The sequence below is a fragment of the Mercurialis annua genome, linkage group LG5 (assembly GCF_937616625.2).
Source record: "Mercurialis annua linkage group LG5, ddMerAnnu1.2, whole genome shotgun sequence".
Taxonomy (NCBI): Eukaryota; Viridiplantae; Streptophyta; class Magnoliopsida; order Malpighiales; family Euphorbiaceae; genus Mercurialis; species Mercurialis annua.
The window spans coordinates 7,311,734-7,383,822 of NC_065574.1; the positions used below are offsets into that span (position 1 = coordinate 7,311,734).

The 72,089-nt window shown below is 31.4% G+C and overlaps 5 protein-coding genes and 1 long non-coding RNA gene across 7 annotated transcripts; 4 read left to right on the top strand and 2 right to left on the bottom strand.

The window, feature by feature from the left end:
- Nucleotides 1-13,563: 13,563 nt before the first annotated feature.
- On the top strand, nt 13,564-14,880 carry LOC126680973 (deSI-like protein At4g17486). The gene is made up of 3 exons (XM_050376300.2): nt 13,564-13,888; nt 14,139-14,426; nt 14,534-14,880. The coding sequence occupies exons 1-3, from the start codon at nt 13,744-13,746 to the stop codon at nt 14,785-14,787; spliced, it is 687 nt and encodes a 228-aa protein (XP_050232257.1). The 5' UTR covers nt 13,564-13,743; the 3' UTR covers nt 14,788-14,880.
- A 5,966-nt stretch (nt 14,881-20,846) lies between these two features.
- On the bottom strand, nt 20,847-24,561 carry LOC126680972 (uncharacterized). The gene is made up of 10 exons (XM_050376298.2): nt 24,324-24,561; nt 24,061-24,145; nt 23,901-23,985; nt 23,720-23,794; nt 23,607-23,643; nt 22,871-22,954; nt 22,709-22,769; nt 22,493-22,599; nt 21,248-21,313; nt 20,847-21,078 (listed from the first exon to the last, which is right to left on the bottom strand). The coding sequence occupies exons 2-10, from the start codon at nt 24,143-24,145 to the stop codon at nt 20,983-20,985; spliced, it is 696 nt and encodes a 231-aa protein (XP_050232255.1). The 5' UTR covers nt 24,324-24,561; the 3' UTR covers nt 20,847-20,982.
- A 430-nt stretch (nt 24,562-24,991) lies between these two features.
- On the bottom strand, nt 24,992-31,876 carry LOC126680968 (nuclear pore complex protein NUP96). The gene is made up of 6 exons (XM_050376293.2): nt 31,774-31,876; nt 28,783-31,409; nt 28,045-28,168; nt 27,293-27,441; nt 26,360-26,457; nt 24,992-25,503 (listed from the first exon to the last, which is right to left on the bottom strand). The coding sequence occupies exons 1-6, from the start codon at nt 31,802-31,804 to the stop codon at nt 25,308-25,310; spliced, it is 3,225 nt and encodes a 1,074-aa protein (XP_050232250.1). The 5' UTR covers nt 31,805-31,876; the 3' UTR covers nt 24,992-25,307.
- Nucleotides 31,877-32,040: 164 nt separating this feature from the next.
- On the top strand, nt 32,041-38,103 carry LOC126680969 (protein RAE1). 2 transcript variants are annotated; one of them, XM_050376294.2, is made up of 12 exons: nt 32,057-32,175; nt 32,264-32,330; nt 33,506-33,592; nt 33,906-33,983; nt 34,090-34,283; nt 34,820-34,961; nt 35,434-35,514; nt 35,957-36,085; nt 36,279-36,356; nt 36,978-37,049; nt 37,450-37,530; nt 37,634-38,103. In XM_050376294.2, the coding sequence occupies exons 2-12, from the start codon at nt 32,274-32,276 to the stop codon at nt 37,679-37,681; spliced, it is 1,047 nt and encodes a 348-aa protein (XP_050232251.1). In that variant the 5' UTR covers nt 32,057-32,175; nt 32,264-32,273; the 3' UTR covers nt 37,682-38,103. The 2 variants fall into 2 exon arrangements, with proteins under 2 accessions (XP_055961971.1, XP_050232251.1); XM_056105996.1 differs by lacking the exons at nt 34,820-34,961; nt 35,434-35,514; nt 35,957-36,085; ... (2 more) ...; nt 37,450-37,530; nt 37,634-38,103 and having other exon boundaries at nt 32,041-32,175; nt 34,090-34,287.
- A 6,924-nt stretch (nt 38,104-45,027) lies between these two features.
- On the top strand, nt 45,028-45,969 carry LOC126680976 (ethylene-responsive transcription factor ERF003-like). Its single transcript, XM_050376303.1, has 2 exons — nt 45,028-45,226; nt 45,413-45,969. The coding sequence occupies exons 1-2, from the start codon at nt 45,144-45,146 to the stop codon at nt 45,864-45,866; spliced, it is 537 nt and encodes a 178-aa protein (XP_050232260.1). The 5' UTR covers nt 45,028-45,143; the 3' UTR covers nt 45,867-45,969.
- A 14,529-nt stretch (nt 45,970-60,498) lies between these two features.
- Nucleotides 60,499-61,534, top strand: LOC130015585 (uncharacterized). Its single transcript, XR_008790786.1, has 2 exons — nt 60,499-61,123; nt 61,344-61,534. It is a non-coding gene; the product is annotated as an uncharacterized LOC130015585 (long non-coding RNA).
- Nucleotides 61,535-72,089: the final 10,555 nt, after the last annotated feature.

A 72,089-nucleotide genomic window follows, 5' to 3' on the forward strand; every position in this document is an offset into this window, starting at 1 on the left:
CAAATGGGTAGAGAAATGTGCTATTTCAGAGAGATGCCATCCAAATAACTCAATCTATTAATTCGAGAATCTTTATATGATGGGAAATCTATAGAGATATTTAGCTACTCAAAAACTTTTTAGAAAAAGCGCGTTTCATATGGATTAACAGAAAGTCTAATCGAGTCGCCCATAGTCTGGCTAAAGAAGAGAAGCACAAGTTTGCTCTCCTCATTAGCCATGAATTTAACATGTAATAGCATTAGCCACTCAAGCTAATTTCTATCCAAGGAAAAAAATGTAATTTTCTTTAACTTTAGTTTACAAACACAAAAGTTTTTGGAGGTAAAAAAGAAGAGGCAGGGTCCAAGTTAGGTCACCCATCTACCAACCTAAACTTCAAGCTCTTCGATTGTGCTGCTGCTTAGTCCACTTCAGAAGACTAGTATGTGCTATATGGCAAATAAAATAAAATGATACTATATCAGTTGAAAAAAAAGAAGCAAAAATCAAAAATTTCTAACAGAAGTTCAACATTGATCCAATTCGAAAACAAACTTGTAGAATATAGTGACTGGATTCTATTTATCCTACAGCTGATGTGGCATTAGTTTTATTAGTCAAACACACTTTAGGTGTGACTTGTACAGCTGTATAGTTTTGACAGCTAGCATAGAAACGGTTACTTTTACTAGTCTCTGTATATAAACTACTTTCTCAGTTTATAGAAATACAAGAAGATAACAAATTGTTTTTCTTCCAAAACTGATGTTTTACATGGTATCGGAGCTCTAGGAAATCAAGATCCTAGGGTTAATACTTCAATAACTGGTTAAATCAGTTCATATTGAACGCGTTTCTCTTCAAAATTGAAGATTGAAATGGAAAGCAACACGATGAATAGAAGTTTATCTGGAGATCGCAATCAAGAACGATCTGGAGCTATATACAATGGAGATCCTTTGATGTTACAGGGATCGGATCATCCCAATTTGACCCTGGTAAGTACGCCATTAACAGTCAATAACTACTTTAGTTGGAGCAGAGCTGTGAAAATTGCTTTAGGTGCAAAAACTAAGCTAGGATTTATTAATGGCAAATGTACTATGCCTAATGAAGATTCAGATTCATATGAACAATGGATTAAAGTTGATTGTATGATAATTTCATGGCTGTTGAATTCAATTTCTAAAGAGTTGTCAGGAGCATTTTTATGTGCAATTTCAGCTAAAGAACTATGGGATGACCTAAAGCAGAGGTTTGGGCAAAGTAATGGTCCAATGATATATCAGCTGAAAAGAGAAATTGCTTCGATTTCTCAAGGAAATGATGAGATTTCTGTCTATTTTACTAGACTTAAACGTCTATGGGATGAACTTTCATACATGATCAATTTTCCTAATTGCACATGTGGAGTTATGAAAAGTTGCAGCTGTGGACTGGTCAAGGCTGTTGCAGATTTTAATTCACAAGACAAACTTATGCAGTTTTTGATGGGTTTAAATGAGGAGTATGAATACTCAAGAAACCAAATCCTGCTTATGGATCCACTTCCAAATGAAAACCGCGCTTATTCGATGATTTCAACAGTTGAAAAACAGAGACAAATCAGTGGAAATATCATACAGAATGTTGAAAGTACTGCACTATATGCAAAACCACAAAGTTCTCAAGGATATGGGAGAGGCAATTGGGATAACAAAAAGAAATTTGGGCAAGATGCTAAGCGAGATAAGGGACATTGTGATTACTGCAATAAGGATGGTCATACAAAGGACATCTGTTTTAAACTGGTGGGGTTTCCAGATTGGTACAAAGGAAACAAAGGAAGAGGTCAATCACAAGGACCTAGAATGGCAGCACAAGGAAGTACTTCATCACCAGCTATGGGAAATTATTATAACCAGCAGACTGACAGTCCTATTGAAAATGAGGGAGACAACTGCTCATCGTTTGGGAACTATGAACAACTCAGTCATACTTTAACTGACATGTTAAAGTTTCTTAAAGGAAAAGCAGCTATGGATAATGTACATGGAGCTGGAACAGGAAAGTTTGCTGGAGTAGCTGACAGAACTCATGGGGAACACTATGCTTTTGCAGGTATTGTCTCATCTCATGCTCTAAATAGCTTTGGTGTATATGATTGTGACTGTTGGATAATAGATACAGGAGCTTCTGATCATATGACTTATAACCTTTCATCTCTTATAACCAAAAAGACCCTACCCCAACCTATAAAAGTTTGTTTACCAAATGGTTTTACTCATTCCATTCATCAAGCTGGACATGTCTCTTTGCATCAAAAACTCTTGTTGAAAGATGTTTTGTATGTGCCAAGTTTTAAGTATAATTTGTTGTCTGTCAGTAAGTTGGTAGAAACAGATGAATTGAAGGTAACCTTTTATTCAAAATATTGCCTGATACAGGACCAGAGGACTGAGGTCATTTTGGCAAAGGCACATCAAGTGGCTGGCTTATACAAACTTGACACAAAAAGTTTTTGCAACCCTTATTCATCCATCATTAAACCTGATAATGATTCTGTAACCCCTTTCATTGTTAATAAAACAAGTTATGTGAATCCTTCTGTCAATGCTATGAATGTTCATAATACTCTTTCTGGATATTCTCTTTGGCATGCTAGATTAGGACATGTCAGTCCTCCTGTCATTTCTCATATTCCTAATCTAAACATTCACAACCAAAATACAGAATCTTGTGAAATTTGTCCTCATGCTAAACAGCATAGACATCCCTTTCCTCTCTCAGAAATCAAAACTGAATCAGTTTTTGAAATGTTACACGTGGACTTGTGGGGTCCTTATAAAGTTACTTCTATTCAAGGATCACATTATTTCATAACCATTGTGGATGATAAAACAAGAGTCACATGGACCATCTTACTAAAACAAAAACTACACTGTTCTTCGGTTCTTATCCATTTTCTCAAAATGCTTAAAACCCAGCATCAAGCTCATATCAAGATTCTTAGAACAGATAATGGTCTTGAATTCACCAACCAAAATATCACATCTTATCTTCAAAATCATGGTATTATCCATCATCTCACTTGTCCATACACACCCCAACAAAATGGTGTGGTGGAGAGAAAACACAAACACCTTTTGCAAGTTGCCAGGGCTCTTAGATTTCAAGCTCATCTTCCAAAACAGTTCTGGGGTGATTGCATTCTGACTGCAACATACCTTATCAACAGACTACCTATGAAACTTCTAAATTGGAAATCTCCTTATGAACTTTTTCATTCTAAACAACCAGACTATTCTTTTCTGAAAATCTTTGGTTGTTTATGCTTTGCTGTTAATAATGTTCCTTTTAAGGATAAATTCGACAGTAGAACCATAAAGTTTGTATTTCTAGGATATTCATCCATTCAGAAAGGATATAGACTTATGAATCTTGAAACTCAGCAATGTTTTGTCAGTAGAGATGTTACTTTCTTTGAACACTCTTATCCTTTTGCTGACACTCCTCCATCTCTTACTAATCTTGAACAACCAACCCCACTTCCTGCTTTGCACAATGCTGATGATCAAATTTCTGAAATATCACATACTGATGATACTGATACAAATGAAGACAATCACATTGCTACTTCCCCTTCTAAACCAAATTCCACCCACACCCCAATTCCTCCTACCCAACTTATTAGACCAAATGCTAGGATACGTAATCCACCAGTATGGCTAAAAGATTATCATTGTCCAAAATCCAAATCTGCATATTCCACTACCACTCATCCCTTACCAGCCTATCCCTTACATGAATTCTCTTTACTTACTAAGACCGAGTCATATGATCAGTCAAGCACCTTTTCAATTATTAAAGAGCCATTTTCATATAGTCAAGCTGTGAAAGATCACAGATGGGTTAATGCCATGAATATTGAACTAGATGCCTTAGAAAAGAATGGTACTTGGATTCTTACAGATTTGCCTTAAGGAAAAACTGCTATAGGCTCTAAATGGGTCTATAAGATCAAACACAATCCTGATGGTAGTGTTGAGAGATTGAAAGCTAGACTAGTAGCTAAGGGATATAATCAGATAGAGGGTCTTGATTATAAGGAGAGATTTTCCCATGTAGCTAAACTAGTAACAGTCAGGTTGCTTATGACTCTAGCTTCTGCGAAAGGATGGTTTCTGGAACAATTAGATGTTAATAACGCCTTTCTACATGGTTCTTTAGAGGAGGAAGTCTACATGCTACCACCTCAAGGATACAATAAAGCAAAATCTTATGAAGTATGTAAATTGGTTAAGTCCTTATATGGTCTTAAACAGGCATCTCGACAGTGGAATATTACATTCACTAATTCATTGCTAAGTATTGGTTTTATTCAATCAGTACATGATAATTGTCTATTTACACGAAGCCAACATGGCAACTTTACTGCTCTGCTTGTATATGTCGATGATGTGCTAGTTGCAGGTAATAACATGTTGGACATTTCAGCAGTAAAACAGTTTCTAGACAAACAGTTTACAATCAAAGACCTTGGACCCTTAAAATACTTTCTTGGTCTTGAAGTTTTTAGGGATTCCACAGGCATATCTCTCAACCAGAAGAGGTACATTATTGATATTCTTGCTGATACTGGTTATACCGCTGCTAAACCTTCACCATTCCCTTTGCCTACCAATGTCAAATTGACTGCTGACTCTGGTATTTTACTTGAAGATCCTGACAAGTATCGCCGATTAATTGGCAGGCTACTTTATGTTAATATAACCAGACCTGATATTAGTTTTTCTGTCCATCTACTAAGTCAGTTCATTAGTGCCCCACGTGATACTCATTGGGAAGCTGCTCTTCATGTTCTGCGATACCTCAAGCAATGTCCTTCATTGGGGTTATTCTACTCAGCTTCTAATGATTTGGCTTTGCAAGCATATAGTGATTCTGACTGGGCTGCCTGTCTAGATTCTCGAAAGTCAGTTACTGGGTATTGTGTCTTCCTTGGTTCAACTTTAATATCTTGGAAGAGCAAGAAACAGACCACAGTTTCCAGGTCTTCAGCTGAAGCAGAGTATCGTGCCATGGCTTCCACCACTTGTGAGCTTCTTTGGTTAAGTTACATACTGAAGGACCTTCTTATTCCTGCTACTCTTCCAATTCCTATCCATTGTGACAACAAAGCTGCCATTCACATTGCAGGAAATCCAGTGTTTCATGAAAGAACAAAGCACTTGGATATTGATTGTCATTTGGTTCGTGAACAATACAAGAAAGGTTTCCTTTATCCTACTTTCACTCCCTCCAAGCTTCAACTGGCAGACATTCTTACCAAGTCTCTTGGTGCTGCTCCTCGCCAATTTTTATTGTCCAAGTTGCATCTTACTGCTCCACAAGATAATGCTTCATCAGATCTAACTTGAGGGGGGGATGTAGAATATAGTGACTGGATTCTATTTATCCTACAGCTGATGTGGCATTAGTTTTATTAGTCAAACACACTTTAGGTGTGACTTGTACAGCTGTATAGTTTTGACAACTAGCATAGAAGCGGTTACTTTTACTAGTCTCTGTATATAAACTACTTTCTCAGTTTATAGAAATACAAGAAGATAACAAATTGTTTTTCTTCCAAAACTGATGTTTTACAAAACTACTTTACCAAAAAAATGCAGAAGACGAGGATCATGAAATTAAAAGTTTGAATTTTTATCATAAAAGAAAGACATATAAGCAAATTTCAAATATTATTTTGTAAGCTTCCTCTTATCATTAAACCCACTTGGTCAGCAACCTCATTACACCTACAGTACTATTATGAGTATATATTTATTTATTTTGTCTATTCCATTGTTGTACATATAATTATTTAAATATATTAGTTACAACACAGTTTAAAAAAATCTCAAAAATATTAACCAAAACAATATGTTGAAATCCCCTAATGCATGGTTCAATTAATTTTACTATCATTTAAAAAAAATTAAACTATTAAAAAATATTAATTTTAAAATTAATGTAGCTATTTCAACTTAAATCTATATAAAATTCTATTTAAAATTCTGATTGGCATGTGAATTGAAAAATTAGTTAATGGGTCACACTATAAAGTAATAAACAAAAATTGAAATAATTTTTACATTTTTATAATTTTACGTTCTTTATATTTTTTGTTTTAAATTGAATTATATTTTCAGTTTTTAGAGAAAAATCAAACTGGTTGACTTTTAATTTTTAATTAGACCGCGTAAAAAAGAATAAACAAAGTTCAAAACATTCTACATATGAAAATCAATCAGAAATAAAAGTAAAAGTTTTATGAAATAAATTGGGACTAAGGGGTATTTTATGATAAATGAAAGAGAAGGCTGAATTTCAACAATCCTCTAACCTCATTTTGGCAATAAATAATTAAGTGAAGAATCAATTCAGGTGCTGGATTTGTAATTTAAATTTAAATAACTTACTTTTAATTATATTGATATTATATTTGTAGATTAATTAAAAATAAAATCATCGAATATAAATAAATTCAGAAAACCATAATAATATAATTAAAGAAAAAAATGAGATACAGTTCAAAAGATTAAGGCACTCTAATTAGTGCATTTTTGCGTAGGGGATTGTAATAGGGAGGGGATTCCCCATCCCCATAGGCCCGCCCCTATGACGGAGATTCCCCATCAATTGCCGTCATGGGTACGGGAATGGGGGAAGATTTTTCTTCATCCACGGGGACGGGGGTGTAGTCCCCACCCCATAGGAATCCTCATTCCCGTTCCTATGGGAATCCGATCTATTTTTATATAATTTTTTAATGTATTGTTTATAATTTTTAATAATTTAATTCAATTATTTAAAAGAAAATAATTTTTTTTTGTTTTAAAATTTAATTACTTATGAAACGAGATAAAAAAGTTTAAAGAACTTTTATTTTATTTTTATTATTTTGTTTTAATATTTAAAATTGTTGAATATTTTAGATGATTAATTGAAATAATTTTATAGTATTGATATTGAATAGTTTATATTTGTTTTTCAAATATCTTATAAATACAATAAAAACATTTAAATATTTATATTAAAATTATACGGGAATGTGGGGAACCCCATGGAGATGGGAAATCCACGGGAATGGATTAATCCCCATTAAATTAATGAGGACGGGATTAGGGATGGCAATAGGGCGGGGTGGGGACGGGGAAGCCATCCCCATCCCCATCCCCGCGTCTATGGGGAATCCCCATCCCCGTCCCCATTTAATTAATGGGGATAAAATCATCCCCATCCCCATCCCCATGGATTCCCCATCCCCATGGGGATCCCCGTTCCCCGTATAATTAAATATAATTTATAAATAATTTTATTATTTTCATAAAATATTTGAAAAAAAAATCATTATAAAAAATACTATTACCTTTTATAATATTATATATTTATAACTAAATAGAAACTAATAAAAAAAATTATGTTAAATTATTTAAAATTATAAATAACATACTAAAACTTATAATATAATATAAATATACGTAAATATAAATCGGATCCCCATGGGGACGGGGATGGGGATCCCCATGGGGTGGGGACTATACTCCCCGTCCCCTCCCCATCTCCGTGGTTGGAGAATGATTTTCCTCCATCCCCGTACCCATGGGGGTAATTGGTGGGGATTCCCCGTCCCATTAGGGGCCGGTTCCCACGGGGAACGGGGAATCCCCTCCCCATTGCCATCCCTAGACGGGATGAAAATTTACCATAGAAGCGGAGACGGAGATGGGGATAACTTCCCCACCCCATTGTCATCTCTATTTTTGAGATTTTGATTTCTAATCTCAACGGAACCCTTATTTAAAGTCGATTGAAAAAATGAAAGTTTAACTATTAATAACTTTATTAATATAACTATTAATAACTTTATTAATATAATTGGACCTTATCATGTATGGCTGAGCAACTTGAGACCTAATCTCTTAGAACTCAGTGTGAGTATACTCTGAATCATCATTATAATTCGGATAGAATCTTATATTATTCAAACGAACACTTCATTTTCTGAATGTAACTCAATATTTATATAGAAAGTTCCAGTATCATCTAGAGGATTCTTAGACCATCTAGAAAATAACGGAAAAATCTTACTCAATTATATCGATCATGATATAGGAATATTAATTCTATCAGAACTCTACTAGATAGTAGCGAAGCCGAATGTAGCAATAGGTGGTCAATTGACCGACTATTGCAAAAAAGTTTATATCAATTCTTTGTATGAATTAATCCTAATTATATAATTACACTTATGATTAATATAAATTGACCATCTTAATCTTTTATTTTTGTTAAAATATAAGATTTGACCTCTTTAAAAATAATTTTTGGCTTCACCCCTACTACCAAGTATTACTCGAAATTGACCATTATATAAGCAGATTTAGGTATTGTCTATCATCACACACTATTATCATTACTCTATAAGCTCTTAAACTATTTCGTAAAATTTAAACTGATTTTATCATTAGGGTAATCATCGAACAACCAACATATGATCATCAGTCTAACCTCTATTTTACAGGTAACCTGTCGAGAAGATGAACCTTTTAATTTATTTATTTATAATTGCAATTTTTAATTTTATCAATTAAAGCCTAATTTTAATAAATATCTTTTAATTGAGTCAAAATTGAAAATTTGGCATACTATACTTAGACATGGGTAAAATTAAGTAAACACCATACAATTGAAACTTCGAAATCACGCCTCATACGTTGATGCAAAAAATCAAGTCAAATATAGAAAATAATGTTGCAAATTTTCAATATTGTTGTGTAACTACAATTGTATATTTGCTATAATAAGGCATATATACAAATACAAACACTATGGTTAAAGACTTTAATCTCTTTTTTCCTCTCTAATTATTTGGGCAACCTTCCTTTAATGGTCACTTTGATTTATTGGGTCAAAATCAAAAACCGTCTTAATCTAATTGACTTTGTTTACTTTAGAGAAAATAAATATTCCTATTGACTTCTAACAGAACCATCCAACTTGAAATTTAATACTAATAATACATTTCCTCTGTCTCATTTTAAAAGTTTCATTTGACTTTACACACAGATTAAGAAAATATTGATTATTAACTAAAAAAAAGATAAATAAGGTCTTCAATGAAAAATCATTCCAAAAATAATAATGCGACTTTTTTAATGGGACATTTTAAAATGAAATATGCGACTTTTTAAATGGGACATTTTAAAATGGAATATGAGACTTTTTAAACGGGACGGATGAAATAAATTTCTTTAAATTCGAACTATGTCCCCTCTTTTTAATTAGTGTGGTAATCAGCTAGTTAATCATGATTGGACTAAAATCACTACCATCTAATTAGGCCCCACTCTCATTTTATGCACCTAATCATTTCATGATATATTCCATTCCCTTTAATAAAAATAGTAATCCCCACTCTAATCTTATACCATAATTAATCTTATATGTCAAAATAATAATCCCCACCAAGCACCATTATGACTATACGTTACTTTCTCCAAAAAAATAAGTTTTTGAACTTCAATTGATTTACATCACACAGCTCATAAATTGTTTCAAACATTTTAAACCTTTAAATTTTCTCATAATTTTTTCTCATTTTGTTGAGATCAATTGTTTTCTGAAACTCTTATTCTAAAAATAAAAAATATTTAATTTAAGATATAAAAAAATCCTACTGTTTCAAGTGAATATTTTTATTTAAGTAAAAGGTCAATAATTTTGATCAATCCAAATATTTTTATTGATCGTGTAACTTGTAATCCAAAATTAAATAATTCACTTTCAATCATTTTGATCAATTAAAGACCATACTATTTGTTTTTAGGTCAAGGACAAAATTGTACGATTTAAGTGGAAATTTGCCCCTCTCAATTTATCAGTGGTGATCAATTAACACCTATTTTAATTTTATGGTGACTTAGTCATACACTTTGTTTATTGAGTAAATCACAAAAATACCACAAAAATAACATGTATTTACACACATTACCACTTATATCACCTATTTATCATTCTTACCATAAAACACAAAAAGTTTTCATTAGCACCATTCCACTAGAATAGTGAAATGTGTATCATTGAAGATTTTCCCTTTTTTCTCTACAATAATAAATAACACCTATCCATTATTGACAAATGGATATTTAATTTTTTTAAAATATATAAATTTTTATTTAAAAAAAAATACTATTATAACATGACGCGCGTCAGGTCTGATGTGTTGACCTGACGCGCGTCAGGCCATGCAGGGCTGACGCGGGTCAGCCCTGCTTACTCATGCATCAGTTTATTAACTGATGCATGAGTCTTTGCTTTAAAAGAAATATTCTTTCTATTTTAATAAATATTTTATTTAAATATAATTATTTTATATTAAATTATGTTAAAAATTTATTTATTATATATAAATTTCAATTTCAATTTTAATTTAAATATATTTAATAATAATAATTAAATCTTAAAAATATAAATATAAATATATTTAAAACAATTAACTAAATTTTAAAAATACAAAATAAAATAATTAAAAATTTATATTAATAATTTATCTATTTAATATATTTTAAAAATATATCTTTATGTATAAAATATGTATCAGCGATGTATCTATTAAATACATTTTTAAAAAATATATACCATGTATGTATTTAGTAAAAATGTATCTATCATGTATCTATTTAAATACATTTAAAAATATATCTATCGTGTATAAATTATGTATCAGCGATGTATTTATTAAGTATATTTAAAAAATGTATCTATCATGTATAAATTATGTATCAGCGATGTATCTATTAAGTACATTTAAAAAATGTATCTATCATGTATCAATTTAAATACATTTAAAAATATATCTATCATGTATAAATTATGTATCAGCGATGTATCTATTAAGTACATTTAAAAAAATGTATCTATCATGTATAAATTATGTATCAGCGATGTATCTATTAAATACATTTAAAAAATGTATCTATCATGTATCAGCGATGTATCTATTAAGTACATTTAAAAAATATATCTATCATGTTTAATATTTTTTTTTGATAAATATCACGTATAAATTATGTATCAAAAATATATCACATATGTATCTGAATGCATCAAATATATATATATTGGAGATGTATCAAATACTTATCGAATATTTTGCATTTCTACTCGTCTTTTCCCTTCCTTCCACCTAGGGCTTCCGGTCAAATCATAAAAATAAACCAGTCAAATATATATAAAACAATAAATATTTGGTTCATTTTAATTAGTATTATTGCATATATGTTTATAAACTTTTCTAAATATGAAAACGAACCAATCGAATTAGTCAGTTAATTCAATTAATGTATCAAATATGTATCTCTCATGTATAAATTATGTATCAGAGATGTATTGAAAATATATTTGAATTACAATTAAATGTATCAGAGATGTATCTATTAAATGAATTTTAAAAATGTATCAATCATGTATCGGAGATTTATTAAATATGTATAAAAGATATACATGCAATATATATAAAAAAAATCGACACATGTCAAAAATGTATCAAATAAGTATTAAAAAAATATGTGTAATAAAATGTATAAAAAAATAAGAAAAAAAGTTCGAACAATCGAATATTTATCAAGAATATATATATCGGCAAAATATATTATACAGTATATGAGAGACATATCAAAAATATATCAGAGATATAAAAGAAAAAGAGTAATATATTTATATTTATAAAATTTAAATTAAATTAATATTTTTAAAATTCAAATATAATAAATAACTTTGTTATACAATTTAAATGAATATATAAATATTTAATTTATATTAAAAAAATAAAAAAAATGTGTCAGGTGCACCAAAAGGTGCATCTGAATTTTGTTAAGAATGACCCGCGCGTGATGCGCAGGTCATTCATTATAGCAGATGACACACTTTAAATTTGCAAGGTAGTGGACATGTGTAATGGAGGGCTTCTTTAGTCCTTTTTTATGCAGTGGTCTTTTTGTATGCAGGGATCTTTTTGATTCTTTTTTATGATTTCTCTTTATTATATAGGACATATGTAGTGGACACGTGTTTATTTGGGAGAAAGGTGGCGTTGGTTGAAAAGTACAATAAAAGTTGGTATTTTGTGAAAGGAAAATTGTACTAAAGTAAACAAATTAATTAATATTGTATTATGTGAAATAGTGAGTCATTAATGTGGGTTTTTTGTTATTTTCTCTTGTTTATTTAGCTAATTTATTCCATTTAAATATAATACTTATTATCGGTGTGAGCAACACGCGCCAAATCAAGTTCGAAAATTAGATAAATTGATAAACATAAAAGCCAAATTTAAAACTAAATTATTTATAAAATTAAAATATGTGCTAATTGATCATCGGTTGCAAGTTGAGAGGGAAAATTTCCATTTAAGTTAAAATTATATAACACGAACAAATTGAGAAACTGAGATGACTCAATTTTATTCTTAATTTATTTAAAAATACAAAGTATTATATTTAACTAATATGCAAATAGAGAATAATGTTTTTAATCTATTAAAATAGCTAAAAATGAATATATGATATCGAATTATAATTTTAAGGACTGAATTAACCTTTTGCTTTTTTTTATTTTAACGGCAAAAGAGAAAGAGAAATTAGCACGGACATCATGGACCCCGCACAATTAGTTTATAACCTAATAAGCTCTTCCTTTAATTAATTTAAAACTAAAAGCATGTTTAATTAAAGAATACTAACAAAAGTACCCTTACCTTAAATCAAATACAGAGTGGCACCACTATGCCACTATCTGCCGCAGGTGGCGTCCATAAATAGAAAATTATTAATTCCTTTTAGCAAATTTAATTTATTTTAATCTAAAATTTTATGCTCGGACCCGGTTCAGGATAAATCGTTTGCCCATGAATCTATAATGGACTATTTGCAAATAAAAATCTAATATTTTACATTTTTAACAATTTAAACATGACTATTATGTTCATTTATAAAATTATAATTTTTAGAACTGTTTTAATTAGTTTATCCTACTATATTTTGAATGAAGTAATTATATCCATTATTAACTTTTTTTTTATAGAAATTAAAATTTAATCTTATTAATTTCTACATTTTAACTCAATTTGATATCTACAAATAGACAAATTTTATAATTTGTAAAATTTAAAAGTGTGAGGTAGATTAGTACGACTTTAAACATAATTTAAATTTTGTTAACTTTTGTTGGGTATCCTAATCCAGCTCGATATGAGACTAATCCCACAACAATAACTTATAAAAGCCGGTAAATAATAGTACAACATTCTATTTTTGCTTATAATATTTTTCCGTCATAAAATAATACAACTTTTTGGCAATATTTAATGAGTTAAACAACATCAAATAACAATATCAAACTGTATAATCTCAATTTTAAAAAAGGTATCGTGGGATTGCTAAATTTATACATTGTGTTTAAATCACTAAAAAAACAAAAAATATTCTTTTATTTATAAACAACCCATCTATAAAATGATTCTCGGTCTAGATAATAATTTTTTTTAAATATCCGAATAACTCATAATTCAAAAAAAAAAATCAAAATATTCTCCCACTTTTGTTCAGTCTCCTACTTACTTGTAAAGAGTGTAAAGACATAGCCTTTGTTCGATACTACTTGAAAAAATGTCATCTTTAATGTTAATTTCAAATCATACATTTTCTCACATAAGATTTTCTTGAGGAGAAAAAAAAAATGTTGTGCAGGAAAAATTTAAGCTGTGATGAAGAAGACAACAATGGAGGATCTGTACCAGTTCATCTCAATGTTTATGATCTAACTCCAATCAATGGCTATGCTTATTGGCTTGGCCTTGGTGTTTATCATTCTGGTGTTCAAGGTTAATTTGTTTTTATTATATTCAGTTCTTGAATCTTGCTAAATTTAGATCTAAGATTGTGTCTTTTTAGATCAATTTCTATGTTTTTCAATCTTCAAAGAGTTATTAAATAACGGGTTTTTGTTAATTTCTTGAATGGTGATTCCTGTCTCTAGAAAAATACTGTTTGGTTGGTGAGAAAGTGCAGGAAAATGAAAATATGATCAAGAAAATTGGGTTTTAGTTTTATTTTAATTTTGATTATTTGCAGTTCATGGAGTTGAATATGCATTTGGGGCTCATGAGTATCCAACAACTGGGATTTTTGAAGGAGAACCAAAACAGTGTGAGGGATTTACATTCAGAAAAACAATTTTGATTGGAAAAACAGATTTAAGTTCTTCTCAGGTAAGAACAGTTATGGAGGAATTAGCAGAAGAATTCAGAGGAAATGCTTATAATTTAATCACTAAAAACTGTAACCATTTCTGTAATAATGCTTGTGTTAAACTCACCGGTAATCCGATTCCGAATTGGGTTAATCGACTCGCTAGAATCGGTAAGACATTATTTATAAATTAAGCGAGTCGTTTTTAGAACTGTGAGATTTTAAATTTGCATTTGGACTTATATATGTTTGTTTTTTTTCTTTTTTTGGAAAAACAGGGTTTTTATGCAATTGTGTTCTTCCTGCGAATTTAAATTCGACTAAAGTTCGACATCATAAAATCGAAGAGAAATCTGAAGTAACGGAGAAGAAAAAATTAACAAGTGTATCGGATAGATTTACGTCTTCTTCAAATTCATCGTCTTCCTCGTCGTTATCTCCTCCCGGAAATCAAATTCGCGGTAGAAGTAGAAGCAGAAGTAGACGCATTCTTCCACCATCTCCTCCTTTGATTACTTCACCACCAATTTGATGGAATGTGATTCTTTTTTTGAACTTTTTATTTCTTGAAGAAATTTCGAAATTAAATGAGGGGAAATGAAATGTTAATTCTATTTTTCTTTCATTTCTTTTTGTTCTTTAAAATGTATTTTTTAGTTCGTTCTTGTTTTTTTATTAATTTGGTGCTACATAATTTTTTATTGAGTTATGCAGGCATGAGGTATGCTGCACAATGAATATACAATATTTATGCTCTTTTTTCTAACTTTTTTTTAAGCTCTGCTACATGATGTTAAAAACTACTCAAGTTGATGTTGATATTTATTTAATTACAATTATGATGGGGAAATTTATATACGAGACTTATGTTAGAAACGTTTCTTTTTCGAAAGAAAAGATCGAATTTTATTGATCAAGAGATAGACTTAACAAGTGATGATAAGTTGATAACATTTGTCTCTCTTCTTTTCCAATTTTCTCTCAAATAAAAAACTTTAAAATTGCTAAAATAGAGTTTATATTTTTTGAAACTCTTACACTTGTAACTATTTGAAATTAATGAAATATAATTTTATTTTTATATTAAAAGATATAGTTCCTTTGATCTCCTATAGATTCTTAACCATCAAAATCTTGCATTCGAAAAATTTAAATTGCCTAGTGAAATAAATTTATATCGTAGAATTTACTAGATTTAATTAGATCAATAAAGATCAGGTATATCTATTTTTTTAAGTAATATCAAATAGATAAAAGTGAAGATGAAAAGATAATACAAATTAGATTCAATTGATCTGAAATTATAAACTATTGACCTAAATTGATGAAATTGAACCTAATTGACACTGCCATATAAGTTTAATAGATCCAAATAACCTTTTATTTTTGTTAGGTAGGCATTTGACAATTTGGCTATATGGGCAGTGGTACCAAATCTTGATTTTCTTTTGTGATATGAAAAGAAAAATTAATAGTTTGGAGAGCATCTAAACAGATTTGATAGCATTCGGTGAAAAGACTAGTAAAGTGGTAAAGTGGGAAAAAATAAAGTCATGTAACTCAAATCAATATTGAAACTTTCTCAGGAAACAAACAGTATTTCTGATGACTAAAAAAAGTGTTTATTCCATGTGACGGTTGTTTCATGTCATTTTTATAACAAATCAATAACCATTTGCGATATGAAATTTATAGTTATTATTTATCTTTTAATCATTAAATATTAGTACATGGCTAATATCTCATCGGTTTGTTGTAAGAATAATGTGGTCCGACCGTTGTGTTGTATAATTATTTTCAGAAAAAATATGGAAAACATTACTTTTTTTATTTTATTTTATGAAGAACAAGTTTTGCATCAGTTGGTTGAAAAGATAGGGATAAATTGTTTTGAAGACATACAAAACATTTGCAGATGGTAGAGAAGAATTTGCAGAAAAAGGAAAGCAGAGACTTGGTTTTTAAGTGTTGCAAAATATGGAAAATAGCAGAGAATAAGTTGCTTTTGTTTTTACTTTGCCTTGTTTTGTGGGAATGGGATCCAATTTTTTTAATTAGGTGACGAGAAATATAAAATGATTTTTTATTATAAATTTAAAACCGGAAAAAATAAAAATTTATAGTGGGTCAAATAATTTTCTAAATTTGTTAAAACTATAATATACAATTCACTTGATAATATAATGTAAAAATTTAAATTTATTAATGTCACGTGTTTTATATATGTCTTGTAACTAGATTCGTCAATTTCTATTTTATCTCTCATTAATTATTTATTATAAAAATAAAAAATAATTTAACAATAATTATTTTTTATTACTATCATAATTCTACTTTAATATATTCACACACTGTAAAAAAACAATTATAAATAATTGTGCAATTATTTTAAAGCCCTCACATATGTCACAATTCATACTTTTAGTACCTCCTATTTAAAATTTGACGAGATGATCTCTCATTTTTATTTCCGTCAACAGTTTAGTTCATCAGTCCAGTTTTAGTGTTAGTCAACTGAGTTAAAATACTTAAGGGTAAATTAATTTTTAAACATGAGGGACAAGATCGAGAAATAAAAATGGAGGACCATGTCATTCTTTTGCTTTTATATTTTTAAAATTTAATCTTTTAACTCGGTATAAATAAGGGACTATCTCATTTGATTTTCAAACAGGATGGATAAAAAAGTGAATTATGACATATGTGAAGGGTCTCGTAGTAATTTTTTCTAAATAGTAATACAATTTAATAAAATATTATTTATAATTATACATAATATAAAAAATATCAAATAATAATTAAAATAATTATTTATTAGAAGTAATTTATCTTATTAGAATTTTAAATGATTAAATAATAATTAAAACAATAATAGTTAACTATTAAAAATTAATTTTAATTAGTATTTTAAACAATTATCTTAACATGATTATAAGTATTTTATCTTATTTAATACTCTAATTTTAATAATTTATTTAATATTTTTAATTAAAAATTACTAATTTTATGAAGTAAAAAGGACATTAAATTATCTTATATTATTATAAATAATTATTTTAATTAAAAATTTAATTTTAATAATTTTTTAATTAATAATTTTATTTTATAAATAAAAATATTAACGTAAATATACATGTCTGACACTGCGTCCTCTTATATATAATATAGATAGATATAGTGAGCAAAGAAGATACAAGTTGCTATTCTCATGGCAGAAACAAGGGAGTACTTTGCCATCATCTCTTCTTTCTAACTTGTATTTTTCTTTGTGTTTCAAGGAATCCAAAGATCAATGACTTTATGGGAAAACTTGGCCATAAAGAGAGGTAGAGAAGGTTTACAAGTAATAACTCTTTAAGGGTTCCTTAGTATCCCATAAAAATAAAATTCAAGTCTATAAAGTTAGATTATTTAACATGATCTAAAAAAACTTTTGCATTATATATAATAGAAATATTGAAGATGCTCTCACGGAATTTGATCTAGTTGTCTAAGTCTCAGCCAGCCATCTGAGCGTTAAAAGTCGCGGGTTCGAACTCCGGCTACTCCCTTTCTTAATATGGAGTGGTTGAGTCTGGATTGCTGGATATTATAACCCAGAATTATCAGATATGTGTGCCTGCGGGCGGTTCACATCCCGAGATTTGACAATGATATAGAATTTCGGCTCAGTAGAGTGAGTTCTCGTCACAAAAAAAGAAACAAAATATTGAAGATATAAATGAATCATGCATCTAATAATTTATAAAAAATCAAATGATTTATAAAAAGAAATTAATAGTACTTAGAACAATTTAAGATGATTAACCAAAATTAATATTTTGCACTATTAATAATAGAAATAAATGGATGATATTTCATTAAAAAATAAAAATATTCTATTTCATTTAATATTGTATCATCAAAATTTGAAAATAATATTATAAACTTGTTAGAAATATAAATGAATCCCGCATTGGAATATTAAAAAAAATATCAAATGGTAAATATTGTGGTTGGAAATATTGCACATTCATGGTAATAAAAAATTAACAATTAGTTCAAGACTATTAGAAAAATGAATGAATTTCACATCGACTTTTTTCTTTTCTTTTTTTAACTCACTAGTTTCACATTATGTGCTATGCACGTGGCTCGTAACGTAACTCGTCAATGAACATATTAGTAAATTTGTTATAATTATATCAATTTTTTATTTATAATTAATATTAAATTAGTAAAAAAATTGTAAAAGTAAATATAATATATTCTGTTATTAAATTTTTATCCACATTGAATTTATTTTTCTTTTGGTTTTATAATAATTATAATTAAATAATTAACTTAATTTTATTAATAATATTTTTAAAAATAATAAGATAGAAATTTAAATAATAATATATTGACCAAATACAGTATTTTAATTTTATAGTTCAATCAAACTAAAAGATAGGCATTCCTACTAATTTGGAGACAATTTAGTTATTTTTTACAAAAAATTAAATTAGAGATAATTTAGCTACCTATTCTAATTAGGACTTTATTTATAATAATGATTAATTAAATAACTAATTAGTTAATGACTATAAAACCTTTATTTAGTAGTAAACTGAAAATGATTTTTCAGTAAATTTGTCTGTCCCCCCATCCGTGCTTTTATATATAGTATAGATAAGGAATGACTCATGCCAAAAAAACAACTAATATTACACATCTTAGGGATGGAGACTCCGGCTAGGTCTTCTAACATGAAGTTAGTAATGAAGGTTTAATAGTACTTAGCAGGATTCAACTGATTTCATGCAAAATGAATTTCAACCTCACTATTTATCACTTGACTGAGCATTTTCACGATCCATTGAATTTGTTGATGATATTAGAGAGTTAATCGCCACTTAAGTGCCGAACAATTCTAGATCCATATATAAAAATCTAGAATTAGACTAGTAAATGAAATTAAACTCTCCCGCACGGGTTTGGTTTAGTGGTTTAAGAAGTCCCAGTTATCTGGGCGTCAAAAGTCGCAGATTCAAATTCCGGCTACGTCTTTTTTTAATATGGAGTGGTTGAAGTTGAGTTGCTGACCATTATAACCTAGAATTACCAGGTATGTGGCTTGCAGCCGATCCACATCTCAAGGTTTAACAATGATATTGAATTTCGGCTCAGTAGAATGAGTTCTCATAAAAAAGATGAAGCTAAACTCCTTGATGATCTAGTACCTCAAAAAATGGCCAAAACATACAAGTAGATAGAAGAGTTTCTCCATATTAAACATGTTGCAGTTGCAGGAAAATTTTATTCTTTAGTATATGGCGTAAATTTTTGTATCATTTGGCCTAGGGACCCATAAAGTTTATGGATAATATCATAGCGTCAAATAGCTTAATCATCAGCCGACTTACAAGCCTTAGAATCGAGCTAGCAAATATAGTTGATGAATTGAAGAGTTTTTTTTTGATAAATGAATGAATTGAAGAGTTATCCAATTATGCTAAATCAGAGACATAAATAGTTAAAGAAAAACTAATTTATAAGAAGATTTATGATATTTAACATTTACCAATTGATTTTGTCCAATATTATTTAGTATCTATCATTTAGCACTCTCCAGTCAAGGTATGAAATGCCCACGACAAATGGTGTAGATTTATGTATGACCTCTTGTATTCAAATGAATTTGAGAGGATTTTAATTCATTTCTTTCATTGTCAAACAATTTTTAACATTTTCATTATGATAGAAAAGTGTACATGAGACTTAAAAATATTTAAAAATCACTTTTTAAGCTTTGACACTTTAAAGTTATTGTTATAAGATAATAATGACAATGTTATTGATTCTCAACCATGTGATGGCTAAAGTGCGAGAAGCCGGCGGTAAGAGTGAATGATGGCGGTGTCAAAAGTTTTGAAATGAATTTTATTTCATAATAAAATCCGATTTAATTAAATTAAATAAATTACTATTTTAAATTAATTGTAATAAATTCATTAGATAAATTTATTTGATTTAAATTTAAATTAGATTAAATTAAATTAATTGAGATCTATAATTAATCAATTAGAAAATATTAATAACTTTTTAATATATATAAATTTTATAATAATAAAATTAATTAATTAATTTACTTTAGAGATTTGGTTTAATTTTAGTTTGGTTATCATGTGACTAATCATGTGGTTTGTTTGGATGAAGAGTGTTGCCACATCAGCAATTCATTGGGTTGGAAATGACGTGGCAAACAAACTAACAAAAATTTAGTTGAATTCAAAAAATAACGAATATGGTAAAACGTGCTAATCTTGCTGATTTTTAAATGTTTGACAATTACTGGTCCGTTTGATATTCTATTGCAATTAAACTTTTTTTTTAAATTGTATTGCAATTAAACTTCTAAAAAAATGATGGAGGCCTCACCCTAAGTTTGTCAGCATAATGATATGTAAATAAAGAATTTGACTCTCATTAGTCATCCATAAAATCTACAAGCTAAGGTAACATGGAGGGAGTAATAAAAGATTTGTGAAAATCAGAACAATAAAGTAACATGGAGGGAGAACTAAATTTGGTGGGAGTTTAACGTGAGAGTAGTTTCAGCAGTCCTGCAGCTCAGATCAATAAATATCGGTTTATTGAACAACAAAACAAAGTATAGAAAATTAATACATAAAATCATAGGTAACCTACTTTAATAAAATAATGGTTTACAGTGGAGAATCCAGCCAACAAAAGGATTGTAGGCTTTCTAACTCCTTTTTTCTCGTATCCATTCTACAAAATTATCAAGGATCAACGGCCACGCTAGTTCCGGATTATAATTATCAAGCTCCGGAAAGTTTATCTGTCACAAATAAAATAATAGTGTGTCAACAAAGCAACAATAATATACAATACTTAAGAGGAAAAGAAATTTTGAACTCAGTTTGTGCAGAAACACGGGTGCTTTTTTTTTCTTACAATGTCCTTGGTAATCAAGAAATTGTAACTAAGAAGCAAAAAAAAGGAAGTACCTCGTTGCAAAAGCGGAAGAACCCCATCCACTGATCCATGTTTATTACTTTATAATCACTCTGTATCTGCATTCATTAACAAACAGGACATAACAGAACCGATATTAATTTAAGCTCGATGAGACAAGAAAGTATAATGTAAATGGCAAATTTCCAGAGTCTATTCAGCCAATTAAGTAATCCTGATAGCCTACCATGTCAATATATAAGAATTCAACTGAAAGGAAACACAATTGGCAAACATTGACGGCAAGGTGGGGATTGTCAGCACAAAAAAGCGCCATAGTGTAGGTGATAAGCTAGGAATACACAGGAATCTTTTATGATAATCATACACGTGAGAAACGTATCTTAATGCTGCAAAGTTGGATAGGGTGGCCCTTACGTAAAGATCAAATCGCTCCCAATTTTTATGAAATACAAGATGCTTCTAAAACTAGCTATGCGTCATATAGTCCTAGAAAAGTAAAGGGAAGTTTAGGAGAATACCTAAAAAACTAAAATATTTGTAAATTTACCTCAAAAACTGAAAGTTTATAAGCGTACCTAAAAAAAATAAATATTTATTTTTTTACTTCACAATTTATTTTTTTACTCCGCAGTTTCAAACAGATTCAAATACAGTTTCTAATAGAGTTTCAAACGGTTTATAACGGTTTCATAAAAATAAAGTTTCAAACGGTTTCATAAAAATAAAGTTTCAAACGGTTTCAAATACAGTTTCACAAAACACAATTTGAAACTGTTTTACAAAAACGTTTCAAATAGAGTTTCTAATAGAGTTTCAAACGGTTTCAAATAGAGTTTCTAATAAAGTTTCAAACGGTTTATAACGGTTTCATAAAAATAGAGTTTCAAACAATTTTAAATACAGTTTATAATAGAGTTTCAAATGGTTTATAACAGAGTATTTTTAAAAAAAATTGACATTTCTGAAACCGTTTATAATACAGTTTCAAACAGTTTAAAAAAAACGGAGTATTTTTACAAATTTTTTCAGAGTAAAAAAATAAATTTCGGAGTAAAAAAATAATTTTTTTGAAAAAAAAGGTAGACGAATAATTTTTCAAAAAACGGAGTATTTTTGCAAATATTTTGAAAAACAGAGTATTTTCTGCAAATTTCTCAAAAGTAAATTAAAATACAGAAATAACACGAGACGGATAGCATAGTAGTATTAAGTGGTACTGATGCATCAATTGCAGCAAAACTCAAAAACACAGATAAGTAAAAAAAGCCACTTACCTTTAGATACTCGATAAAATAATCAACCTGCACATGAAATTGAGATCCTAGTACAAGATCCAGCAACTGACAGATGCTCTCTATGTCTATGCTCTTTTGTTTCTCCTCTGAGAAAAGAAAAATTATCAAGGAAAAGAAAACAAAAAAAATTAAACATCTTGACAAAACAATGGAAATAGCAGTAAGATAAGCCAGAACATGCTGAACTCGTAATACCTGTCAGGCAATACCGGAATGCATAGGTATAGAAATCCACAAAGTTTGATGGCCTCTTAACCTTTCAAATATTGGAAGAAAAGAACATCAGTTATTAGCTTGCAAAAGCTTTTTGAAAATCATAGAATAAACATTCCAAGAGAATAACAGTCATAGAATTACCTCTTTCTCTAGCTCTGGAAGGGACTTCTTTAGTTTATTTACAGTATCAGCCCTCAATGCTTTAAGGCCTCTTCGCCATTCCTCCTGTCAATAATAAAGTAAGATGAAGACCGAGAGGAAGAGTAACGATGGATATACTTACTAAGAAAATATAAATATTATGGTCTCTAGTAAAAATTGGCCGAGGATGAAATCACAAGAAGGGTAAGATCGAGGAACAAGCAGGAAGACAATCAATGATCAATGGAGGACTTAAAGATATTCGGAGCTAAGCAGAGGGAAACAACAAAATCAGACACCAAAAAGTGCAGTTTCACATTATGTAAACAGTAACCGCAGCCCACCAATAGTCAAACATGGACCGAAAAGTGCAGATAAGCGTATGGCAGACAACATGAGACACATTAAACCTTAAAAGAGATGCTATTAGTAGTAGCAGCAAGCCAGCAATCCATTTATCAGTAAAACATATGGTAAAATATACGGATTTAATCTTCATCTTACATATAACTCGGTTGTAAAGAAAACGTTTATAAGAACAACCATAGAATGTAACACTGCTTTAGTTTTGTGTTAACCATAAACATTACAGATATCCACACAACCTTAACCTAGCTAATAACTAGTTAGCCGAATTGCCAAGAAAAACGAGTAAAAACTTAAATTCGGAATTTAAAACACAGGGAAATCACCTAAAAAATAAAATAAAAATAATGAAAGAAAAGAAGTTATTTACCAGAGTAAAGTATGCTTGCTTTTCCGCTTTCATCTTCCTGAAATTTAACGATTCATTAGTTAACTTACGGAACATCAACGGAGGGAGCTAATTTTGGAGCTCACAACGCTTACCAAGCTAGCATCAAGATCCTAACATCAGTATGAGGCACCTCGATATCTGCACACAACGCTTCAATACCTTCCGGACTGTACAATTATTAACACCACAAATTCATTAAAATTCACAACTTTTTTTACTTTTTCGTCTACTAAGCAGCTCAATTAAGCCAGAAGATTTATCAGCATAACTTACTCAATTAAGCCAGAAGATTTATCAGCATAACTATAAAACAAGCTATCGATTCGCTCCATCTCTTTACTCGACGCTTTACTCGACGCTTAATTATCCAAAAACAACACAATTAAATCACTTACATACAAATCAAAAGTAATTAATTAGAAAAAATAGTTACCGGAGCGAAAAAGATCGACAGCAGAAGAAGTGATCGGAGCGGTAGAATTAGATTGACCCGTTTTCTTGGTTGAAGACCGACGCATCTTCAACAGCACCAGCACAAGCAACCAATCAAAAAATAAATAAATAAATAATTAATTATTTTGTAGAGAGAGAAAGTAAAAGCAGTTTATAGAGAGTATAATTCTACAAGATCTAAACCTCTATAAGTAGAGAATTTAAAATTACAAAAAAAAAAATTAAAAAAAATTAAAAACAGACCTCGAGATGGATAGATAGATAGAGAGAGCAGAGAAGCTTCCTTCGTAGCTCTGCTTCTCTCTCTAAAAATTAAAAGCTGCAAATTCTGTAATAAATTGGAATTAAATGATTTTTGTGAAATTAAAAAAAAGGGAGTGATTTGATTGGGTGGGGGAGTACGGGTTAAAAAAGTAGAGTAGTAGAGGAAGGTATTTGAGTTTTGATTGAATGCAAGTTTTCACGTGTGGCTATACAGAGGAATTAGAAACTTCTTGTCGTACCAAGTCTTGTGTTTATGTCATTCTTTGATTGTCTTTACAAATTACTACTATAAATGTTTATTTTTTTAAAATAAGTGTTTAATTTTTATAATTAAAAATAAATATATTTATCTTTTTATGATTCGAACTATTGAAAATCTAATTAATTTGTGTTGATGTAGACGTCAAAATTCATTTTATTATAAAATTTATAATATGCTATACATTAGTATGATTTAATTTTTATTTGTATTTCTTTTTTCAAAATATAAAAAATTATATTTATGTATCGTTTTGGTTTAAAATACTATATTTGGCCTGGATAAAAAATTTGTACAATTAAATCAAGAATTGTATTGTCTACCTGTTTTGTATTTTCCAGCTAGGAAAATAAAATTTTCACTATTTTGAGTCCAAGTTGGAATCTAATTAACTAAATACCATAGCAATTAGTACATTGATTGAAAATAATTGTAAATTACATCATTAAACTAATGTGATGATTATATGGATCTCATTTGAATTTCACAATAATTAGTAATAATCATTCCTTTTAAGAATGGACAAACATTGCCACGAACTCTCAGCTAGGAGTTTACCTGTAGTTTCTAAAACTTTCCAAACAGCGTAAGCAATGACTATTTCTACAAATATAAAATCAAAATCGATTACAAGAGCAAGCTTACAATGGGAAATGCTGCATTTGCCCAACTTTTTTTGGATCAAATTCGAAATTGAGGGACCGCTAAGCAGGCATCTCTGAGAGATAACATGTAAAGAGAGAGACGGCATCCTGCAGATGATTGGAGCGCAGGTCTTCTGGAACTGGAGCATTAAATACAATATCGAAGCAACTTAATTGATCTTCGCGTGTTGAATCATTGGCGGCAACAGATAAAAGCATTTCACTAATTTCTTCTGCCATCCTTGAGTATGCTACTCTGCGATATTGACAACAAAAACATGTTAGTGATCAGACGTTTATCATTTCCAGATTGTGTTCTCCATCTCGTTAGCAAAATTTCATCTTATCGGTCAATAGATGAATTCAGGAAAGAAAACTAAAAACTAAAGTTAAAATTAAGCTTAAAAAGTCAGTTCCTGAATCAACAACAAGTATGAATCCCTTAATTGTCTTAACATATGAATTTTGATCAACATCCTTTGTTTACCAAATGTTGATGTTCTTCATTGCATAATATGAAATCTTAAAATAATTATGCGTAATAACAAAAACAATGAAGTTTGAATTTCTGATATTTATCTTCATGCAAAGATAGATAAGCCAAACGAAATGTCTAGAGACGCAAGAAGGGATTCCAATGAACCTTCTTTAGTGCAGTGGCTGTTTACTTTTCTGATATGTTGCATATACTGTTCCGTTCTAGTGAGAGTATTTGCTTTTCAGTTATAAAAGTTATACTCTTTTGTGTTATAAAGACCTCGACATCAAAAATCACAGTGTAGGAAGCAGTCATTACTTTACACAGCCTTGTTTATAAGACAATGTGGAGAAAAGATCATAGAGACTCATTCAACAATTATGTACAAGTAATTAAACAACTTCTGCATGAGAAAATGTGTTTTGAAAGCAGTGTAAAAGGAGCAAATGGCAAAAAAAGAAGCCATTGTCAATATTACCCAAGTTTGAACATAGTAATTCATGAAACTATGATTTTGTTCTTTTTCAAAATTCAAGAAGCCTGCTTGAAACTCATAAAGGTAGAAAAAGATGGTAGCATATGTCGGTGATCATTGATTGTAAAGTATATGGTGCTAAGGTAAGTACTAGAATACCTTGCATTAATTGGTAAACGGTCGCTGAAAACTTCCAATGATTCATTCAGATGACTGAGGAAATTCCTGCACTCTGAACTTTTGCTCTCAGGAGATTCCTGTAAAAGTTTTTATAAGAACTCATAAGAGAAGGAACAAAGGATCAACAGATTTCAAGTATCGACAGGATTTTCCAATGCCTACCTATCACAAAAATGGGTTCAAAATTTATATACAAAAAGATTAGGTCATGTGTATTAATACTATTCATGAGGAAGAAGGATGCTCCCCGTAGTTAAACATTGTAAATTTAATTAAAATGATATCAAATAACTGAAATAAAACTCATTTCTCTTCCCTGTTGCAATCCAGTACCGGTAGGACTATGCTACTGGTCTGTAATTTGAATACGATATCCCTTATCTAGAGGCTGGACTCTGTTTATAAATTCCTTATATTTTTCTTTTCTTGTTCATTCTTTGAATTCCAATGATTAAACAAGTTTTCTCTGTTGTGAACAAAAACATCTTTCTCTGTACCATTTCCAGAAAAATTGACAAGCTACGGCCACTAGTTACAAAGCTACAATAAGGTATCAAGAGGGCTATCACAGTCAAGTGCGAAATTAACAAGCATCACCTTTAAACAAAAAAACAGCATTTGAAAAGAAAAATATCTCTACACCAAACATGGAAAATGCTGTATTTCATCTTGGAAAAATTCGTACAAATTTAATGCCCATGATCTACCAAGCTTGAGTGGGTTTTTAAGCAAAACAATTGAGGCATAGCTCTCCTTTTGTTTTTCCATCAATGGGAACACAACGCTTGAGCTAATAAATTTTTATCGAGCCCAGTTCACTCGGAATTAGTTACTCCAGAAGTTGATTAATATGTAGAGCATAGAATGCATGTTAAGATCTAAAGCATAAATCTTTATGGTAGATTTTCTCACCCGTTTACTTATAGTATCGAAGCCTTCCTGAAATGAACTTTTTATCAAATAGAATGATAAATAAATTCCAGCTCCCAATTCCCAATTTTCAATTTCAGACTTGTAATCCTCCATTAAAGTTGTAATCCTCCATATCTCCGAGTGATTGGCTGCATTAATTGATTAAGAAAGGAAAAAGAAACAACTTAACAAGCTCATCACCACAAAACATAAATTAGACATCAGAAACTTGAGCACAAGTAATAATCAAGCCGAAAGATCTAAAGGACTTCAGTTGGAAGCATTTAGTTCTGAAGTCTGAACCATCCCAAACAAGTAACAAGCGAAGTTCTTATGAGAATGCTCGAACATACTCAATTATGAATATTGCCCAATAAATTAAATTTTTAATGAATAGAAGGTCTTCTGAGCTGATTGACAATTTCTGTTTGCTCATTTATTTGATTTGATTACGTACGGACAAAAATATTTTAAAAGTATGACTCATAAAAATTACAGTCAACGATCAATAAAAAGGCATATTTTCTGATACATTTTTATAAAAGCAATTAACTGAAAAGAAAATGTATAGAACTAGGAGCTAATTGAGAAAGGAAAAAAACTAAAAAATCAAGACTGAAATAACCAAAAACTTCATTTTGGCTTTTTAATTATAACTGCATTATGCTCACCCATATATAAGGAATTAACATCAATTTATAAAGAAAGGACCAAATTTGTGCAGGAAGATGCCTAACAAGTAAAAGAATTACCTGATAAAAACAATTCGTGGGCAACTGAAGTTATGAAAATAGAATGAGCTTTTTGCCAATTTGCACATTCAAGGTAGTGTTCAAGCGCTTTGAAAAGATCTCCATAATAATTGAAGTACACTGCCTGCAGTCAACAGGTTTTATTATATTAATTAGCATAACAATCTTGCAAATGCAAACTCTTACATGTGAAAGCAACCAGATTAAACCACACATCCATGCGGGAAGGTTTTTGCAATACATTGCAAGGAAAAATGCTATTTCAAAACAAGTCTTAATATGGGAATCACATTAAAAGAAACAGATACTGGTCAGCTACCATTATCACCTCATGGGAAATGGCAGAATGGAACTTACAATTAGTTTGAAGTTTTGGACATAACAGGAGCAAAAAGAATAATTATTTTTGTGTGTCTGCAATAGAAAAAGAGTTCTGGGTGCAACTTATAGCTGATTGATGTCTATGAGCAAAAGGTAGGTGCAATAGGTGCAGAGACAAGCTGCATTCTTTCAAAAAATTAAACAAAGAACTATCTGTGCAACTATATGCATTTAAAGAAAGGAGAAGGGGGACAGGGGGGATATTAAAGAAAATATAAATTTGGATGTTGCAATTGATATTTACAGCGTCAATTTTGGCGATATTATAACATGCATACATTGTCATCTAAGACCAAGTTTATACCAAACTAGATTTGAGATGTGAATAGTAGTTGGAAATATGAAGCAATCGCATACCATAGCTTCATGCAACCATGCCTGTGGAATGTCAAGGCTCTCAATAAATTGGCGTTGTGATTCATCTGAACTCCAAGTTTCACAGTACTGAAATAAAATTTCCCGAATAGCTGTAGCTTGGAGGTATGGATAATCATAACAGTAGGGCATGTGAAGCACCACATAGATTGCCCAATGACATTGTCCAATACACAGTAGCTGAGAAACAAGCCCCATGTCAAGAACTTGAAGATCATTGGAAGCTAAAATACCAGCCCCTTCCAGCACAGCTCGCTGATGCCAGGTCATATGGTAGTCAAGTGGGTCATCTGTTGAAGAGAAGGCACTGAACATGGTCTTCAGGAAGCCAAATTCACTCTCTCCTTTAGCATGAAGAAGCATAAGATAATATGAGAGGTCAAAATGCCTTCCTGAGAAGTTTACAACCTCTTCTGCTGGTCCTTCATCAATGTAAATGGGCAGAGGATATGGAGCCTTGCCATCATCAAGAAGATGCTGATAAGTTTGAAAAATAATGGGCAAAGATGTTTCAGGTGCTAGGCGATACCACATCAATAAACCTAAGAACCTCTTCCAGTCGATGTTCAGACCATTTAATGCATTATGAATGTTACCAGAAAGCAACTCATATAGCCTGACTCTTTCCTTCTCGATAAAATTGAAGTCCATCCCATTGACTCTCCAAAGATCAAGCTGCCGTGCGACATCATTGCGGTTTACCATGGATCCACCAGCTTGACTTAACAAACAAGCCAGCCTAACATCTCCTCTAGAGATGGCTAAGTCCACAGCTACATCCAGTTGTCGCCCAGATAGAAGTAAGAAAATGTGTTCAAGATAACTAGATTCACTTAAAGAGCTCACATCTTCTTGGACACGGTGGCAAACACTTTCTTGCAACCAACAGCTAAACTCTGCTCTTCGGATAAGAGGAAGTGCTTCCTGGTCAATCTCCAAAGAACCTTCTTTTATATCCTGCATCATATCCTCCTCATTGTCAGAATCCATAGACTTCGACTGTCCACTACTTTCCCTTTCAGAGAAAAGAACTTTTATCAATTCCCAGACTATAACTTGATGCATCAACCCCAATCGCGCAGGTGATGACAGCCCCGGAACCTCCAACTGCTTCTCAATGATATCTATATAACTCCGACAAATCTCTGAAAGCATTATACGATTAGAGACAGCCTTTTGAAGCTTTAGTTTGAAGGACCCCACCTCCACATCTTTAATTTCATGATTTATAGATTTATGGAGATTCAAAGGACAGTTAAAAGACAGCTCAACGAGATCCTTATTAACTTTGTCATCTTCGTCTCTAACCACTCTGTCAAATGCAACCTTCTCTATGTTAATTATAGATGATAATTGCCTTTGAGATCCATTACATCCAATTGGAGCCCCAGAGTGAACAAGCACACCATTTGGACCCCACCCTACACGGAATGACCTACCCATGAACAAACCAGCATCAACTATGTTGCGTGAATAGCTTCCAGTTACTGGTGTTTCATGCTTAAGGTCCAGATTAAATCCTTCTCTTACAGTCTTTAAAGGCAGGCCCTTATTTTGCTGGGCCATCAAAATATTACCAGGGGAATTGGAGTCAAAACTACCAGCTCTATAATCGAGCAGAGCCAGTGGCATCTTCCTTATAGCAAGAGCACTACTTCTCTGGCTTGTCTTCTGAGTGGAATTCTGCAAAGGATATCTTCCACTGTCTTTACTAGATGACAGTTTCTGCTGTGAGTGACTGCTCAAATTCCCGATCTCTTCTTCTTCTTCTTCTTCTTCTTCTTCTTCAACTGGAAACATTAACATCCTCATCTCTTTCATTTTTACAGGATCAAGGCCAAGATGTGTGGGAAGAGAATGATAAAGCATAGGACCAGTTGGATCAAATTCTGCACGGGTTGCTTTATTTGCATCAGATGTCTCACCATTGATCATTTCAACAGGTTCTTCAACAGCTGCAACATCATCCATAGTGATATCTTCCTCGTCATCATCACTCAAACCAAATCTGCTGAAGTGGGAAACTGAAAACTTCCATTCACCATTTTCCGGGTTAAATGAGCTGAAATTAGCTCCCTGCTGCTCAGAATTCTCCTTCAATTTCTTTACCACATTTTGAATCCGCCTTTTGTTTAAGTCATGTAATCTTACTTGTAGAATCAAAGTCACTTCAGCAGCCTTATTTAGACCTTGACCAACCTCTGGTTTGTCACTATCATCTTCATATACAACAATCTCATGCCTACGAAACTTCACAATCTTATTTACATCCAACCACCTAACATCCGTAGTCCCAAGAAACTTAACACATCCAAAACCTATTCTCCCAACTGTAAAACCCGGAACACGACTGCAATAACCAGGATCACTAAGTTCTTGGGAAGCTAAATCAGTTAATGAAGGCTTCACATAGTAATCTTCCAAACTCAAAATGGGTAATAAATACTCAATCTCTCGTAAAAACTCGCACGATTCATCATCATTTTTCGGAGATATTCTTCTTTTCTTGTATTGGGTTTGTAAACTAAAATCGCCCACTTGGGGATCCAGTCCACACGAAATACCAAAAGGAACACTGCTAATTGTAGTCTGCATTTCACTGTAACTCCCTGATAACAAAACAAAAGAAAAAAGAATTAAAAAAAAATCCCTGTTGCTAAAGCAACTCATTTAGACATTTTATCAAACACCTTATATACACAAAGTAAGAGAGACTCCAGCCCTTGACAGGTTAACTTGGCTGACCGACTTTACATTATTTACCATTGATCTCATATAAAACGCTAGAATTTCATACTTCAGCAAAGAAAACACATTTTTTGTTGAGTGAACAATCAAACAGAGGACTAGTAAGAGAAGTGAAACATGCCAAGAGAAGAACTGAGCTCAAATAAAATCCAAGTTCAAATAAAATTTCAAGAAAACTAAGCAAAGAAAAAAAGGAGTGAGTAGTGAAAAAAAATGGGGAATTACCGGGGACGGGAAGAACAGAAGTAGACGCCATGAACTTCGAAGTGAAGAAGAAGGGGGAAAATTAGGAAAGGGAAATTTTATTGGAAAGGGATTAGCAGAGAGTATAAACGACGTCGTTCTATACACAGGCCCATTATAAAATCACAGGCCCAGTATAAAAATTGGTATTATAAGAGAGTTTAAACGACGCCGTTAAATAAGTGAAGCCGTTAGCGTTAAACTGCAGCAGAACCAGCCGGCGTTACACGAACGCTACTCGTCCAACGCTCTCCCATATATAAACCCTTCACTCATAAAAATTGCATCCCTCAACTCTTAAGCATTTATATTCTTCATTTATTTTCTTGTAATTTCCCTCTCTACGTTTTCAAAAACACATACTCAAGAATCTCTCTTGTACTGGTAAGTATCTTCCTAAGCTGCATTACCTTTTTAATTTTACGTTTTAGTTACGCAGTAATTGATTTCATTTTCTTCTTTGTTTTACAAGATACTGTAAAATGGCTACTTTCGGGGCTGCTGCTACTGCTAATGCAAACCCTAACAAATCTTTTGAGGTAATCTGTATTCTCCATTTCTCGCTTTTTTTTATGTTACTGTTAATCACTGCATATTATTTTGTTTAGTCTAATTCTTTAATTTGTACTGGTAATCTTTAAGTAGAGAAAAGCAATTGTTATTTATTTGATTCTTTAGTTGTTGTGGCGTAGTATAGATAATCTTTAATGATAAAATTTGTTTTGAGAAAGTTAGTTAGGTTAATTTTGTATTTAGTCTACCTTGGCTACTTATTTATGTACGGTTTAGTAGCTAGTTAGTTTTGTTTTCAGTCGAAACAGCTATTAGAATGTAGTTTTGTTGTATTTAATTCTGGAGTGACACTGAGAGTATCAGTGGGATGCAAATTAAACGGAGGACGTGTGTCCTTTAGAGTTGGAAAAGAAGAATAAAATTTAATTAGAAGCTTCTGTTGCTGAGGAATTAGGGTTTGTAATGCTTGAATTTTAAGAAAAATTAGAAGAGAACTCCAGAATATATCAAAGAATAGAGAAAGAAGTAATCGAATGATGTAGTTTGATTGAAGAAATAACAAAAGAATCAATGAGAAAATAGATAGTTTGATTGGTGAGAAATCCCAAGAATAAAAAGAGAGAAATGGCAAGATAAATTAAGGGTAAATGGAAACTTCTTAATATTGAACTGGATAGAGTATTTAAATACAGAGTATATACCTAATCTATTCCGTTTTTCTTCTAAAATCAAACAAAAATTATAAATCCTTCGGTTTCTTTCTTTCTATTTTATTCGGACAAATTAATTTAACATATATAATTGTGTAATAATTAGAATAAATTATGTTTCTACTTTCTATGTGACTATATCATACTGCTTTATGTATACCTTCTAATTACCTTGTGTAGGAAGTCCGATTACTTTGATTTGATAATAAGATTTGCTTGAAATGACAATTAGATATTCATGGTACTTTTTATATATTCTATTGTATTTTTTTTTTCTTTCAACGCCTTATTTCTAAAGGGTGGGTGCCTTGCGCCTTGGGCCCTACGACCCCTTGGGTGCATTGAAGCACCTTTCGCCTTTAAAAACTATTCTTGTACTCAACTTAGGCTAAATAAAAAATTAATCTAACTAACTTTTTCTTATGATCATATTCACATACATGATATTGGAGTGAAAATTGGTTTGACATGGAAGTCAGCTTTGATTGTAGGTGGCTCAACCTCCTGCCGATTCAGTTTCGAGTCTCTGTTTCAGTCCTAAGGCCAATTTCTTGGTTGCTACTTCTTGGGATAATCAGGTTTGTTAACTTTGGATTTACTGTTATCTGTATGAAATGATGTTTCACTGTGCTTTTAGCTTTTTTTGCTTGTTATTCTTTTCTAAAGTTTCTCCATGGAAGTTTAATTGAATTTAACTCAGTAAGATTAAGCCAGCTATGTTTTGATTTAACTTTTTCTTTGTTTAGAACATGTATATAACTAGAATTACTTTAATGTGCATCGAATTATGGATTTGCAAACTTGGCTTATACATAACATAAGTTCTTTAATTTTGATTCCAAACCTAGGTTATACGTTTGTGACACCGATATTTTCTCAAAAAATTTACAGGTAAGATGCTGGGAAATTACAAGGAGTGGAACCACAGTAGGGAGTGTGCCCAAGACACAAATAAATCATGATCAACCGGTAATTGATTATTGAAATTTCCTGTTTCTTAAACCTGTTAAAAGAAGTTCTAACCCTGTCTTTTAATTCCCTTTTCTTCTTGTTTCCGTTTTCTTGTTGATTTTAGGCTTTATGCTCCACCTGGAAGGATGACGGAACAACTGTATTCTCTGGAGGCTGTGACAAACTAGTGAAAATGTGGCCTTTGCTATCTGGTGGTCAACCAGTAACTGTTGCCATGCATGATGCACCAATTAAAGAAGTTGCATGGATTCCAGAGATGAACCTGTTGGCCACGGGAAGTTGGGACAAGACCTTGAAGTAACTTCTTTTTTTCAATAATCTAGTCTTTTTGTGATGTGTCGTCGCGTCCTACTTTTTAATTGGCATTTTGGCGTACTAAAGTGCTATATTTCGTATTTGGTAGTTTGTGGATGTTGTGGTCTTCAGAAACTTTGATGTTCTGTTGCTTTAAAAAATCATTGAAGAGCAAAAGATCAAAGTGATAATTTTGGTTGTACAAGTTTAGTAACGTAGGGGAATATGAAACTTATGGTGAAAAGGTTTTCCTCAAATTCTCATTTCAAATGATAAAAAAATGTCAGTAATCAACACGACTTGATTTTTTTCCTTTCTTAAGATAATATTAGCTTTATTTTAAAGCAAATATTTGTCCAAGTTTATTATGTGGCACTACCAATTCTAGGATTTTGTACTTGTCAAGATAATAACCCAAAAGTTTTCATGATATATTGCTTACTTCCAGTATCATGCATGTGTCTATCCCTTGCAATGTTTCTGGTGATATGTGCATCTTTGACTGTTTTCTGATAAGTCTTGGTGTTGGCTACATCTAGGTACTGGGACACAAGGCAGCCTAATCCGGTGCATACCCAACAACTTCCTGATCGCTGTTATACAATGACAGTGCGGTATCCTCTGATGGTGGTTGGCACTGCAGATAGAAATATAATTGTCTTTAACTTGCAACAACCTCAGGTATTGGTGTCTCTTATTACAAGATTACTAGAATGTCTTTTCACATTGGCTTATGCCGTGGCTAACCCTAACGTTTTATACTATGCCATAATGTTTAAGTGATTACTATAAAAGTATTAGCTCGGATTATGCTTAGAAAAAGTGGATTTTATAAATTTATACATTTATGATCCATTGTTTGGTAATGCCACTATGGTACTTCTTTATTAGGGTTCTTTTTAAGATGGGGTTTATTAGATTTGTTGATCTTCAGTTATCAGTTTCAATTCATTAATACCTCATATTTACAAAGATCGCTTTATATTTTTTAAAACTGTTTAGGTTTTGGTTTGGAGATTTAAATTACAAAAGATACCTTGTTATGCTGTGTTTAAAGGACATGAGAAAAATAATTATGGCAGAACATATTCAATTTAAGCTTATTAGTGTTTTTTCTATTGTTCAATTTTAATAATCGTTTGGACGCTAACAGAATGAATACAAGAGAATCATTTCTCCCTTGAAGTATCAGACGAGATGTGTTGCGGCCTTTCCGGATCAGCAAGGCTTCTTGGTATGTACTCCATTTTGTTTTCATTCTTGTTGTCTTTTCTTGAGTTCCTTAGTTTTGTTTAAATATATCACTATTAACTCATTTTTGTGGGCATTTGTTCTCGATGTGTCTCTTGATGAGTAAAATAGTAATTTAGAATAGGCTTTGCAAGGATAGCACACACAGCACTTGTTGTGCTGCTCATGTCAGAGTTGGCGACTTTCCCTGTCATTGCTATGTATTTACTTGTTGTGTTGCCCATGTTATAGTTGGCGACTTCCCTTGTCATTGCTACATATTAATGAGTACATAAATAAATGTATTTCTGAACACAAGAAAACATGAGACTTAATTTGTGATCAGCAATCGATATGGATGTTTTTCAGTTATTGTTGTTATCGTGATATTTATGCTATACTGATTTTTTTTCTCGTGTGTCTATACACGGGTTTTTTCTGCATAGGTTGGTTCAATTGAAGGGAGGGTTGGCGTGCATCATCTAGACGATGCACAACAAAGTAAGAACTTCACTTTTAAATGCCATAGAGATGGCAATGAGATATACTCAGTGAACTCCTTGAATTTCCATCCGGTGAGTTTGCTGTTGATGTTCTTGGTGTCATTTTCATATATTTTATCTTTATCTTATATAATACTTTAATAGTGATTCCTAAGATCATGCCTTTTTCTCTTTCTTTGTTCTTCAATATCTGTTAACTTCATTGCATAGTTTTGATTGATAGTCTTGATTTTATTTGAAATTTTTAACACTTGATTGTCTTCAGGTACATCACACGTTTGCAACTTCAGGATCTGATGGTGCTTTTAATTTCTGGGACAAGGATAGCAAACAAAGACTCAAGGTTTTCCCAGATTCTTTTAATGATATCCGTTTTTTAAATTATGTTTGCTTCTTCTTTAAACTTTTGGCAAATGTGTAAAACCTGTATTTTCTTTTGGTCTTTCAGAAAATAATTAAATAAAAATGGATTTTTTGGTTGTTTATGTACCCTCTATTTTGAAGTTGTTAAATAAATAAAACCTTTTGTATATATGGCTACATATGTGGCCATGGATGATTATGTCTGATGGTGATTCGTGGTGGCTGGGAATTGAGATTATGATTATGTAAATAAGATGCATTAGGTAAATGTGAAAATAAAGTCTGCATAAATATGGCATGCTTGTACACAAGTCTATGGCTTGATTGCTGCTTCCGCACCTATGTTTATTTGACTTGCATTGACTGTGTTCATGGTTTAGCTGGTGACTACTTGATTTTTGTTAAGTTTTCATTCTCATTCATTCTTCACTTTCTTGATGGGTATAATGAGGGTTGATTTTGATATTTTTAATGGTGGTATAAATGTGTTGCGTAAGTAACAAAATACATGGGACTTAATCGTCACCATCATGTGCTGTTTTCTTATTGAGATGTTTGATTATTCTTTGTAGTTGATTATCTGATTTATTGTGATTCTCAGGCTATGGCACGGTGTCCTCTCCCTATATCCTCCGGTGCTTTTAACAACGACGGCTCATTATTTGCATATTCGGTAATGCCTATTCCACCAATGTTTGTGGACAGTGATTGTACTTTTGGCAATATGTGTTCTCTCTTGTGTCGGTCACATGCAATTAATTACACTTTTTGATGAGCAAATTTATTATCATAGCAACTAATAGTAACTAAAAATTTTGCGATCTGTTCCCTGAGCGGGTCTTTTAATTTCAGTGCAATAAATATTGATGAATGTACTCTCTTTCACAAAATGCTTTCTATATCACCTTTTAAAGGTTAAAATTGAAAATCTCACAAATGTTTATGTTTTGACTTATCTGAGTTTTACTATTACTTCACTGCTTAAAACGACTTTTAATGTTTTTTTAGACAAGGTTAAAACACACAAATCTTGATAAAGAGGATGGTACTGATACTCACTTTATTGTCTCTAGGTGTGTTACGACTGGAGTAAGGGTGCCGAAAATCACAACCCACAAACTGCTAAGACCCACATTTATCTGCATGTGCCACAGGTAAACTCAATTAAATGCATCATTGCTTTCTAATCTCATACATCACTAAACTAATATAGAAAACTCTAGTCATTATGTTCAATACTTGCTAATCTCACTGTAGGAATCCGAAGTTAAAGGCAAGCCACGAGTTGGAGCAAGCAAGCGGTAGAAAGTAGAGCTGCAAGAAGTCTTCAGAGGAAACGTCATATCACCAGTTTTACCAAAAACACGGAGCGTCATGGATGACATGTTTTCACCTGTCAATACATGTTAATGAGTTATTTGGTTCCTTGAAATTGTCAATTTGAGAGTAGCTAGATCATATGGATATAATGCATAAATTTTATGCCTGGTTTCGGCTCTTGTTCATCCGTGCGCGCAATGATGCTGTAGTGCAGCGTTAATATCTGTTTGACATGTACAGCGAGTTTCTCAAAGTAGTTGGCAGTTAGGTTATGATCCATCACCGACGAGAAGATTTTGTTAAATTTGTATTGGTTCTGTTCAGCAAGATGAAAAATCCATGTTATGATCAACTTAATGTATTTTTTATTGTTTTCTATTATCAAACATGTAAAATTGCTAATCTAATGTATGAATTATGAATCAAATTGTGCAGGGTAGCAGTTGTTTTCCGAAATTCAATGGGGGGCGTTGGCGTTGTGGTGGGAATTGTTTTTTGAAAAAAAAAATCTTTAGAAAGAAACTAAACAATTAATTGAAATAGCAATAATAGAAAGGGATCTTAAATAGCAATTTTAAATGTCAATGATGTTAGATAGTCATTTTTTGTAATTTGCGTTGTTGACTGAATAATCAAATATATTGGAGTGAGCATATAAACTTGGATTGTTTATGAAAAGAGTTGCAATTTAGTATTAAGAAAGAAATGGAAATGTTGATATGCATAGCTTCTTCGAAAACATAAAAAGCAGAAGTTGGGAATATGATCATATTTTTTTATTGAACTTTTACATTTTATTCTATGATTGGTGCTATAACATATTTATATTTTCATTTTAAGCTCAAATTATAAATGACTTTTTAATTTTTATCCCTGGTTTTTTCCTTTTCTTTTAAATTATGTTAGCAAATGTAAGTCACTATTTAAAAAAATAACAAAAATAATGACTGTAATTGTAAAATTTTAGAGATTAAATGTAAAATTAAAATTATGAACTTTAACTTGTTTTAAAATTATAATATGGACTTTAAATTTTAACAATAATGAACGTGAAGTCACAAACTATATTTTTTTTGCAATTCGGAATACTGTATTGTCCGATAAAAAAATGCTAATATAGAATCAAAATATATACTATATTGGTATCCACATTATTGGAAAATTATCCGATATTTTGAATTGTAGAACATGTGATAGTTCATATTTGATATTTTTAAAATTTAAAATTCGTATTATAATTGCAAAATATGATTTATTTTATATTTAATTGTAACCCACTTACATAATAAGGATGGATGGGTCCGTCATACATATTATTAGGATTATTATTATTGTGCATGAAAGAAGAATTAGCAATAACAACTTTGAGACCTAATTAGAAGAGTGCATAAGTCTTTACATTACTTTGAGTACATCTCAAGAAAGGAACACATTTCATATAATTCCAAACAAAAATAAATGATTTTCTTTCTCTTTTTATCATAGAAAATATTTACCTTTTAAAGATTTTGGATTTATGTATGATTATTATCATCGCATGCGTTATCTTTACTTTTTTCTTTTCTTTTTTAATCTCTCTTTTTTTCAAGTTTAATTGTAGCCCTTCCTACTAAAATTATATGCCTTTTTCAGTTTTTTGTATACTTTCATTCTTCTTCTTCTATTAGTAGTTAAAATTTTAATCAAATATGATCGTCACTTTTATAGATTTTCATGTTGGATTGTTTAGTTTTGTTCCCAAAACTTGTAACAAGAAATTGACACTTCTATATCGTGCTTAACATATTTTTGAAATTGAGCATTTGGTGTTCGTCTATTGTCTATAGATCTAGCTAAAAATAATTTTGTTCTAGCTACTTATATTATTGTTTCCTATATATATTGAAGAGTTCGCATTTAAAATCATGATTATGAAGACAATTTTAATAGTTCTATTTGCTATTGTAAGACTAAGAAGAACAACGGATTGTCATATGTTTTAGATTTAATGATTGGAAATCCATCCGAACTTTTTAGAAGTAATTTTTTCCAATTTAGTTAATTTTTTCAAAATTTACCTAGTTTTTCAAAATTGACTTATCTTAATTACATGACATTCCAATTGGACTTTTTTCTACGTTAAAAAAATGTATACATTGAATTGCCATGTAAGCACAATTAAATAAATTATGAAAATTGAATAAATTTTAAGTGAATTGATCAAATTGTGATATATTTATATGTTTAAAAAGTTTGGATAATTTTTTTAAATTATTAAATTAGGCCTAATTTTTATTGGACAAATTATTGACTGATCGACAAATTTATAAAATAGCAGAATTAGAAAGTGAAGAAAATATGTGAAATAATATAAATTAACGGCCGGTGATCAGCCTGTAAACTTTAACCAAATTGCTAAGGCTCTTCGGAACACTTCTGAAGTTTTGGTTTCGAACTCCTACAGGACCAGTGGCCTAGAGTCAACTTAAAAATCTAACCAGATACCATTAACTACTAACATAATTAAATTTTGCTTACTTAAAAAACATTGTAGATACCTAAAAATGAGAAAAGAAATGAAAATATTAAAAAGAAAAAATAATATCGAAAGAGAACAATCCAAAATATAATATCGCCAAAGATTGTACTTCTTAATTCTATCCACGTTTATGCATTTAGAAACTAGCAAAATCCGGCAAGAGAAAATTAATTATGCACACGTGACATATTTATAAGAGAAACTAGCAAAATCTGGCTGCCATATATGTATTTGTTCGAAAAAAATTACCATTGAAAATAAATTGATAATTAAAATTCAATAATTTTTTTTTTATAATTGGAGGAGAGTGAGCTCTTGTGGGAAGAACTGAAACCACGATCTTAGCAGTTTTCTACTGAGCGTTTGTACCATTTAAATTATAATTCAACAAACGGCCCCGTTATTATTAATTTCAGGAACTCTATAACATAAACAGAATCAAATATGTTGTTAGAAGGAAACATGTGTTATCATGTTGATTAGAATCTTATCAAAGAACCTTTCATATAATCCAAATAATGAATATGCAATAATAGTAAATGCATTGCTACTAAATAAGATGAAAGAATATGTAATTATTAAGGATAACATAAAATATTCTATAACATGCTAGCTACCATTTATAGCTTAATTAGATGATTAATTGATGCCAAACAACCTAGCTAGCTAACTTTAATTTCATCATTTAATTAGTTGTATTCTAATACTAGTATATTATATAGAATGTTTTTTCTTTTTGGTATAAGGTCTAGGAAGTTTTTTAAACGGATCTTAACTATAAAACGATACATTTAAACCTTTTATATTCAGACTAATACTCATTTGAATAGTGTAGATTTTTTACGGGAAGCAAATTCTGACCGCAAATTTCAAACGGCTGCATAGATGAATACGGTTGAAACTCGCAACTTGACTTAAGCCAATTAGAGAACTTCACCAATTTACCTGCGCCTTGAAATAATATAGAATGTTTTGTTATTCACACATCTTGCGATGATAAAAAAAAATAAACAATTTACTGTGTTTTATATGTTTATTTTTCTATTACAATAGAAAGGAAAAGTATTCGAATATAAAGCTTTTAAATATAAATAATATAGTTTGACCATTAATAAACAAATGAAAATTTTTATGTTTTTTATAATTGGAGAAGGGGATGTTTTGTAAGAGAAATGAAGTCATGGTCTTGACAGAATGCTGCATAACGCTTATATCATTTGAGTTATAGTTCACCAGTGATTTCACATGTTTAATTCAATAATTATGATATTATATTTTAGGGTTAATGTCAAAACAAATCACGAGCTTTATATGTTTTCTCATTTTAATCACGCAATTTAACTTTTCTCATTTATACCACTTTTCTCAAATCATGTACGGTGGTGAGGTGGCACTCATTCATTGGTGTAAAATAACTTCCACCTCAGCAAAATTATACCAATGGAGCCGTGACACCTCATCATCGTGCATAAATTTGAGAAAAAATGGTAGTTCGTGCATGAAAATAAGAAAATTTGAACTGCATAATTAAAATAAAAAAACTTATAAAGTTGGTGAATTTTTTATGACATTAACCCTGTATTTTAATATGAGTATCTTAAGTTTCAATATAATCTTGTTTTAAATAGAAAGGCAAGTTACTTGACATACTAAAATTAATAAATTAATTTAAAAAAATTATATCGATAATGTCTGAACTTTTTAAATATATTATTTTATTATTTATTTTTTTTAAATTATTATTTTAATATTTTTAAAATCTTAAATAATGAAAATAAATTTGAAAAAAGTACTTTAGACTTATATATTAGAAATAATATATTTATAAATATATTTATACTTTTCTTTTAAATAGTTTAAAATTAAATATATAAAATTAGTTATATTTAATACAGTTGGGCTTGGTTTGACTCGGTTTTAAATCCAACAATTAATTTTTTTGCCAGGTAGATACATGATGAGTTTTATATCTTTTTACCGAATCAAAATTTATTAAAATTAATTGTATCATAACTCAAAAATTTAGAACTTATTTTAAGAAAAAATGGTTATAGATATATTAGAGTTTAATAAATAATTTAAAATATTCAAATTTAATAATTTTATAGATACTTAAAAAAATATAAATTTAAAAGTTAAATTGAATTTTATTTTTAATAAATAGATTCTTTGATCAAGTTAAATAATATTTTTTTACTTACATAAGACCAGTGGTAAATATAATTAAATTTTAGAAGAAAAGTAATTAATTTTTTTTATATAAAAAATTATGAAATAATGTTAAAGGATATATAGAAGAAAAATATATCCCCATCTCTCTAAGTTAGAGAGAGAAACTTTCCTAGAGAGCCAATGTTCGGTTTTTATTCGACCTTGAGCGCAGGAGACGGTTATCTTCGGTTTTTAGCCGGAAATCATCGTCTCTTAGCTCGTTTTTTGCTATGTTTGCGTTAATTTTCGAATAAATTGCTCCGTTTCTTAGAGAATTGTGTGTTTTTTTGGTGTTTTTGTTCGGTTTCAGTTTTGTTTGTCCAGATCTTTGGCTCGTTCAAAACTTTTCAGCGTTTGTTCAAGCTTTAGTTTCACGTTCTTGAAGATTCAAGGCTTTCTTTTCGTCGTTCGAAGTATTTTAGCAGCGGAACAAGTGGTTAATAAAAATTATGGGATACGGTTGGTGCCATGGAATTCTTTACATTTGAATTCATCCTGTTTTTCGTTACCTGTTAGATTTGTATCTTTAAATTTCTATTGTTGTTTCGTTTCTTTTTATAGGTCGATTATAGGGGTTTCAGATGTTTTTTATATTTTTGTAATTTGATCTACGGTGTACTTCAACGGTAGGGTGTAATCTGTAAATTTTATTAATATTACTATTTTTTTGACAAAAAAAAATGTTAAAGGATATTATTTTAGTAATTATTACATTTATTATTGGTTTATGAGGCGACCCCTATGACAAAAGAGGTTCCTATATTCATCTAAATGACCTATATATGTGAGAGATGTATAGTGCTATATGAAGACTTTCTAAGGTAAATATAAATAAAATATGTTGGCATTAATTCACAAGATGATAGTTAGCTATATATAGCATGATATATCACAAAGTTTACACCATCTATATGTCATATAACTAACTCCTTGTTAGCTTTCTAGGGCACCAACTACTCATCGATCATCAAGAGCTTGAGTACTTATTTTAATTTTGTGTTTTAAAAATCAAATCGGACTGATCAGTTTAATTTATTTGACTGCAACTCATAGATCAACTCCGTTCGTTTTTTTCTAAGTCAAAATTTTTATTCAACTGCTCTGAACTAGAAAACAATTATATAAATTGGTAAGTGATCGAACTAGCTAATCCGTAAAAAAAACAAAACAAATTTCATATCATATATGCAAAAACTAATGTATTTCATATGCTCCAACTCATTCAAATTGCATTTTGATGTCAAGCTATGCCTTTTTGATGCAATAAAATTGAAAATGGCAATAGCATGTGGGTAATGACCTATTGATGCATGGAGGGAAGAGCAAATTGATGTCAACATCTTCTTAAATTTGCATGCATTATTATTAGATTTGGCTAATGGAACAACAAGATTCTGGTCAAATATAGCAACTACTAGCCTACAAGCCCAAGTTTGAGAATTGAGGTAGATATAGCAAGAGCATGGGCTTCAAAATTTCATAGGAACATGATTTTTGTCTCTTACCTCATACTATATGTTTAATAATTATGATGTGAGCCACGTACCAATGTCTTCTAACTACTTCAATTTTTTTAAAAAAATATAACCAAATTATCTCATTTCTTTTACGAAAATGGTAACTAGAGTTATAAATAATGAAATTAGGTCATGCTTGATTTTGATGTCGGGAACATTAAAAAGTGATTAAATGATTTAACATAGAATTGATGGAAGAACTCTCGCCGGCTGTTGAATTTCGTATAATAATCTCAATAGCTCATAACAACAACAACGATGATAATCGAATCAATAATATCTTTCAAAGCACTATAGAAATTAAGTTTAAAAAAAATCATTCAAATATATTTAAATTTATAAGGTTTTCTTTTCAACTTGTATGCTTTGATCAATTAATAGAAAAACTAAATGTGTTATTAAATTAATTAAGCATTTATTTATATTATTATCAAACTAGTCAGAAACGTCTAATTCACATGTGAAATCAGAAGCACATACATGAATTGATAGTAAATAATATTTTTTTATTAATATATAAAACTAATTTCTACACAACTTGACCAAGACATGTAATTTCAAACCTAGGCTAGGCTAAGGAATTGTTCACCACCCACATGTTTAGGAAATTACATTGCATAGAAGTGCCTACTTAATTATGTTGTATGAGCTTTCAATTAACAAGAATGACTATAACTACATATAATTTGATTAGAATGCATTCACTATGAACTTTCCCTTTTTAACTAAGAAAAAAATGACTCTACAAAACCAAAGAAAAGTATAAATGATACTTCAGAAAGAACTTTAGTATTAAGAAAGGTATACTCAACTTGTCTCTTCTAGAATATATGTACATACAATAATACAAATGTAAAAATACTTGCAATAATTTCCAAATTATTCTATATATTGTGTTTGTCACATGAAATTCCAATTGCCAATAATAAAAAAAATGCCAATCAATATCACATTTACTACCACCCATGTGGAAGAAATTAACCATAAATAAATAAAATTACACTTCATGGCCCCCACCAAATTTCTAAATTGATGAAAAAAAAAGGCTGCAAAAGATGATTATATAAACCTCTATAAGCTCTGCCATCAGAAACCCCCTCTGCCTCTGCCTCTCCCTCAATTTCAACTTCATTTTCTTTCAGGACTTTTCACAAACACATTGATCACTTATAGTTTTTCGAAACGTTTCTTTTACTTCACCATGGCTAGACCGCAACAACGATACCGTGGCGTCCGTCAAAGGCATTGGGGCTCCTGGGTTTCAGAAATTCGCCATCCTTTACTGTAATTCTCACTTCCTTTTCATATTTTCTACTTGATAATTACTCATTATTTCGCACACTTAGAAACGTTTCATCATTATGTTGACGAAACGTTATTTTTTCACATTAATCCATTGCCACTATGTTTGACACTCAATATTATGCATTACTTGTAACTAAAGAAACGTTTTTCATTTTTGTACAACAGGAAGACAAGAATATGGCTAGGCACATTCGAAACCGCGGAAGATGCCGCTAGAGCGTACGATGAAGCCGCAAGATTAATGTGCGGACCGAAAGCCCGGACAAATTTTGCATACAATCCGAACGAACCACAATCCTCATCATCAAAATTGCTATCAGCAACACTAGCAGCTAAATTACATAAATGCCACTTGGCATCTCTACAACAAGTGGCAAAGAAAAATAATAGTACGATTAGTTCAAAACAAACTTATGACCATGCCCAATTCAGCTCCGGCAATGGCATTGTCGGAACAAGTACACAGACCGGCTTTACTTGGCCGGACCGGAAATGGCTGGACGAGGAAAATCAAAGTGGGAATAGCCAGCAAGAGGTTAATGCACTTGAAGATCATCATATTGAGCAAATGATTGAAGAGTTGCTTGATTATGGTTCTATGGAATTTTGTGTGTCTTAGATTAAAATAAAATTAAAATTGTCACATCTTTTATATATTTTCTATTGTTTCCCTTAATTGTTACCTTTCACTTTTTTTGTTAATAATTAGTTGTTTTTATGTACTTTTTAAAGTAAAGTTCAGTTTATAGTAATACTGAGATATATGCATTTATGGCTGAATTAGTCTCATTAGAAAATATATCTAATAAATCATTGGGCGAATACAAAAGAGTAAAGGGTTACTTTGGTCCCTAAACTTTGATTTGGAGTTAAATAACTCACTCTCACTCAATTTAATCAATTAAGGACAATACTCTTTATTTTTAGATCAATTAAAGACAAAATTATACAATAGAATAAGTTTCGAGACGAAATAATCCAATTTTATTTTTAGTTGACCTAAATTAAAAAAAATATTGTTTTTAATTGATCAAAATATTAAGAATAAATTATTTAATCTCGAGTTACAAATTCAGAAATAGAATTAGCTATTTGCACGAATTTAAAATAGTGTGAAAGGATGTGGATAAAGGTAGCCATCTATCGTGCCTTTATGTTCATATAAGGTAATGTTTAAATTGTCGCACAAGTATGCCATATATAAGAATGTGTGCAGAAAATGAGCAAAATCTAAATTGGAATCAAAATTTTGGTTCTATTTAATTTGATTTTGAATGCAAAATTTTTTAATTTTTTTTAAAAGATATAAAAGTTAATTAAAAATTAAATCAAACTGTCTAATTTAATTTCATTGAAAATATCTATTTTTTTATAATTATTCACTTAATTTTAATTTATTTTGATTAGATTAAATTTGAATCGAATAGACATCATAGCCATTTGTGTGCATAAAAAAAGGAGCTGAGAAAAGCAGAGAAAAAAGAAAAAGAAGAAAGGGATAGTGAGGCAGTTTGGCATCATATGGAAGATATAAATTCCTTTATGCTTTTTAATTTTAATTTTGTTCATATATACCCTTTTATGAGTTTCATGAGGGAAAAGAATCCAGATCCCAAAGGTGACAACAGTGACAGATTAGAAGTTTCAAACAGAGTTTGGTTTTTCTTTTAACCCTTTATTTTTATTTTTATTGTAATATTATGAGTTGTCCTAAACGGATTTTAATTATGAGACGATATCTTTAAACCTTTCATATTCAGATTAATTTTCACCCGAGCAGGATAGGTTCCTTGCGACAGGAAAAACTTTGATTCCAAATTTTATACGGCTGCATACATAAATACGATTCGAAGCCGCGACCTCACTTAAGTGAGAAGAGCACTTTACCAACTAACATGCCTCGAGGTCTTTAACCCTTTATTTCTGAAACTGCTATAAGAAAATGGAAATGAAAAGAAGTTGTTAGGAGACGGATAGTTCAAGATTATATACTAAGATCACTTATGAAATAAATTTTGATATTGTTTACTGATTATTTGTGTTGTTTGTCAAAATATTGCTTCTTGCCCACATGCATGTCTGCTATATATCATGAAAATACAGTATAATAATAATAATTAATTATCATGATCTAATATATTTAGATTTATATTATTGTATTGTGTGCTTAATGTAAACATTCTCATTATTTTCTCACCATAGTTTTTGTATAAGTTAGTTGATTATCCTTCCAGCTGATTTTTTTACAAGTATTACTTTTTTGACCAAAACAAGCATTCTCACTTGTTCCTATAATATACAAATCCATGGATAATTAGATAACTAATACGAATCAAGAACAGCTGCGTGATTATTCCAAATAATATTAAAATAATATGTTTTTTTTTTCATTTCATCTAAATTTCTTTTCATGATTTTTAAGATAAATGTTACATGTGTTACCGGTAATTTTTAATCATTTTATTTTATCTCTATTCTTCAATTATGGACTATTTTTTTTCTTTTTCATTATTCATCTCTTTCCTATTAATTTATAAATTGAAATATAAGATGTGGAATGATGTGAGTTGATTGGTTAGTTTGTTTTTTAGTTTAAAATTCTTGTAAAAAGAATAATCTAGAACCAAGAAAAGCATTTTCTTTGAGAAAAATAAACACACTGACCAGCTAGCTACTATATATCCACATCACAGAAATGCGTTTTGTCTAATTACTTTTTCAAGGACTGAAATTCCAAAAATGGACTCATGCTCTCGTAAATAAAGGTGTTACAATTTTCATTACATAGGACCTACATGTCATGTTGTTGCAAACTCTCCTTCTTCTACTGTCATACAATCAACGTCTATATGCATGTTCAACACTAAAATTGCACACCTAGCATTCTTTTTTTTTTTTTTTTTGATAATTGAGAAAGCGCTCGTGAGAGGAAACGAACCCACGACATAACAGTTTGCTGCCTAGCGTTTATACCATTTGAGTTAGAGCTCATTGGTCCTAGCATTCTCTTATCTAACCTTTTTTTTTTGCCAAAGGTAATCTCCAATCGAACTATATAAAGGAATTGAATTCCACCATTTAAAATTAACCAATTTCAACCGAACTCTATAATTTTTTTTAGAGTTTTGAATAGTAAACTCTATATTTAGAGTTTCACTATTCATTACTCTATTAGAATTAGTTTGTATTTTTTTAATTTTATAAATTACTTATTTAACTCAGTAGTCTTAATTTATATAATTATATTTTATGACTAAATAGTAGATTTAAATATTATAATATTATATTTTTTTATTATTATATTATTATATTTTTATTTTATATTTTTATTTTTAAGATAAATATGCAAAAAAAGTTTCAATTTGACTAAGTTGTCAAAATAATAAAATAGTGTAGTTTTGAAATATTGTTTTAGAGTTAGAAATAGAGTTTATGGTTCGAGAAAAATTTATTTAGAGTTAGAGATAGAATTTGTGTTTGGAGAGAAATTTACTCTATCTCTATAAAATAAAGTTTCAAATTTAGAGTAGGTTGGTCCGTTAGAAATGGCATAAGGCTCTTTTTATTTTTATATATGCAGTCGTTTAAACTTTAGCATTAGAGCTTTTTTAATCGTAAGAGAGTAGTAATGATTTACGGTACTTATTCAAGAATTATTTGCAAGATTTGTGGCTCTAATTAAATTGTTCTTCTTACCATGTATTTGTATATATTACTTAGAGTAGTTAGCTAAATAATTAATTACATTAGTTGTATATTTTATTGCCTACTTTTTTTTTTGAGGAAAAAATATGGCATTAGATCAATCAAGAGCGGTTACATCCGTAAGAAATGCAGGAAAGTTATCAATCCAAACCTGCGGATCTGACAAGGAACGAGCTGCTTGCGCAAGAGCATGAGCAGCAGAGTTCGCAGATCGTCTTACAAAAACAAAAGACAAATTATGTAACTGCTTAGCTAACGAACAACATAAATCTATGCCATGATCAACACCCTGACTAAGAGGCGCTCTGATATCCGAAATGATCTCCAAAGCATCGGACTCGATGATTATGTTTGCCCCACCTTTAAGCCATGAAAGAGCCTCACGAATGGCCATAATTTCTGCATTTCGGGGAGTATAACAGCCCTGCAGTCTAGCTGCTCTCGCCTGGACAATCTCACCGAGATTATTACGAACAACGCAAGCAACACCGATGCCCCTCTGATCAGAGAACACTGCTGCGTCAACATTTGCTTTTAACCATCCAGCAGGAGGAGCTTTCCAGGTAACACCACCTTCATCTCTAGACAACCCGATGTTCAAGCACTTGCCTCTGGCAGAATTAGCAAATTTCCAGGCCTCAAGCTTGTGCCCAGCTTCATTGACAATTTGCTCGCCATTACTCCACTTGTTCTGCCATACTATGTCGTTACGATTCTTCCATATGCACCAGGAAGTCATAAACAGCAGGTTCAGATCATCTTTCATTAAGAACTTAACTGCTCTTGAGAACCAAGCTTTAACATCATTACCAGCTGACTGGAGGATAGGAAAATTGAGGATAGACCAGCAAGATTTGGCCATCGTACAATCAGCGACAGCGTGCCCCACTGATTCATTCTCCAAACCGCAAACTTGGCACAAAGGGCTGATCTCAACCTGCTTTTTAAGAAGTTCAGAAGCTACAGGCAGAAAATTATTGCAGGCCCTCCAAATAAAATTCTTGACATTCAAGGGAATATTAGCACTCCAAATAGCGGACCAAAAAAAAAAGGCATTCAGTCATTTTGCGTAAATATTGTTATGATATCACAGCCATCAATTATTTTTTAATCATCTCTTCTTCTAGGCTGTTTTTTAGTTCTTTTCTCTTTTTTTCGGTTCGGGTTGATTTATTATCAACAATTTGGTTTTGTGATTTTTGATTTAAGATGTCTATCGAAATTTTTTCCGAAAAATTCTCAGGGACGTTTGCAATTAAGACTTATAGGAAAGAATTATGATCTCTGGGAGTTTCAGTTTATAATGTTCTTGAAAGGGAAGACACTCTGGAATCACATCGACAATAGTTCTTCGACACCTACAGACACTAAGGAACTTGCGCAATGGAAAACCAAAGATGCTTATATTATTTCTTAGATCTTAGCGTCTATTTAACCACGTATGGTTAATAATTTGCGTTCTTTTGGTACGGCGAAACAAATGTGAGATTACTTGAGACACATCTACCATCAAGAAAATATTACGTGACCCTTTCAACTTGAACTTGAGACCAATCAATTCAGTCAAGGTAACCTTTCCATTGAGCAATATTATTCTGAATTTATTAACATGTGGAGCGAATATTTTGGTATTATTTATTCTAAGATCTCTCAAGAGATGTTGGAAGGTCTTCAAGCGGTTCATGAAGAAAGTAAGCGGAATCATCTTTTGATGAAATTGAGACCAGAATTTGAAATTGCGGGGGCTGAATTGTTGAACAAAAATATGGTTTCCTCATTAGACATATGTATTGGTAAATTATTGTGGAACAGAGGATGGCAACCAAAGCCGCTATAAGTGGACAGAAAGAAACGGCTGATTTGGTTAATCTGGCTTATGTTGCCCAGGGAGAAAGCAAGGGAAATGGCAATCACAATGCTATAGTTGCAAGGAGTTTGAGATTATCGCACGCAATTGTAGTAAGAAATTTTGTAACTATTGCAAATAATAAGGGCACATCATCAAGCAGTGCCTTACACATCCAGAAAATCGAAAAGCTCAGGTTTTTCAAGCTGTTGTTTCATCTTCTATAATTAATTGTAATAATCCAGAAATTTAAGGGTTAATTATATTTTTATATTTTTATTATAAAAATTTTGTTGCTCTAAAAAGAAAATAAAATAAAAATTAGATGATGGATTTTGAAAGATGAAAAATCGTCACAATTTATATCTTGCAATAAATTAGAAAAATTAAGAGTTCGCAATGGCTGCAAGGCAATAGTTATTTTATTTTCCATTACTTCTGTTAATTTCTTAATTACCTTTATGAAAAAATGGTGGGATCCATTTTTGTAATCTATAACCTCCATGCTTCATCATTAATCCTTTTTTTATTTTGGATCATTGATTTTGTCCCCCCACAAACAAGTTATAGCAAATTGATAACATTCTTCATTATTGTTGTAATGCTTCTAATTAAATTGATCACCCACTTAGGCACCGTTTAGATTGAGGGTTTTTAAAATCCATGAATTTTAACAAAATCGATGGATTGTAAATCAATGGAATTTAAATTCATAGATTTTAAAATTCCATCGTTTGGATTGAAAATAAAATCAATGGTTTTTAACATTATTTTTGGAAAAAAATAAATAGTATAACAATCCATCATTCATAAAAAATGGTGGATTTGGACTTTCCCACCTAATAGGTGGGAAATCAAAACCCTCAAAAATGATGGATTATAGAAAATGAGGGAATTTATAAATCCATGGGTTCTATTAATTTTTTTTTAGGCAAACGATAGATTTTATCCAAATCCATTGATTGTTTAAAATCCATCGTTTAGAATCCATCAATCCAAACGGTGCCTTAAGCATTTTGAACCAGTATGGCATTTTCAAGGGTTTTTCACATTTTTTTTTTAAGTTTAAATCTAATTCATATTGGAACTACTAATTTAAAAGAAATCATCACTGTTGAATATTCAAACAATTTGAAAAATGGCAATATTGAAATTAATAATGATATTGTGCATTTTAATTATATATAAATTTCATTATATTTTTTTTACATTTTATTGAGGTAAAATTGATGAAATTATGAATTTTGGTTATAATGTTTTTAAAGGGTTAAACCGAACTGATCAAGGTAAGGGTTTGAGTTTTTCATCGCAAAAAGAAGACCCGAATTAGGATGATATTTTTAAATTAGATCAATTATTTTTTTTGCATATTATAGAATTTTTTTTCATGTTGAAAACTCTTTCTAGTAGCATGAATATTGAAAGTATTCAATTAGCATAGTTCAATAAGATATACTCTACTCATGTTATATGCATGTATAAAGATTGTATAAACGGAATGAGTTTATGTGCATGTTAGATAAAATACATAAAAAGAGTTTATTTTGATGTAGATTATGCCTAAAAAGTAAAAAGAGGTTGATTATTTGAGTTTATTTATCATTATAATAAATTTATTAATAGAGATTATAAAGTTATTTTTATACAATGATGAATTGCTTAAATTAAATTGATATTACATATTGAGTTGGAATTTCATCAAATTTATAGTATAAATATAGTCATGTTTTATTTTAATTTGGTTTTCTGTACTTTATTTTAATTTTCTTTTTTCAGATATTTTATAATGTTTTGTTAATTTCAAAATAAATAATTTAGATTAATTTCATTGAATTCAATCGAACTATTTCGATCCTAACTTGAATTCAATGGAAAGAAAATGGTTAATTGATCTTTTATTAAAATAATTAATTTTTTATGGATTTTTTTGAGGATTTTTTTCATAGACATCTTAATCAAGAGAAGATCTGAATTATTAATAGTAAAATCTTTATTTTTGATATTCGTTTTGTTGAATTTATTCACAAATCAAATAGTGTATTTTGTGATTTAAAATGATTATTGAATGGAGTGAAAGCATGGTTGAATTGTCAATCAATAAGCTATTTCAACGCGATTGATGAATAAAAATAAAAAAAATTATTATTTAATTAAAAATTTTGTTTCATACCTTTTTGATGTATTTTTTATATAATTTTAAAATTGTATCTTTTGTTTCTCCATTAATAATAAAACATTTATTAGGCTTAATAATCAAAAAAATTCTGACCTTTTAGCCTTTTTTCACTTGCACCCATACTTTGCAATTTTGTCTATATCACCCTAATTCACACCTTTTGTTTCCAATTACACCCTAAAAAACTAAATTAACCTTTTTTTCACTAAAAAATGTCAATTTGATCCTTTATTTTTAATTTATTTTCTGAAAAGTATTTAATATACTAAAAGTGAAGGATCAAATTGACATTTTTATACAAAAAGTGAAGGATCAAATTGGCTTTTTTTTCTTGTGAAAAAGGGTCAATTCAGTTTTTAGGGTGTAGATAGAAACGAAAGGTGTGAATTAATGTGATATAGACAAAATTGCAACGTCAGGGTGCAAGTGAAAAAAGACTAAAAGGTCGGGATTTTGTTTTGGTGATTAAACCTATTTATTATTATCAAACTAAATTAATGAAAACAAATGAAAAGTAACAAAAAGGGTGATCATTGTATGTGGAATCTTATGTCCAAATTATGAAGCGAAACATTAATAATCATCATGTGGCATATAGCAAAAGCATGATAAACCCATAATCATATCCAATCCAATCCCATGTAGAATTTGGATCTGTTTTATCATTGGATTTAGATACTTGGAATTGAGTGAACAATGAAAAACAATAAAGATTCATTTGGAAAACAAAACAAAAATGGATTTTTCTTACATGAGGTTGGTGGCCAAGTACTAATCTTAAAAGGAACAAAACTCTTTTCCTCAAAATCAATTTTCTGATTATGCATAGAATAATCAAGTTATGTCATTGATTATAGCCATAAGTTTATATGATGAAGTTCATATATACTAAAATCTAAATTATAAGAATTATATAAGTTTCTAGTTATATAATATTAAAATAACCAAACAAAATTTTGATAATTTTGATAATTTTAAAATTATTAACAATGAACGCGCGTGAAACTGAATTTAGATATCCATCTAACTCGACAAGTTGACAAAATGAGTCACATCATCGAACTTTAAAAGAGAAAAAAAAATAAAAATATGAATAGGAGCATATTGAACCAAAAAACTTTTGAAAATGACTATACCAATAAAAAAATTCAAAAATACTGAAGTATTTAGTCATTGTTTACATGAAAATTTAATCATCTAACAACCACCGAAAAACTTGCTTACAATTTCTATCCATAAAAAATTCATTAAACAGTACATAAATCTATTAAACAATAAACTTTAAAAAAATCATGTAAATAAAAATTTGAAACATTTCAATAGATTAAGCCTATGAACAACAATCCATGAATGTAAATTTATAGGTATATGTCTTATCCCTATTATTTTGCTTCTTCCCATTCCTTCACATGCAAATCCATGTTATCCAAATATTTGTTGCTCTTTTATTTCCATGTGCATGTTGGACTTGCACATGGTTTTCTTGTGATGTACCTAAAACGACAAGCACGTGTGTGGTTTCATTCCTCTCTATGCATATATAACATTCAATTTGTTTAATACGTGCACCATCTGCTTAATGAATTTTATGTTTAAATTTATTTTACGCTATGTTTCATATTAAGTGACATATCTTAAAGAAAATTTACTTTTTTTGTTCCATATTAGAATCATAACTATAGTTTACATATTTTTTATGGAAGTATAATTTAAGTTTGTAAATTATTATCTTATAAGTTATATTTCAAAACAGCAGTAATATATTTGTAAATGTTATGTCCCTAATCAATTATGCACATGCCCTTCGTCACATTGTGAGGTTAGTTAGATTCATAATTTCTTGTTTCCTAAGCTTCCAAAACACTATATGGTTCTTTCCCTTTTATATTAATTTGGACTAAAATATTTGTACATACGATACCTTTTGAGTCTTGACCTAAGGGGATTGCATAAGGTAGTTCGTAATTAATGCAAAAATTGGAAGAAAAAAAATGATGGCAATATATAACATCTAACTAAAATTCTTAAGTAGACCGAGTTTACCACGTCATCCGTAAATTAAGCCACTGATAATACAATATCTCACTAAAATATTGATGGCAATATCATAATAATTGTGCAATAAATGCATTCAAATCTTAATGGTGATATTACGATATTGCCATCATTTTAATGAGGTATTATATTATGAATGGCTTAATCTACGTATGACGTGGTAGACTCGGTCTACCTAAGAATTTTTCCCTACTTACAAAAATATATAAGGATACATATATGATGAAAAAAAAGAGACACAAAAATTACCTAATTCATATACCATAGAAAATTTAATTAATTATACATATTTATAATCGACCATTTCATAAAAAAAAGTTCGACCAATCGATAAAAAAAAGAAATAGATAATACTCGACTTTAATATTTATTAATTTATTTTATTGTTGAATGGAACTTTTATAAGCAAGATGCATAGTTTTCCAATTTACTTTTTTTTTCATTACTTGTTTTTTATTTTTTTGTGAAAATAAAAATTTACTTTGTTTTTATCGTCTGTGAAAATGTTGAGGGTAAATTAATCATATTTCCTTGCGTTATAGTAAAATACACGTAACTCATCCTTTGATTTTTATAAATCTATTACAACAATTCTCATATTTAAATATATTATAGCATTACACTTATCTATTAATTTTTCAGTTAATTAACTCGGTCTAAGCAGGGACGAAGCCACGATTTTTTTTGAGAGGGGCAAAAAAATTATATTTTTCATTCAAAAATTATCATAGAAAATAATAAATTTAAATTTATCTTCACTAATAAAAATAATTGAGTCTAATTTTGTATAATTTTTTAAATATTAGTTGTGGAATTTTACACGTCCTTTTTTTATATAATAATAAAATTACACCTAGTTAAATATGAAAATATATTAATGATATAATTAATTTTTTTATTAAATGAATGATCAATTAAATAAAAGCGATAATATTAGCTAGTTTAATATATGAGTTATATGTTATTAAAGTTTGTATAAAAGATATTGTTGTTAGAGACATTTAATCATTACTGAATTTGGTTTTTTTGGAGGGGCAGGTGCCACTACTGGCCCCTGCCTATCTCCGTCCTTGGGTCTAAGGGTTAAATTTGACTCTCAAATTTATTTTTTGTCCCGTTTCATCCGAAAATTGTGAAGAAACATTTAAATTATTTATTTATTTTTTAAAATAATAGTAAATTTAATAAAACAATTATGAAAATATTGAATAACATTGTATAACATTTCAATAAAAATAAATTTATTAATTTATAAAAAATTCTAAAATATTATGTGACATTTCAACAAATAAATCATTAATTAATCATATTATATTGAATTTTTTTGTAAGAATTTTTTTTTATTAATTATACTGATATATAAAAATTATTAAAATGTGATGGGTTGTGGATCTAAATTTATTTAATATATTGATGTTCAATTAAATTTACAAACAATTGCACTTTAATAATTTATTCTTTAAAATGTTACATAATATTTTTAATTTTTTTCTTAGAATTTATAATATATTTTATTAAAATGTTACATAATATTTTAATTAATTTTATTTATATTTAATGTTATTTTAGAAAAACAAATAAATAACCCCGAGGCGTAGATGAGTTGGTAAGGCGCTCTTCTATTTTAAGTGAGGTCGCGGGTTTGAACCGTACTCATGTATGCAGCTGTTTAAAACTTGGGGTTAGAGTTTGCCTCCCGCAAGGGACCTACACGGCTCGAGTGAGGATTAGTCTGAATGTGGAAGGTTTAAAGGTGTCGTCTCATAGTTGAGACCCGTTCAAAAAACCTCATGGACCCTGTACCAAAAAAAAAAGAAAAACAAATAAATAATTTTTTATATAATTTTCGTGTGAAACTAGATAGGAAAAAGTTTAAAAGTTAAATTTAGCTTTTTTAACTGAATTGACTACCTTAAAAATTAACAAATTGTTATAATAATATATTTTAGGCTTAATCACCAAAAAGTGTCAAACCTATACGTTTTGTGTCAATTATAGCCAAACCTTTAAAAATCACCAGATTTAGCCAAACCTTATATGTTCTGTTTTTTTTAGCCATTTTTGAATCGAACCGGTTTTTCTGACACCGTGTCGTCCACGTCACCGCCAACTAAGCAATTGGCTGGCATGTCAGCTGAAATATTTAAATAAAGTTTGGCTATAATTGACACAAAATGCATAGGTTTGGTATTTTTTGGTGAATAAAACTAATTTTAAAATTAAATAATTAAATGATTAATTATATTATAATAAAATTCATATATATTTAAAAAATAATATTTTTATTTAACAATAAATAAAATTAATTTATTTTTTACTAAATTTAAATAATTCTAATAATTCTTTTTTATATATTTGAGGGATATATAATTAATTTAAATTCTAATAAAAACAAAAAATGTCATACTCATCTTAATTTTTTTTAAATTCCAGTCGTCGGTTCTTTGACACCGCCGCCGTTTGAGACCCAATTGTTCGTCTTCCGATGAACATATTTGAGGGATATATAATTAATTTAAATTCTCATTTTTTTTCTTTAAAAAGTGACGCTTATTGTGGTGTAATCAACATATATCATGATGTTTATAAGCATAAACGCATATGTCATTTTACTCGGCATAACCAAAAACTTACCTTAATTTACAGATAACTATTTTATTTATTACCTAAACCCAGTCATAACAAGATCTCAACAACATCAAAAATAATAAATCAAGTTCAAAATCATCATGAACATTAAATTCTTTCACCAAATTTAATTCAGCATTAATTTCTAAGTAATACATTAATTCATTTTTTTAATTACATATTCATTAAAATATATTATAATATAAATTTATTAGATTTAATTAGGTTTAATAAAAAATTAAAATTTTAATTAGTTTAAATAGGAAATATTAATAATTTTTAAATATATATAAATTTCTTAAATGATATAATTAATTTACTAATTATTAAATTTAAAAATTGGCTTGAATTTAAAATTAGGTTTATTCACCCAAAAAATACCAAATCTATATTTTTTGTGTCAGTTATAGCCAAACCTTATTTAAATATTTCAGCTGCCATGCCAGCCAATTGCTTAGTTGGCGGTGACGTGGACGACACGGTGTCAGAAAAACCGGTTCGATTCAAAAATGGCTAAAAAAAACAGAACATATAAGGTTTGGCTAAATCTAGTGATTTTTAAAGGTTTGGCTATAATTGACATAAAACGTATAAGTTTGGTATTTTTTGATAAACAAGCCTATATTTTATCTAAATACGAAGAATGTCATAATAAATTTATATAAAAGTTAAAACTTTGATTTAATACTTTTCACTTAAACGCAAAGAATCTCCATAAATTACCCTATTTCTTACGTGCCCAGTTTGATGGCTAATGGCTCTTTTTCCTTTTTAGGTTTTAGCTTGGGCTGGATTGAGTCCGCCTACACTCTCCACTAGGCAAGTTCAGCCCAACTACTTATAAGACAAGAGCATCAGTTGGATTTAGTCATTTTAGTAGGAGGTAAAAATCTATGGATTTTAAATTATTTATGAATTTTGCATAATCTATAAATTTATCAATATCATTTTTGTCTATAATTAAAAAAAAGGAGCATTGAATTTATGACCTAGCAGTTTGTTATGCGACGCTTATACAATATGAACTATAATTCATTAGTAGAATCCATCGTTTGACAAGCTTAAAAGCTTTACACATTTATAAATTTTCTTTAAAAACACATCTTTCAAAATTCTTCATTTGATTTTTCACATATAAAATGAAAAATTGATAAAAAAAAATGATGGATTGTTTCAAATTTTTTATATTAAAATATCTCTAGAAAGTCGAGGATCTTATGTTCAATGCCACCAATAAAATTTATAAATTTATGAATTTTACATTTCATGATTTTAAAATCTATGCCATTTTAAAATTCTTTCATCACATTTGTACGCTGTAAATTATATATTATTATTTAGCATGAAAAAAAAATAAAAAAACAATATAGTTAACATATTATTTCAGTGTTTGTAATGTAAAATATTTTAAAAAAGTATTATGATTATTTGCTATGATAATTATCTAATAATTATTATTATTATTTGTTATTTAATAATTTTCTTCAATTATATATTTTAAAATTATTACAATACAATTTTCTAGAGTTTTTTTTAATATGTATTAAAATAATAGAAGAATTATATTAAATAATTTTTTTTTTATATTGGCCTATGGTTTATTGTAAAAAAATCTATCTTGAGTGTAAAAATAAAATACAGAACTTGGCATATGTTATATTAACATAGAGTGTAGCTATGCTAAATTTAGTAGTGATTATAACAGTGGAGATGCCACAATTAACAAATTTACATTCTATAACTTTCTGCTAATAATCATCCATGCCCCTAGATTTTAGAAGTCCGATCACAAAATTCCTTGATAATTAAAAACGATCAGTACACCCTTTAATCTTTGTGGCGAGACCATTTACGGTTCTTATAGACAAAAATATCTCTAGCACCTTTTTTTTGAAGCTATCATTTTTTTTGAAAAAAATTGTCGGCGTCACGGCGGCTGAAACATCAGCAAAATACCATAAAAAAATAAAATACCGAAAATATCCCCAAATTAAAATTTAATTAAAAAAATCTAACCCAACCTAAATCAAACCATCTATTCAAACCCAACTCACCACCCGACCCAACTCACCAGACACAACCCATCCGCCCCCTCCGGTTGTCTTCTCAGATCAAATCCAACCCAAACCAAACCATCTTACCCAACTCACCTCCCGACCTAACTCACCTGAGAAGACGACCCAACTGGGTCGTTTTCTCATTTTCTCAAACGAACTGAGAAGACCAGTTGGTCTTCTCAGTTTGTCTGAGAAGATGATTTGTTCGCCAAGAACAAGTATCTGTTCTTCAAGAACATATTAAACCTGTTCAAAAACAGATTTAATATGTTCTTGATTCAAGGCTAGAAGACGACCGGAGAGCGACGGTGGTGGCCGCGGCGAGTGGTTTGGGTTAGCGGGCGGCAGTGGATTGGTTTACTAGATGGGTTGGGTTTGATTGAGTGTGGTTGAATTTTAGTTTGATTAAATTTTTTTAAGAGTATTTTGGGTGTTTTAATTTTTTTTGAATATTTGATGATGTGTGAGCTAACACCTGGCGCCGCCAAGTTTTTTTAGAATTATAACCGTTAAAAATAAAGGGTATTTTCGTTCATAAAGACCGTAAATGAACTAATTAATTGTAATTTTAAAATAAGGGATTTGATTGAGAGGGTTTATTAATCATTTTTAAATATCAGTGATTTTTTGTGATCGGGACTCTTAATAATCGGGCCCGTGGGTGATGATTAGCCATAAGTTTCATATTTTTGGATTTTGTGTATCGGAAACCAAGTTCACTATTTGAGGTGAGCCACCTCCTTCACTTGCAATGATGTTTCGTCTTCTCATATAGAGAAAATTACACAATAATTGAGAAAGCGGTACATTTTTACTCAAATACCAACCATTTTCAACCTTTTCTCCTATAACAAGTCTGTTTTACATCAAATAGCTGAATTTGTATATTTATTACATTTTATAACCATTTATTACTCTTCTCTTAAATTTCACTCATACCTGCTCCTTTTTCCACGTCATTTCCTTTTGCTTTTTTTTACTCATATGGATTGGGTCCTTCAACAACAAATTCTTCTTATATTCTATTAAATTTGATTCTCTTCTTCTGCTAATTTAAGGTAAGGTAGTGTTTTGGATGGTGGCTGCTACAGTTTTATAAGCGGGTCGATGTCGGCAACTTCAAGAAAATTAAACAACACAACAACCACCACCGCTATGTCATCGGATGATTCATCGAGCCCTCTTCAAGATGACTCTGAGCTTGAATTGCGAATTGAGGGCTTTGGGTTAAAGCGAAGAGATGGCGGCAGCGGCATCGGTTAATGGAAGGATAAGACAGTAGTTGTGATAAGGTTGGTGAAATTGGGAAAACGACGGTGGTGGGGATAATGATTCTAGAGTGATGAGAGTGAGCGTGATGCCATGGTGGGAGATGTGTGATCAGAAGCAAGGTTCCATAGTTGAAAAAGGTTTGATTTTTATCATTTTTTGTGATGTATTTGGTATTGATGGAGTTGAATTTTGATTTTGAGAGTATAAGCTGTTAAAATCACTTCTTACACCTTCCAAGATCTACTTGCTTTAAAATTAGATATTGTGCAATTTAGTTTGCTTTCTACGAGTCTTGTTTATTCAAAATATGTTAGTTTTATTTAACCTGTGTTCTAATTTTCAACTTATGTGTCTCAGATATTTCCGAGAGGAAGGACACTGCAACAAGAAGAAAATACAGTGTTATAAACCTGCAACCATGAAATATTTGGAATTTTCCTGGCCTTATCACCTGCTTAGATTAGTGTTAATTATTGCATATTATGATTATGATATTAGCTGTAACTTCTTTTTTAAAGTAATTTGTTATAATTGATGTGCATTTGAAATGATGGAGTATCATTTATTAACTTCAGAAGTACCAATTAACAAGAGACAAAATTGAATTTGTAACTCAAACAAGACTTACGGTACATAGCAGCTACATTGACGATACATGTTTAAATTTTTTGGATTATTTTAACGAAATAAATTTTAAAATGACCGATACATTATCGATAAATCGTAATACATTACCGATACATTATAAATACACCATCGATACATCATAGATATAGAGGAGAAAAACTAATAATATAATTTTAATACATTACCGATGTACTCCCTCCGTCCCACTCTAATTGACAAAATAACTATATTTCAGTAACCAAGACAAGTTAATAAATGACATAGAAAATTATTTATATACCCTTCTATTGATAATGGAGATAATTAATGCTATTAGTATATATTAGTCAAATTTCCATTAAATACTCACCATTTTTCATAAAAGACATGGTTTTAAATGAGGGTAAAGATGGAAAATTAAAGAATAAAATTATAGTTATGTTAGTTTTGTCAATTAGAATGGGACACCAAAAACTCCATATTTTGTCAATTAGAGTGGGACGGAGGGAGTATCATTTATATCTTGCAATTCACATTGTAAATACATGTCCGATACATCATAAATACATTATAAATATAAAGAAAAAATTGAGCTAAAAAGCAAAACCTCGTACAACATGGAAAAATAAAAGGACAGAGCAAGTATCAAAGATTTTTAGCTCATTTTTTTCTTTATATTTATAATGTATTCATGATGTATATATCGTATATATATACCACCGATACATTGTAGATAAATAGTCGACACATCATAAAATACGCCATTAACACATTGTAGAATATTCATTTTTTATTATTATTTCAACGAAATGAATTTCGTAGATAAACTATTGACAATTTTTAGAATCCATCTCCAACTCAGAATGATTATTTTCAACAAAATAAATTTCAAAATAATCGATACATGTGTGTATTAGTGATATATAGATGATACATTTCCGATACATAGCAGATACATTAATGATACATGTTTAAATTTTTTGGATTATTTTAACGAAATAAATTTTAAAATGACTGATACATTATCGATACATCGTAATACATTACCGATACATCATAAATATACCATTAATACATCATAGATATAGAGGAGAAAAATTAATAATAAAATTTTAATACATTACTGATGGAGTCTGCCTTCTGAACCGGTGAGTGAACCTGCAAAACAGGGTAGAAGCTAACCGGACGGTGGTTGTCCGATTAACTCTCCGATGCTAAAGTCAGTCTAGAGCTTTGAGCAGCGTTTTGAGTATGTGAATGTAATTGTGATTCTAGGCATACCTCGTGCTCCTTTTATAGTAGTCGAATATACCTAGTAGAGTTGTATTAGGCAGGTGAATCCTACTTTGTAGGGATTCGGCCGTATCGTAGAGATTCTCCTGATTTGTCGGGATCTACCTTAATCTGATAAGAGTCCTATTTAGGAACGTCTTCCTAAATAGTCTTATCTTCCTAAAGTAGAGCGTATCCTTCCATATGTAGTGTTTGTGTCCAAATAGGACAAGATTTCCATATTTAGTCGTTTACCCGAATCCCGGACCTGACGCGCTCTTGGCGGATCATGTGGGATTCGGTCTTCATTAGCGCGTTACCGAATCTTAGAGATTCGGCATCTCCTTCATACCTTTTCGGTCTTCAGGGGGAGTCCGGTGTCGCCTGAGAGTGGATCTCCTGCAACTCGGCTCCATTATACTTATAGTAGGATTCGGTATCCATCATTAGCCCCCCCGCAAGTGAGCTGAAGTAGTTTGGCATTTATGCCTTAGTGGATTTTAGCTCTTTTGGAGCTGAGTTCTTTTATACGGGCGAGTCGTTTTGTATTCCGGGCGAGTCGTTTCATATGTTTGTGGGCGGCGTTTCATCTTTAGTAAGATTCTGCGTTGCCACGTGTTGTCTATCCGTAGACGGTTATGACTGGATGAAGGACAAGTGTCTTCGTGCGCTATTAGTTAGTCCTTATTTGTAATTATGGGATCTCGTCTTTTCAGTTTCTTTGGTTTAGGCTATATAATTGTTTATTTTCTTCAATTATTCTTTCTTCTTCAACTTTTGCTTTCTCTGCAACTGCTTAAACTTTCGATTTCTTCAAGCTTTCTGTGAGTTTTCTTCTTCTGCTGTCAAGATTCCTCGTTTTCAAGTTGCTCCTTATCTTTCTTTTGATCCTGCGTATTTGCTTGCGAGGTATTGTACCTTTTCTCTAATTTAATTTCTTGGTAGTTTTTCAGTTTCCATTTTATTCCTTCTGTTCTTCGTCTTGTTCTTCGTCTTGTTCTTCTTCTTTTCCCATCTTTTGATCTTTTAGAGTTTTAATTTTATCATCATTCCGTGTTTCCCCCCCATTTTTAAAAATTTTAAAATGTCAGAAGTAACTGAGGGGGCGAAGGGTGCTCGTGACGAGCTAGAATATACCCGGAGCTCCTTGTCAAGAGAGCAGATACTCGGTTATGCCGAGGATTTTAGCTTCCCCGAGTCGTATGTTATTCTGAGGCCGGAAAAATCGTATCGGGCGAATCATAGCACCGATTCGCCTTCCAAGATAGTAATTTTTCATGAACAGCTTTTAGCGGGTCTAAGGTTTCCCTTAGAGTCTTTAATCGTAGAGGTCTGTCATAATTTAGGTGTTCCTTTGGGTCAACTGCATCCGAACGCGATTCGCCTTCTTTGTTCTTTTATGGAATCGTGTAGGGTTCGGATGCAGGAGCCTTCGCTTGCTCTTTTTAATTATTTTTATGTTTTCTCCCGCCGAAAGGGTGAGGAATTTATTTTTGCTGGTGGTCGACCGAATCGGTCTCTTTTTAGTCTTCCTTCTTCTTTGAAGGGCTGGACCCCTAAGTTTTTCTTGGTTCAGCACTCTTCTTTTTCCTCTTTTTCGCGGAGTTTTACTTCTAGTAAGGTTTCGCTTACTAATGTACCTGATCTGGATGATGGGGAGAAGGACTTCGCCCTGTCTTTGTTGTCGGATTGTCGTTTTGACAAGCCCAAGTACAGCGTTCTTTTAGAACAGTATTTAAGTCGCCGTGAAATACTTTTGGCGGGTCTTCCTTTAGAAGGTATTTTTCTAATCTTTTGTTGTTATGTTTTGTTTTGTAGGATGTCGACTTCTCTTGAACATTTGCTTGATAATTTTCATGTCGATATGACTGTAGATATGGGCGAGGTGACTAGCGGCGTTCCTAATCCCTCTACAACTGCTGTGCCGAATCCGACGCCTGATTCGGTGAATCCGGATCTTGATCCTGCTTCCGGAGATCAAGTTCCTGCTGCGACTTCCGAGTCGCCTCTGCTTCCTTCGAAGGAGTCAGGTCCTTCTCTGAAGGGGTTGCCTACCGGCGGTCAGAAGCGTCCTGCTGAGGACCAGGCTGGAGCTTCTGCCAAGCGTTCCAAGAAGAAGAAATCTTCTGGGGTGTCTTTCGAGGAGGCACCTCGGTTTGCGGCTTGGGCGGACGCGCAGGATCCGCCTCGACTTTCAAACGTCGCCATTCTCCATGCTTGCATGGAGAATATTATGATAAAAGAGGACATTGAGTCCATTGATCGCGAACATGGCGATAATTTGGCTGAGTTCGCCTGTCTCGGCGGTTTTTCGGTATGCTTTTTTCTCTGTTGTTTTATATTATGATTTGCTTCTCTTTTGTTTCTTATTTGTTGCTTTCTTTCTCAGGTGGTCCAGTCCATCGCTGTTTTGGAGCGCCGCCGAAGGGATGCGGTGGATCAACTGAAGAAGATTCAGAAGGATTCCGAATCCTGGCTCTCCGAGAGACAGAAGATGGAGGATGAGGCTGGCGAGGCGACTGGTCTGATCCAGCAGCTGAGGTCTTCCGTATCTGCCAAGACTCGGGAGATTTCCGCTTTAGAGGCTCGGGTTCGAACTTTGTCCGAGGAAGTCGAGTCTCTACAGTCTTCTTCAGGTGCTCTCACTAAGGAGAGGGATGATCTGAAGAAAGAAGAGGAGCGTCTCCGCCGGCGATTGGGTGACTCTGGGAGCTTTTATTCCCAAGTCATGACTCAGTACCGGTTGGCGATCGGGGCAAAGCTGCGGGAGCAGAATCCAGGCGTCGATCTTTCTGGAGTCAATCAGTTGGATCCTGCTTCTTTGGCGAAGGAGGTGAAGGTGAAGCTTGATAAGCAGAAGCAAGATGCTCTGAAGAAGGCTTAGTTTTTATTTTCTCCTTGTATTTTTTGCGTTTTAGTATTTTTTGCTTTCGCCTTTTTTTGTATTGGATCGTGGGCGGATCCTTTGTAATTTTTCTTCTGTTAATATAATGATCTTTTGACCATTGCCTTTCTTTATTTGTAGAGTTAATCTAAACTCGTTTGTTATTTTGAGAAGTTAATCTAAACTTCTGCTGGTGTAATTTATTTGTAGGTCCGAATGGATCCTTTTATTTATTTGACTCGGACGAGTCTAAATTATTTTTTAACTAAGATTCAAACGACTCTTGTTAAGTTGTATGTATTAGGTCTCGAGCGAGCCTATAAGATTTGTTTCGCCAAATCGCCTTTTATTTCAAAAATGGAAATAAGTACAAGCCATGAATTTATTGATAATACTTTCTCAGGTGTTCTACATTCCAATATCTGGGTACCATGGACCCAGTTATTGTCTTTAGTCAGTAGCTTCTTCTATGATGAAGGGGCCTTCCCAATTAGCTTGCATTTTCTTTACTCCTGCGTTTCCTCTGCCAACTTCCGCGTTTCGTAAGACCAGATCGCCTCTTTGAAATTCTCTAAAATTCATTCTTTTGTTGTGGTATTTTGCGGCTTGCTTCTTGTATGTAGCGGCTCGGGCTGCCGCTTCATCCCTTCTCTCCTCTAGTAGGTCTAGACATAGTCTTGTTCTAGCCTCATTGGTTTCTTCTTCTAGATAGTTTACTCTGATACTGGGTATACCAATTTCTACTGGAATTACTGCTTCAGTGCCGTAGGCGAGCCTGAAAGGTGTTTCGCCAGTTCCTTTTCTAGGAGTTGTTCTGTATGCCCATAGGACGCTGTATAATTCTTCTGCCCAGTTCTCCTTATACTGAGAAAGTCTCTTTTTTATTCCTTGTGCTATGGTTCGGTTGGTGACTTCTGTCATTCCGTTTGTCTGAGGGTGCGCCACCGAAGTAAATTTCAAATTGATCATTAGTCCTTTGCAAAATGCCTTGAACCGCTTGCAATTGAATTGTTTGCCGTTGTCTGCTATTACAGTGTGGGGTATGCCGAATCGGCATATTACTTCGTTTTTGAAGAATTCCTCTACTTTGGCTGCGGTGATGGTTGCGACAGGCGCTACCTCTACCCATTTTGTGAAGTGCTCTATTGCGACGATTAGGAATTTTACTTGATGTTTTCCCGTTTCGAACGGTCCAACTATGTCAATCCCCCAAGTGGCGAACGGCCATGGGCTTTCCATTGATCCTTGAGGCACTGCTGGTACACGACTGATGTTGTCGTGTCTTTGGCATTTATCACATTTCTTGACTAATGCTTTTGCGTCTTCTTTGATGGTCGGCCAGTAGTATCCCTGGAGTATTGTTTTTCTTGCTATGGTGACTGCTCCTTCGTGCGCGCCGCATATTCCTTCGTGGATTTCCTTTAAGATGGATTCTCCCGTCTGAGGCGAGACGCACCTAGACCATGGATGAGTTAATGAGGTTCGGTAAAGAACTCCGTTGTGAAAAGAGTAGTTGGCAGATTTTCTGATGATGCGAATGGATTCGACTTTGTCTGTTGGTAACTCGCTGTGGTCTAGATATTTGATTAGTGGAGTCATCCAGGAGTCGGCCTCCTCGATTGCCATGACTTCTGTTTTTCTGGTGCTTGGTGATTCGAGAATTTCCTTTAGCTGCATTTTAGTGAATAGTTCTCCAAGTTCTGACGCTGATTTGGCGATGGCGTCGGCTTCGATGTTTTCCTCTCTCGGGATTTGAATGATTTCCCATTGTCCTCCTTGTGACTCCAGCTGTTGGAGCTGTGTTTTGACTTGACTCGGGTATTCGATCATCCCTGCTTCTTTGGCTTGATATTCTCCCTTGACCTGATTTACCACCAGCTGGGAGTCGCTATAGATTTTTAGGATTTCCGTTCTTATTTCTAATGCGAGGCCGAGGCCTGCAATTAGGGCTTCATACTCAGCTACATTGTTGCTGGCGGCGAATTGGATGTTTACTCCATATTCGATCTTGATTTTTTCGGGTCCTTTGAGGATGGCTCCTGCTCCAGCTCCTTTTTCGTTCGATGCTTCATCTACGTGGAGTTCCCATACCAAGGCTGGTTTGGGTTGGCCAGTCTCGGTTGGAGTTATTTCTGCTACGAAGTCCGCCAAAGCTTGTGCTTTCAGAGTTGGGCGAGGTTCGTATCTTATGTCGTGTTCGCTGAGTTGGATGGACCAGTGGACTAATCTTCCGGAGGTTTCTGGTCGTTGGATCGCCTTTCGCAATGGTTGATTTGTCCTTACCACAACGCTGTGACTTTGGAAGTAGTATCTCAGCTTTTTAGCTGTGGTCAGTACGGCAAGTGCCATTTTTTCGATCTCGGGGTATCGTGTCTCCGCGCCCTTCAGGACTCGACTAATGTAGTAGATTGGCTTCATCTCGTTATCTTCTTCCCTTACCAGCACTGTCCCGATGGTCTCGTGCGTGGTGCTGATGTATAGGTATAGCGTCTCCCCTTTCAGCGGTCTGCTTAGCAATGGAGGGGTGACGAGGAACTTCTTTATTTCTTCAAAGGCGTTCTCGCAGTCTTCATTCCATTCAAATTTTTGTGTTCCTTTGAGGGCTTTGAAGAAAGGCAAGCATCTTTTTGCTGAGCAAGACATGAATCTACCGAGTGCTGTGATTCGCCCGTTGAGTTTTTGAACTTCATTTATGCTTCTTGGTGCCTTCATGTCCATAATTGCTTTGATCTTCTCGGGGTTCGCCTCTATTCCTCTTTGAGATATCATGAATCCCAAGAATTTCCCGCCTTGTACGCCGAACGTGCATTTGTCGGGGTTCAGCTTCATTCCAAACTTATTCAGTATGTTGAATGTTTCTTCCAGATCTTTTGCATGGGTCTCTTCCTTCTCGCTCTTGATGATTAGGTCGTCTACGTACACCTGGACTCGCTTTCCTATCTCGTCTTTGAACATGAAATTCATAAGTCTTTGGTATGTTGCTCCAGCATTTTTCAAGCCGAAAGGCATTGCCGTGTAGCAGTAAGTTCCTCCCTCCGTGATGAATGAAGTTTTTTCCTGGTCTTGCTCCTTCATCTGGATTTGGTGGTAGCCTTGAGCTGCGTCGGCTAGGCTATACATCGCGTGTCCAGCAGTAGAGTCCACGAGTTGATCGATATCTGGGAGAGGGTAGCTATCTTTAGGACACGCTTTGTTTAGATCGGTGTAATCCACACACATTCTATTTTTTCCGTTGGCTTTCTTTACGATCACTACGTTAGCTACCCATTCGGGGTAGTGGACTTCTCGTATGAATCCTGCTTTCTCCAGTTTTTCTACTTCTTCAGCGATTATTTTCTGTTTTTCTTCCGAGAATTTCCTTTTCTTTTGCTTCACTGGGTTCGCCGCTTCTGCTACATTTAGATCATGAGTAATGACTTGGGGGTCTATTCCGACTATTTCTGATGCGTTAGCAGCGAAGGTTTTGACGTTGTTTTTCAGCATGGCCGTGATTTCGCTTTCGATCTTCGGGTTCATGTTTGCGCCGAGATTTACTCTTTTCTCCCCGTCGAGTTGGAGTTTCTTTGTTTCGCCTTCTGGTGCTGTTTCTTTTTCTTCGATGTCGTGATTAAGGATTTCTTCTATTGCCATTGCTTCGCCTGATTCTTTTATTGCTTGCTCGTAGCACTTTTTCGCCTCGGCTCGGTTTCCTTGTATCGTGATAATTCCTTGTTTCGTCGGTATCTTCATGGTTAGTGCCTTTATGCTTGTTACGGCAGCTGAGTCGTGGAGGAATGGTCTCCCCAGTATTGCGTTGTATGGCAGGTCGATTTCTACGACGCTAAACCGTGTAGGTAATTCCTCGCTTTTCCTTGTCCTTCCTAGCTTGACGTCGAGAGTAGTTGTTCCGTTGGGCTTAATCGGCAAGCCCCCAAATCCTACCACAGGCGTGGCATTTCTCTTTAGTTCCGCTAGGTCTCCTCCTAGGCTTTCGTAGGCCTTTTTTGTTATTAGGTTTATTGCGCTTCCTTCATCGATCAGGATTCTCTCAACGTTCCAATGTTCGATGATCATGGCCACTACTAGAGCTTCGTTGTGCTCTTCGGCTATTCTCCCGAAGTCCTCCCCGTCAAAAGTTACTGGAGGAGGAGTTGAGAGTTCTGTTGCTTTTCGTTTTCTTTGTGACGTTTGGTTCTTCAGGTTTACTCTTTCAGAAGTCATCTTCTTCAATGAGATTTGTTTTTGAGTTCAGAAAAGCTCCTTCTTTTGAAGTTTAGTTAAGCTTTTCCCACAGACGGCGCCAATTGATGGAGTCTGCCTTCTGAACCGGTGAGTGAACCTGCAAAACAGGGTAGAAGCTAACCGGACGGTGGTTGTCCGATTAACTCTCCGATGCTAAAGTCAGTCTAGAGCTTTGAGCAGCGTTTTGAGTATGTGAATGTAATTGTGATTCTAGGCATACCTCGTGCTCCTTTTATAGTAGTCGAATATACCTAGTAGAGTTGTATTAGGCAGGTGAATCCTACTTTGTAGGGATTCGGCCGTATCGTAGAGATTCTCCTGATTTGTCGGGATCTACCTTAATCTGATAAGAGTCCTATTTAGGAACGTCTTCCTAAATAGTCTTATCTTCCTAAAGTAGAGCTTATCCTTCCATATGTAGTGTTTGTGTCCAAATAGGACAAGACTTCCATATTTAGTCGTTTACCCGAATCCCGGACCTGACGCGCTCTTGGCAGATCATGTGGGATTCGGTCTTCATTAGCGCGTTACCGAATCTTAGAGATTCGGCATCTCCTTCATACCTTTTCGGTCTTCAGGGGGAGTCCGGTGTCGCCTGAGAGTGGATCTCCTGCAACTCGGCTCCATTATACTTATAGTAGGATTCGGTATCCATCAATTACCGATGTATCATCTATATCTTGCAATACACTATAAATACATAGCCGATACATCGTAGATACATTATTTATAAAGAATAAATTGAGCTAAAAAGCAAAATTCCGTGCAACATGAAAAAATAAAAGAACGGAGCAAGTATCAAAGATTAATAGAAAGACACATTTTTTAAATACATATATCGAATACATATTAAAAGCAATTATATATATATATATATATATATATATATATATATATATATATATATATATAAAATTTATATATGATAGATACATATATTTTTAATACATAATATATAATATATATATACTTTTTGTAACGTAATTTATGCGTTTTTAAAAATAAAATAAATAAATAAATAAATATATATATGTGTGTGTATATATATATATATATATATATATATATATATATATATATATATATATACACACACACACACACACACATATATATTTATTTATTTATTTATTTTATTTTTAAAAATATGAGAAAATCAATCAGTAACACATTCTATATACATAACAGATACATGTTTAAATTATTAAATATAATTATATATATTACCGATAATTTTTGATAATATATAGCTAATACATAGCTGATACATGTGAAAAAATATAATTAAATATATTATCGATAATTTCCGATACATATTAGATACATATCAAATACATAAATGATATATTTTTTATTTTTTTAAAATGCTGACGCGCGTGTCAGACGCACGTCAGACGCGTTTTTGACTATTTTTAACACGTTTTTGACTTTTTCTCTTGATTTTGAGTGTGTCATGTGTCTCTTATTTAGTGGTTGGGTAGAAAATGTAAAGTTTCTCCTTGTTTTGTCATGAATGTAAATTTTTGATTTGGTGTGTATTTTCGTAAACTCTTATTTAAATAGTAATATTTTTGTGGTTTTCTCTCTCATATATCACTTAAAATAACCATCAAATTAAGATTAAGAAAAACATTATTAGACCTACTATTTGTGACTCGTCCTCCACATATAATAGAATTATTTACAATGCTAATACATTCTTTTATCTTTGAATACTATAATTTTATTTTTGAATTTTTGTTTTTTATATTAAAATATGCATTATTTAAATTTTTAATATTTTATATTAAAACACTTATTATATTAAAACATTCATTATTTTATAAAATAGACAAAATTATACTAAAAGTTTATAAAGCGGATAAAATTGTATAAAACTATGAATTTCAAAGTCGATATGCTATAAATTTAAAGCTGATGAAATTATACTATTTAATTTTATATTTTAAGATAATTCAAAATTATAAAGTCGATAATTATTCATCACACACTTTTTCTAAATTCGTCAATGCGTAATAGAGATGTGTCATATAGGCTGATGTTATTTGAGTCTTTTATAAAATTATTCAATCTTCTCTACAATCAAAATATTTATCAATTACATCAATTTATTTATACTA

Excerpts from the sequence above, each read along its gene's own strand:
- LOC126680973 (XM_050376300.2), top strand. The coding sequence starts at position 13,744 with ATGTTGTGCAGGAAAAATTTAAGCTGTGATGAAGAAGACAACAATGGA. Across the intron at positions 13,889-14,138 it reads TTATCATTCTGGTGTTCAAG|TTCATGGAGTTGAATATGCA; the intron begins GTTAATTTGTTT and ends GATTATTTGCAG. Across the intron at positions 14,427-14,533 it reads TAATCGACTCGCTAGAATCG|GGTTTTTATGCAATTGTGTT; the intron begins GTAAGACATTAT and ends TTGGAAAAACAG.
- LOC126680972 (XM_050376298.2), bottom strand. The coding sequence starts at position 24,145 with ATGCGTCGGTCTTCAACCAAGAAAACGGGTCAATCTAATTCTACCGCT. Across the intron at positions 22,955-23,606 it reads AGCAAGCATACTTTACTCTG|GAGGAATGGCGAAGAGGCCT; the intron begins GTAAATAACTTC and ends TATTATTGACAG. Across the intron at positions 21,314-22,492 it reads ATTTTATCGAGTATCTAAAG|ATACAGAGTGATTATAAAGT; the intron begins GTAAGTGGCTTT and ends TAATGAATGCAG.
- LOC126680968 (XM_050376293.2), bottom strand. The coding sequence starts at position 31,804 with ATGGCGTCTACTTCTGTTCTTCCCGTCCCCG. Across the intron at positions 27,442-28,044 it reads CCACGAATTGTTTTTATCAG|CCAATCACTCGGAGATATGG; the intron begins GTAATTCTTTTA and ends CAATTAATGCAG. Across the intron at positions 26,458-27,292 it reads TCGATACTATAAGTAAACGG|GAATCTCCTGAGAGCAAAAG; the intron begins GTGAGAAAATCT and ends AAACTTTTACAG.
- LOC126680969 (XM_050376294.2), top strand. The coding sequence starts at position 32,274 with ATGGCTACTTTCGGGGCTGCTGCTACTGCTAATGCAAACCCTAACAAA. Across the intron at positions 34,284-34,819 it reads AGTTGGGACAAGACCTTGAA|GTACTGGGACACAAGGCAGC; the intron begins GTAACTTCTTTT and ends GGCTACATCTAG. Across the intron at positions 37,531-37,633 it reads TTTATCTGCATGTGCCACAG|GAATCCGAAGTTAAAGGCAA; the intron begins GTAAACTCAATT and ends ATCTCACTGTAG.
- LOC126680976 (XM_050376303.1), top strand. The coding sequence starts at position 45,144 with ATGGCTAGACCGCAACAACGATACCGTGGCGTCCGTCAAAGGCATTGG. Across the intron at positions 45,227-45,412 it reads GAAATTCGCCATCCTTTACT|GAAGACAAGAATATGGCTAG; the intron begins GTAATTCTCACT and ends TTTGTACAACAG.